Source organism: Corylus avellana, chromosome 4 (assembly GCF_965113065.1).
Source record: "Corylus avellana chromosome 4, dhCorAvel1.hap1.2, whole genome shotgun sequence".
In the NCBI taxonomy this organism is placed as follows: Eukaryota; Viridiplantae; Streptophyta; class Magnoliopsida; order Fagales; family Betulaceae; genus Corylus; species Corylus avellana.
This window is the reverse complement of record NC_142493.1, coordinates 31,625,074-31,693,628: the sequence shown is the minus strand read 5'-3', so window position 1 is coordinate 31,693,628 and position 68,555 is coordinate 31,625,074. Positions and strand designations below refer to the sequence as shown.

At 35.1% G+C, this 68,555-nt stretch overlaps 11 protein-coding genes and 1 non-coding gene across 17 annotated transcripts in view; 4 read left to right on the top strand and 8 right to left on the bottom strand.

Annotated features, from left to right (window-relative positions):
* Window positions 1-415, top strand: part of LOC132178697 (beta-hexosaminidase (DUF1336)) — a 5,356-nt gene extending 4,941 nt beyond the window's left edge. For all 4 annotated transcript variants that reach the window (XM_059591206.2, XM_059591204.2, XM_059591205.2 and 1 more), the window contains one exon: window positions 122-415. In XM_059591206.2, coding sequence (XP_059447189.1) covers window positions 122-259 — 138 coding nt within the window. In that variant the 3' untranslated portion in view covers window positions 260-415. The remainder of the gene's footprint in view (window positions 1-121) is intronic.
* Window positions 416-587: 172 nt separating this feature from the next.
* Window positions 588-4,628, bottom strand: WRKY3 (WRKY DNA-binding protein 3). 2 transcript variants are annotated; one of them, XR_015911868.1, is made up of 5 exons: window positions 4,044-4,628; window positions 2,585-3,300; window positions 2,338-2,496; window positions 1,069-1,542; window positions 588-803 (listed from the first exon to the last, which is right to left on the bottom strand). XR_015911868.1 is itself a non-coding variant. In XM_059592424.2 (4 exons), the coding sequence occupies exons 1-4, from the start codon at window positions 4,527-4,529 to the stop codon at window positions 1,260-1,262; spliced, it is 1,644 nt and encodes a 547-aa protein (XP_059448407.2). In that variant the 5' UTR covers window positions 4,530-4,628; the 3' UTR covers window positions 900-1,259. The 2 variants fall into 2 exon arrangements, 1 of the variants encoding a protein (XP_059448407.2); XM_059592424.2 differs by lacking the exon at window positions 588-803 and having other exon boundaries at window positions 900-1,542.
* A 6,931-nt stretch (window positions 4,629-11,559) lies between these two features.
* LOC132177343 (Amino acid kinase family protein) lies at window positions 11,560-17,455 on the top strand. Its single transcript, XM_059589612.2, has 12 exons — window positions 11,560-11,840; window positions 12,315-12,548; window positions 12,829-12,926; window positions 13,387-13,429; window positions 14,180-14,241; window positions 14,375-14,431; window positions 15,288-15,323; window positions 15,406-15,483; window positions 15,999-16,065; window positions 16,172-16,231; window positions 16,835-16,938; window positions 17,019-17,455. Exons 1-12 carry the CDS (start codon window positions 11,774-11,776, stop codon window positions 17,112-17,114), a joined length of 1,002 nt encoding a protein of 333 aa, XP_059445595.1. The 5' UTR covers window positions 11,560-11,773; the 3' UTR covers window positions 17,115-17,455.
* A 520-nt stretch (window positions 17,456-17,975) lies between these two features.
* On the bottom strand, window positions 17,976-20,165 carry LOC132177342 (eukaryotic translation initiation factor 5A-2). Its single transcript, XM_059589611.2, has 5 exons — window positions 19,909-20,165; window positions 19,232-19,354; window positions 19,059-19,115; window positions 18,902-18,976; window positions 17,976-18,414 (listed from the first exon to the last, which is right to left on the bottom strand). The coding sequence occupies exons 1-5, from the start codon at window positions 20,029-20,031 to the stop codon at window positions 18,313-18,315; spliced, it is 480 nt and encodes a 159-aa protein (XP_059445594.1). The 5' UTR covers window positions 20,032-20,165; the 3' UTR covers window positions 17,976-18,312.
* A 1,194-nt stretch (window positions 20,166-21,359) lies between these two features.
* LOC132177341 (Transducin/WD40 repeat-like superfamily protein) lies at window positions 21,360-29,535 on the bottom strand. 2 transcript variants are annotated; one of them, XM_059589609.2, is made up of 10 exons: window positions 29,208-29,535; window positions 28,968-29,098; window positions 27,768-27,850; window positions 26,155-26,400; window positions 25,790-25,862; window positions 24,583-24,663; window positions 24,421-24,502; window positions 23,560-23,660; window positions 22,557-22,671; window positions 21,360-21,614 (listed from the first exon to the last, which is right to left on the bottom strand). In XM_059589609.2, exons 1-9 carry the CDS (start codon window positions 29,310-29,312, stop codon window positions 22,584-22,586), a joined length of 990 nt encoding a protein of 329 aa, XP_059445592.1. In that variant the 5' UTR covers window positions 29,313-29,535; the 3' UTR covers window positions 21,360-21,614; window positions 22,557-22,583. The 2 variants fall into 2 exon arrangements, with proteins under 2 accessions (XP_059445592.1, XP_059445591.1); XM_059589608.2 differs by lacking the exon at window positions 21,360-21,614 and adding an exon at window positions 21,773-22,232.
* A 118-nt stretch (window positions 29,536-29,653) lies between these two features.
* On the top strand, window positions 29,654-29,725 carry TRNAW-CCA (transfer RNA tryptophan (anticodon CCA)). The gene has a single exon. It is a non-coding gene; the product is annotated as a tRNA-Trp (tRNA).
* A 657-nt stretch (window positions 29,726-30,382) lies between these two features.
* On the bottom strand, window positions 30,383-32,465 carry MINE1 (homolog of bacterial MinE 1). The gene is made up of 2 exons (XM_059589607.2): window positions 32,284-32,465; window positions 30,383-31,220 (listed from the first exon to the last, which is right to left on the bottom strand). Exons 1-2 carry the CDS (start codon window positions 32,368-32,370, stop codon window positions 30,618-30,620), a joined length of 690 nt encoding a protein of 229 aa, XP_059445590.1. The 5' UTR covers window positions 32,371-32,465; the 3' UTR covers window positions 30,383-30,617.
* Window positions 32,466-33,949: 1,484 nt separating this feature from the next.
* On the top strand, window positions 33,950-38,408 carry RRG (sporulation protein (DUF155)). The gene is made up of 7 exons (XM_059589606.2): window positions 33,950-34,321; window positions 34,701-34,812; window positions 35,392-35,551; window positions 35,842-35,990; window positions 36,744-36,895; window positions 37,723-37,837; window positions 38,078-38,408. The coding sequence occupies exons 1-7, from the start codon at window positions 34,029-34,031 to the stop codon at window positions 38,216-38,218; spliced, it is 1,122 nt and encodes a 373-aa protein (XP_059445589.1). The 5' UTR covers window positions 33,950-34,028; the 3' UTR covers window positions 38,219-38,408.
* A 291-nt stretch (window positions 38,409-38,699) lies between these two features.
* Window positions 38,700-41,529, bottom strand: LOC132177818 (DUF538 family protein (Protein of unknown function, DUF538)). The gene is made up of 3 exons (XM_059590281.2): window positions 41,186-41,529; window positions 40,120-40,174; window positions 38,700-39,305 (listed from the first exon to the last, which is right to left on the bottom strand). Exons 1-3 carry the CDS (start codon window positions 41,285-41,287, stop codon window positions 38,926-38,928), a joined length of 537 nt encoding a protein of 178 aa, XP_059446264.1. The 5' UTR covers window positions 41,288-41,529; the 3' UTR covers window positions 38,700-38,925.
* A 6,871-nt stretch (window positions 41,530-48,400) lies between these two features.
* On the bottom strand, window positions 48,401-51,658 carry CM3 (chorismate mutase 3). Its single transcript, XM_059592378.2, has 6 exons — window positions 51,361-51,658; window positions 50,515-50,737; window positions 50,337-50,423; window positions 49,323-49,466; window positions 48,892-48,984; window positions 48,401-48,791 (listed from the first exon to the last, which is right to left on the bottom strand). Exons 1-6 carry the CDS (start codon window positions 51,546-51,548, stop codon window positions 48,555-48,557), a joined length of 972 nt encoding a protein of 323 aa, XP_059448361.1. The 5' UTR covers window positions 51,549-51,658; the 3' UTR covers window positions 48,401-48,554.
* Window positions 51,659-53,112: 1,454 nt separating this feature from the next.
* Window positions 53,113-54,779, bottom strand: LOC132178425 (xylan glycosyltransferase MUCI21-like). Its single transcript, XM_059590863.2, has 2 exons — window positions 54,646-54,779; window positions 53,113-54,331 (listed from the first exon to the last, which is right to left on the bottom strand). The coding sequence occupies exons 1-2, from the start codon at window positions 54,777-54,779 to the stop codon at window positions 53,113-53,115; spliced, it is 1,353 nt and encodes a 450-aa protein (XP_059446846.2).
* A 1,355-nt stretch (window positions 54,780-56,134) lies between these two features.
* On the bottom strand, window positions 56,135-57,852 carry LOC132178424 (xylan glycosyltransferase MUCI21-like). The gene is made up of 2 exons (XM_059590862.2): window positions 57,602-57,852; window positions 56,135-57,487 (listed from the first exon to the last, which is right to left on the bottom strand). The coding sequence occupies exons 1-2, from the start codon at window positions 57,780-57,782 to the stop codon at window positions 56,238-56,240; spliced, it is 1,431 nt and encodes a 476-aa protein (XP_059446845.2). The 5' UTR covers window positions 57,783-57,852; the 3' UTR covers window positions 56,135-56,237.
* Between the last annotated feature and the right edge of the window lie 10,703 nt (window positions 57,853-68,555).

Sequence of the window (68,555 nt, the reverse complement as noted above, 5' to 3'; positions counted from 1 at the left end):
TTAAGTTATTATCTCTTCTTTTCCTGCACAATATATAAAGTTTGAAGTAGCTGCTTAACTATATATATATATATATATATATATATAAAAACTCAATTTTTTTTTTCAATACTAATTACAGGCACAAAAGCCAGAGGAACTGCCGGAGCAAGTCCTGTGTTGTGTGTGCCTGAACAAGATTGATTTGGTTAATCATAGTCAAATACCCACAATTGTAACTTTGAAAGATGATCGATTTGGACAAACACCTGTGGATTAATGCATTTATAGCCAATAATTCCGGCAGCGGAATAATCAAGAACCATATTTTGTAAAAGTTGGTTCAACCATGGCCTTTTTAAATGAAAGAAAAAAGAGAACAAGTAAAACTGAAAAAAATTCCTTATTTTTTGGATGCAGAAATGAATTTATCTAATAATACTACCAAAATATGTTGTATCTTTATTTCTAATTATTTGTTGATTTTTCTCTGTGCTGTGGAAAATTGTGGAATCAAACAACTATTTCTAAGTCATGTGACGTGAACGATGTGAATTTTTGTTTTTTGTTTTTTTGTTTTTTTGTTTTTTTTTTTTGGCCCTTACATGGGATAAGTCGTTCTCAAAATACAAGAAACAGGGACAAGGGCAATCTTAATTCCACAGCCAAACAGCTACAGTTCTAACACCAAAACTAGAATAACACAATCCCTCAACTCGAACAAGTGTATGCTTGCACTAGAATAGGAATAAAACAAAACACCTCAAGTGGGTTTAGCTTGCAGCTCAAATACTCCATTTCTTCTCCAAGTCACCCCAAACTACCTACAACTTACAACAAAATAGGAAGCAGAAACAATCAATCTTAAGATAAAAAAGGCAAATAATAAGTAAAAAAAAAAAAAAGTCCGACAAAATATCTCGGCCAAATGCAGCAGTTACGCAACTATATGGAACAAAAATACTTATATTCCCATGTACAAAAGAATGCACAGAAATGTAGAATTGCAATAAAATATTGCTCATTCAACTAGTTAAATACAACAAGAATTACAGTCCTAATCCAAGCAAGTTTTGTCTTGGAACTCACTTCTCCGTCTTCTTTCCATTTTTCCTTTCTTTTGTATATTGCAGTTGGATACCGCCTTCATCAAAACTATGGCCTCAAGTGTGAAAAACAGATCTAAGAAAAGTTAACTTGCACCTTTTGCCTGATAGTTGGCAAAATTTCGTGTGATTTGTCGCCCACTGATCTTCACATTCACATTCACAACACAGAAGCTATGTTATCTGTTCTTCTTTCAATCGTGAGCGCGCTATAGGCTGTTGATCATTGTTCCTTAGATCCATCTTGTTCATTAAGGTGTGCTTCTCGGCTACCGCATTGTCTGGTCTAGGCTGCGATGTAGTGCTTGGGGCTGTGTTGTGGCTGCTACTTCTAGCGGCTGGTACATCATGATTATGTTTTCCCTCGTACGTTGTAATGACAGCTTTAGGATCTGACGCAGCCCTCTCGACGTGCTTACGGACATTACATCCCGGGCTTGTGCATTTATAATAGCTCCTGCAGATCAGAAAAAAAGATGCATAAGGAATTTCCAGATAAGCAACCCATGCAACAAGGAAATTAAACCAATCACTGAGAATAGATTAATTACTTTTTTAAGCATCCATTGAGAGGATTAATTAGGCATGATGAAAACACATTTGACATCAGCATATTTCAAAAAAGCAACTAAAAGAGTTCTCATGCACGACATGATCTTAAAAATTCCAAATTTTTGTTTTCCGACCCATTTAGGTAAATGATTTAGTTGAGACATTGATCGACTCCCCAGGCTTAGGGGATGCATGTAGTTTGCAGGTGATTACTGCATCCATGGGGATTAGCTCAACTCAAATAGGCTAGGAATAAATACTCTAGTGTAGGAAAAAAATCAGAGACTGCCGGTTGATAGATACTAAACAAGCATGAAGGCAGTCATGACAGTTTCAGTATGGCAAAATATGGCAGAGATGATGGGGGGAGTTAGAGATAGCAATGACAATATTTGATTAAAGAGAGGCAAGTTTTAAACATGGTTATAAGAGCTGAGAGGATTTAAGTCTCACGGAGTTAAAGATTTTGAATAAGATGTAAATCCCCCTTTTCATTTGCAATTTTTATAAGAATACATCTATTATCAACCTCTTCAGTACGATGGTGTGCAAAAAGATCTCAGAATATGCAAACACTAGATTTGTTAAGAGATAGCTCTATGAATATACTTCGATGAGCCAAATGTAAATTGTATAGATTATAAAGAAAACTTAACCACATTGGTGAAGGGGGACCAAAAGATAAGAAAAGTAGTACTACCTTGGATAAGGATTGCCCTTAACCACTTTCTGTCCATACTTTCGCCACCTATACCCATCATCTAAAAGATCCACTTCACTAGTCGTCTGCACAATGATTCTAGGCTCTGTGACAGTCCTATGTGAAGCAGCTGGCTCTGAAACCTTGACCTCTGTACTTCTGCACAACAAAAAAAGATTGTAAGAAGCCAAAACAAACTAATAAATAATTACTCTTTGGCATAATGCTGAAAGGAAAAAAAATATACCGTTTCTTTGGGTTGGGTTCATCTTCATCTTCGTCTCTTTCATCTACTCCAGTTTCCGCATCACCCACTTCCTCGCTATCACTAGTCGCAGATAAGTGTTCAGGTGTCGCTTGGCTAGATTCCTGACCCTTCTTAGACATTGAATAAGGAGCCATCCCTCTCAATTTGTTCGAATTCCCACCTTGAACTTGGGAGGCTAAGTCCGGATTTCCCAGACTACTGGAATTTCCAGTATCCTTTGCACGCTTATTGGTTTGAGGTGGTTGATGGTTGTGCTGGCCCTTGTAAATTATTTCGGTTACTTGGCCTTCAAGAGAGCGCTCAACCTTTTTCTTGACAGGACAATTGGGATGCGTGCATTTGTAATAGCTTCGAGGGAATTCACTACCCTTCACCTGCTTCTGCCCATATTTCCGCCAGTTGTAGCCATCAGCAGCAGGGTTATCAACAGTGAATGTCGAAGGTTGGGATCTCTGATCAGAATGAGAGACATCGGATGTTTCATTCATTGCAACACTGGAGTCTGGTACTGAGGGTGGCACCTTCTGATGTGCAGTTGCGTTGGATGTAAAGGCTGGAAGCTGTGTTAATGATGTAGCCGGTGCTGCTGATAATGAAGACGAGTAATCTGGTTTGACATTCATATGGGAATAGGCTTGTGCAGCCTGAGCTGTGACCTGTGCCAGAGCTTGCTGGTGTGTCATTCCAAAGGGTCCCTACAAATATCATGATTCACAAACATAAGAATCCAACACAGTATGAGTTCTGAATTCCAAACAGTAATATAGTACGGATGATGGGGGAACATAGAGCTCAATCTAAGAATTCTAAACTAGAATTAGTGGTTATATATCTAAGGATTAAAGAACACATCCCTCCCATACTCTATCCTAAACTTTCAAGAATTGGCATGTCACTATGTCGATCGTCAGTATTCTACGACCGTATCTATATCCTGTATCCGTAATCATAGAGCAAAGTATTCAGCTTCACCACCATAAAAAAAGCTTAAAAAAGATTTATCCTTATACAAAAAGCTGCATTAATTCAAGCCGTACAGGCCTCCTATCCTACCTATGAATTACTTCATAAACATTCAATTTCAATTCATAGGTGGCTCTTTATTGGTAAGGGGTTTGCATTGATCATTCTTAACGAAAGATCTTAATCATCAAAGATCAAAATAGTAGATTGGAAATGAACCCTTTCTGGGATTTTCAGTTACCATTAAGCTGGAAGCACATATCTGTTTCTAATTTTGTTATCATCGTCACTATAGCATCCAAATTCGAACCATTTCCCAAGATCCCAGTTATATCTCCAGTACTCCATAATTAAAGAGCAAATGAAATTCAAATTCTAAGTAAGTGTTTTTCTCGGCAACCAAACAAAACAGTACATACTTTCCCAGAAAACCCAAATGAATTATGATAACTAGACTAGACATACTGAGAATTACCTGGCCGCCCGGCGAGAACAGCCCCGGCGAGTCGAGCAAGCCGGCGGGGCTCAACCCCGGCGGAACGGTGAAAATCGGCGACTGTGGAACCGCCGAATTCGAAGGTCGATTCGGCCTGAACCGAAAATCGTCATCTCCGGCGCCGGAACCACCTTCATCCGGCGGCGGGAAGCTCTGGCGCTGGTGGGAAGGAATAGCCGCCGGTGAAGTCATGGCACCCGCGAGAAGCTGAGAGAAGGACCTGCAATCGTCGGTATCGGAGAAGAAGCTGGAGAGCAGCGTCATGGGCCCAGGGCTGAATCCCAGCCCACCCAAGCCTGGCCCACCACCACCACCACCACCGTTGAATAGCGTCTCCATGGAGGAACGTGGTGGCAGAGTGATCGTAGGACGTGAAGGAAGATTATAAGCCGTCGATTTCGACACTTGCGATGATGATGACGATGACAACGTTGACGGTGGAGGCGGCTGTTCTTTCTCAGCCATTGATTTTTGCGCGCTCTCTCTCTCTCTCTCTGTGCTCCTTTCTTCGTTTGTCTCTGTTTTCGGTTGCGTCTGTTTTTTTCCGTTTCTGCTTTCGCTTCGCTTCGCGGATCTGAAGTAGAGCAAAAAGTCCACGCCCCAGATACGTAAAGAGCGCACTTTTTACCAATTTCCCCTTACCTTTTTTCACTCTCTTTGGAGGGCAACCGCTGCGGATTGACGGTTTAGTCCTCGATGACTTTTTGAACCTATTGTCGGTTTGCCATCTGTAGACGTGGCATGCATCTTGCAAGCTCCAACCGAGAAGACACGACCAACAAGTTTACTGGTGACCAACTCAACCGTGGTGATTCTCACAATCCCCCCACGTGGCACCAACGTCCCTAATAATTCATTAATTAATTAATGGCTTGTGAGTTTTAATAAATATGAAGAATTTTTTTTTTTTTTTTTTTTTTTATAAATTCTATGAAGATAAAATTTAGTAAAAATATTAATCTCTCTGGTGAACTCTTGTAGGTGTCCATGAACATGAAGCATTTAGGGCTAAAAGACATATATATATATAAAACTTTTTCTTTTTCTTTTTTCAAAATAAAAACTGTTTTAGACAAGACAGTAAATGTAGAGGTCGAATCTGCCCTCATCTGAAACAGTCGCAATCAGAGAGTTCACTGGAGTCTCACAACTTGAGGACTAGAAAAAATGTTGTTGCAGTGGTGGGGTTTTTGTCCATATTGCGTTATCCAGCTCCAGCCAAACTCCTGCAGCCCACCACTGACAATGCCAATAGAGGACAACATTGTCCTGTGCGTAAACAGAACACGACAAAATACAATACTTCAAAAAAAGGATAAATAATTCACTTTGAATAATTAATACGAGAGAGAGCTCATAAATAAGTTTCCAGTCCATCGGACATCTACTCCTGACGTGCAATAAGGTCCCGTTTGGTTCGCGGATTAGACCCTTGGATTGGACTAACTAACACTAGGTATAGCTAGTCCTTTGTTTGGTAACACTCTATTCCTGAGAATAGCTATTCCCATGGGATTACTAATCCTATATACACGGGGTTAGCTAAGCCACTCAAAAACGAGTGGTTTAGCTAATCCTTTCCTGTGAGATTAAAATTATCGCGTAAATTGCCCACAAAAACCCCACCCTTCTAGCACCCACATCTCTCAAGGAGACTCTGCAAAACGATCTCCATCTCTCAAAGAGCAACGATCTCTCTTCTCTGCGCAAGCGATCTCTCTCCCCTTCTCTTCTCTTCGATTTCTCTTCTTTGTTTCTTGGTTATTTCATTCTCTCTCTATTTCTTGGATTTTTTTTTTTTTTTGTATCGTTTCTCTTTGATTCTGTTTAGGCTTTTTTTTTATTATTCTGTTTCTCCATCTCTCTTTCTCTATATTTTCTCAGTTTGATTTTTAATTCAATTATATATATATAGATATAACCTATGTTCAAGCGTACAACCTGTGTTCAAGCGTATATATATATACACACACACGCTTGAACACAGGTTATTCATACCTGTTCAAGCGTGTGTGTGTATATATATGTACCCAAAACGTTTTTGAGTTTTTTTTTTATTTTTCTTCTGTTTTTTTATTTTTTTTGATTCTCTGTATCGTTTCTCTTTGATTCTATTTAGGGTTTATTTTTATTTTTTATTCTGTTTCTCCATCTCTCTTTCTCTATACTTTCTCAGTGTGATTTTTAATTTAGTTATATATATATATATATATATATATATATATATATATATAATTGAATTAAAAATCACACTGATATATACACACACTTGAACACAGGTTATTCATACCTGTTCAAGCGTGTATATATATATAAAATTATATATACATGACATAACTAAAAAAAAAAAAAATTATAGTAAAATTGTTTATGTTTAAAAAAAAAAAAAAAAAATGAAAGTCCTTAATAATATAAATTGTATTTATATTATAAGGGTATTTTAGGAAATAAGATCACAATACAATTCCATTCACCAACATATTGCACTGTACCAAACGAAGGAATAGGATTAGGTAGTCTATTCCAGTGTTACAACCAAACAAAAGAATAGGATTAGCTAATCTATTCCCAGTGGTAGCTAATCCCAGTGGTAGCTAATCCTTTTCCAATGGACTAGACAATCCGCGAACCAAACGAGGCCTAAGTGTTTATATTAACGGGTTAAATCACTAATAATTCCAATGTGGTCTTAATTGTGTAAAAATGTTTTTAAAGATAATTAAGTATGTGGAAAATATTATCATAAGGTTTTTTTTTATTATTTTTTGAGGAAAAAGAAAAAGAAAAATGGAGTTATTTATGTAGAGAGTAGAAATGAAACACCTTTCCTGTCGACCCGAAATGTGCCTGGATAACGTTAGACATGTAATTAATTAGTTGCTAGGAAGCAGGTGCAAGGACAGAATGGGAAAAAGGCTTCTACCTATTTTTAATTCATTATAATTAGCCCATCCACCAGGCTGGCGTTGCAATCAAGTTTTCGGTTGTATCTACTTATGGCGACCTGCAATGGCTTCGTGCACACCACTTCTGGCCACACTCGGGGAACACCAGAGCCAAAGACAGACACAGACACAGACAAAATATATATATATATAGAGAGAGAGAGAGAGAGAGAGAAAGAGAGAGAGTATGGTTTAAATTTTATTTCCACATGATAAATTTAAAATATAATATTTATATTATTTTATTTTGGTATTCACTTGCATGAGTTAAAGGGCTCGTACAAATGAGAATGAAAGTTAGTACTGAAGCTTAATTAAGGTCATCAATGCAATCAGGGCAAGCTGTGATGACTTTATTGGTCAGGAATTTTGATGTGATGTTGTTGTTGTTGTTGTAAATTTACTTTGGACAATATTGAAGAAAAATTTAATCTAGTGATTAATGAATCAAAAGCATCAATCCAATTGGGGGCCTACCAATACCATAGGGGGCGGTTTGAGAGGTTTTAAGGTTATGAATTATTTAGAAAAAGAAAAAAAGAAAAAAAGGAGGTTATGAATTAAAGTGAGACATTTTTTATATTTAAATAATAATTTTAATATTAATTATTTCATATCTACTGCTAAACATTTAGTTTTAATGGAGAATATATTTTGTGTTAAATACATATAATTCTTTTTTGTTTAGAATTTAATTTGCGCAGAAAAAAGTTTACTTTATTCTAAACATTTATTTTTTTTGAAAGAGATTCTAAACATTATTTGAATGAACAAACTTAGCTGGCACGTTGATTTTAAGTTCAAGTGAAATTATGAGTTTAATTACTGATTTAGATGTGCCATTAATGCGACTTTTCATTTTTTTTTCTTCTTTATTTCCCTCTAAAGTCTCAATAGTTTGGAGTACAATTCTTTTTAATATTTGTTTTATCATAATTGAAGCCTTATTAAAGAGAATTGAGTAACTTTTTTTTTTATCATAATTAAGACCTTAAAAGGTCTTGGGTATCGACAAAAAGAGCTTACACTTTTTTTTTTAACAAATTATATTTTCATTGATATAATAATTAAATTTGGCAAAATGCTTCGTCCAATGCGAAAAATATAATTTTGAATATTCACAACTCAAATATGATCTATAACATATATAATAGCCTCTCGAGCTATTATAAGACAATATGTATAAAAAATCATTGTCTCAATCAAGATCTACAGTAAATTCCGGCGTCTCTATTCGCTGCCAGGTTCTTAATTTTTTGACTTATTAATCGCAATTCCCTTTGTTGCCTTTACCATAGTGACAATTCTTCTTTATGTTTGATATCTTCTTCGTCATCAGTTTATGCTTTGCTTCTAGAAAATGAACTATAAGAAAACAAAAGACCGACCGAAAACCAATTCCGTTATTTTTAAGGGTTCATGAAAGTGAATAAAACTTCATCACATAAATCGCTTCTAAAAGCAGATCTATAAATAATACATTCTTATTTAAAAACAACGAAAATACAATATCAAAAACTCCATATACCCTCACACGTTCCACGCTCCACCACCGGCCAGCCATGTGCCACTATAAAGCACACACGTGCCCTAATCAATCTACGGTTGAGGCGATAAAAGGGAAGGGGAAAGGGGGAAAAGAGAAAGGGGGTAAGGAGGAGGGAGTTACAGCGAAAAAAGGGAGTGGGGAATGGGGGAAGAGAATGGGGGCAAAGAAGAGAGAGTCGTAACTCACTTTCCCACTCTGCTATGCTATCTCTGTACTACTCTCTTTATAGAGTTTAATAGAGCTTACACTTGTGATGTTTTTATATGATAAAAAGATTTATGTTGTCATTGAGGTGGCCATATCCAATGAAGGGTATATACAAGCATGCCGCCATGTTTATATAATGAGTAGAATATGTAATTCTTAAAATAAAAACTTAAATTAATTCACTTGATTTTCATATGCGAATTTGACTAAAAAAATTGGCCCAATAATGTTTTTCAAATTAATTTTATTACCATCAAATAAGTATATATATCAAATCAAGGAATTCAATGTTGAATGGTAAGTAAATGACCTCAGTTGTAATTCTCTAAACAGTAGGGGTAATTTGTAATATATTGACGCATAAAAATACAATTTTGTGAGGTCCACGATAATCTTAATTTGATGAGAAAAAAGATTTTCTAGTGTGAGTCAATAGCGTTCGAAAAAGAGTTGTCGAGGCATCATCAGCCACCAGCCGCCTGCCAACTTTTAACTTGTGACCTTTTATGGTATGATACATTTAATTTATGTAGTTTTTTAATTGAATTTATGTGGCCTAATTTTAAGGCTTGCTGAGAAGGCAACATCATATGACATATCCATTCAATTGTTACGGTGGTTCTATTATGACCACATAATGGAAACAAACAAATATACATATTCGCGCATGGAACTTGAACCTCTTCTTCTACAAAAAAAAACAAAAAAAAAAAAATAGTACTTTTATGGATTCATATGCCATACGTGAATTGCTTACCCAAAAATTATTATTTTTATTTAAAAAATAGTATTTGGTTGCAATTGTAAATAATTGAAGTCGTGTGATAATAACTTCATCTTGGATCAGATCGAGATCTCTTACAATTGTTAGTGGCCTGCAACTGCAATTGTTCATATCTCAACTATTCATTGTAAATTAGATTCAAACATGTCATTAATATATATATATATATATTTTTTTTGCCACATCATTAACTCTAAAGAGAAAAAAGAACGGCTTGAGATAAGATCATAAGAGTGATTGGATTACTCCCATCAGCCTTTCAGGCAATGGTCGGCCACCATGACCTCCAAACATGTTTGGAGTGTTATGGTCAATATCATCACCCTCAAAGCAATTAATGTGGGTGGCTAACAACTCCTAAAATTTTATTTGGGCGGTAAAGTAAGGGTAGCTGATCACACTTCTATTTTGTATTTTTATTTTTGTTTTTTATAAGTTTTGTTCTTTTTTCAAGGAAATGATGACGTGGAACATCTATAATTGTTGGTTTACAACCAAAAATGGAGATTCGAGGAATTGCAAGCGTGCAATACCATCAAAATTGTAGGGGACCATAGTGTTATCTTGTTCACAGTGTAACATGTAAAGATTGTAGGGACCATAGTCTTAACTTCTTCAATGTGTACCATTGTAAGGACTACCCCTAACCAACAAAATAAAAAAGAGTATTCATGTGTCCATTGGGACCCCTCGAGCTTATTGGGACAAGCAGTTAGATGCAATAGAACATGATTGAGATAAATCAGAACTAGGCTGCGGGGTATTTACATTTGGCGCCATAGGGAGGGGTAGGGATAGGGAAGCTACAAATAGCACATTTTAAATAAGAATGTATTTGATGATGAGAAAATTTTCATTATCATATAAAAAATTAGAAGGGTTAAATGCAATTTTGGTACATGTGGTTCGGCTCAAAATCAAACAAATTCCCACAGTTGGAACATGTGATTATTGAAAATACACCTTTGGTACTTCCATCCATATTACATCCAAATATTTAACAGATCTCCACGTCAGCACGCTTAAAATGGTGACACATGTCCCGAATGTCACATATTGATGCCAAATCAGCAGATTAAATGATGTGGCATTATATTATAGGTGGTACCTATGCTTTTGCTGCCACATATGCTGCAAAAAATAATAAAATAATGATAACTAAAATTAAATTAAAAAAAAGAAGCAAAAATGGTAGAAAATTTGGGGTGGCCAAACACCCCTATTTTAGCTAGGGGGTGGCTCAAGGCCAGCAAGGGAATGGGGGAGGTTCCGCACCACCTCCAAAAGCCTTGGGGTGGTTGGCCACTCTCAAGGGTCAACCTTTGTTTATTTATTTATTTTTAATTGGCCCTTAGGGGTGGTTCAACTGGTTTGGGGTGGTTGGGGGTGGCCGACCCACCCCCATGGCCTATGGGGGTGGTTAGGCCACCCCCTTGCTGGCCATTAGCGGTGGTTGTTTTTTTTTTTTAATATATTTTAGTTACCATTATTTTATTATTTTTTTAGTATATGTGGCACCGAAAGCATAGGTACCACCTATGATATAATGCCACGTCATCCAATCTTCTGATTTGGCATCAATACGTGGCATTCGGGATAGGTGTCACCATTTTACGCGTGCTGACGTAGAGATTCGTTAAATATTTGGACGGAAGTATTAAGTGTATATTTTCAATAATCACACGTACCACTTGAGACACTTTTTGAAACTGAGTGTCCGTTTGATTTTGGGCCTAACCACAGGTACCAAAATTGCATTTAACCCAAATTAGAAATCCAATCCCGTGTTAGTTAAGATTTAAGAATGATAGAATTTTAAAAAATGCAATATATATATATATATATACTAAGATTTTGCTAAAAAGGGGCTCTAGCATATTAGCCAAATTTTTTAAGATAATCTTGTAATTAAAGTTACATAGGCTAATCTGTCTGAAGTTCTGAACTGATTAACCCTAAAAGGAGATTCAACTTTTGGAATGAAGAATATATTAGTGTGCTTAATTTCTCTTAACATTCTTCCTCCCCTAAAAAACCCACAAAATTCACAACTTCCCCCCTTTTTTTTGATTTTATTTTTAATTTTTTTGCAAGGCTGCGAATTATGTAGTAAACTGGGTATTTAAGTCAAAAAATAATTAGCCCTTCCGGAGTGGAGTAAATAGTCTGGGTTCATTCGTACGCAAAGATTTGGGTAAAGGAGCTCAGACACTAAACGAACTCAATGGAGGAGGAGGAGGAGAAGCAAGAAAAGCACCAAGCCAAATCAATCCGTTGCATCGTAAAACTGGGTATGTTATTTTGTATCCTCATCATCTTACTAATCTTAATTTTCTTTATCATGTTAACAAAATCTAAATCACTTCTAATATACTTGGATTAACTCTAAAGCCTTGTTGCTCTTTTAGCCTTTAACTTATCGTTTATTAGCTTTTCCAAGAGTCCCAGAACGCTGGTTCGAGCAAATAATGTTTATACAAGTCCACTGGCATTGCTAGATTTGTGGGTGTTCGTTGAAATTTCGTTTCTTCCATGTTTGAATTAATGACCATGTCTGGTGGAGATGCTGACTCATCTTCCTTAACTGGAGTAGTTTCCTTTCTTTAACAGAAATCTTATGAAAAATCGTTTTGAGCGATTTATACTTTGTAGTTAATAATGTAAGAGGAAAAACAAAAGCAATATGCAAGGAATTCTTATATACACTTTTTTTTTTTTTTTGTTGTTGGAGCAAACTAGTAAGAAATGTGTTTTGTGTTGTGAAGGAGGTGCGGCAATTACTTGCAAAAGTGAACTTGAGAAGATAAATGAAGAAAACCTTGAGATTGTGTCATCTCAGCTGAGGCAGGCAATGATGTTGGGGCAGTCTCCTTCTACGAAGGTTCTTGGGATGGATTGGAGCAAGAGACATGGGAAATCGGAGGTCTCATGCAGTGTAGATGATTTTGGAAATGATGCAGTTGTAGATTCCAGTCGTTTTATTGTTGTTCATGGAGCAGGTTAGTTGCATAGCTCCATTCATGAATTGGAACTGCTGCTTGATCATAAGTATTGAAGACGCACTGAATTTAAATGAGGTTATCATGCTAATCATGTTGCTTATTTACGCAAATGAATGTTAAAGTTTTGGTTCTATAAACATTGAGAATAAGAATAATGATTTTAAGCATACAGAACACGGGAGCAGATTGGTTTTTCCTCCCTTTTAAGTTGCTATAATGATATAACAATTTTTTTTTTTATAATTTTTTTTTTTATAATGTATGATGGTGGCTGTAGGTTCTTTTGGGCACTTTCAGGCTAGTAAATCTGGGGTTCATAAAGGAGGATTGGACCAACCTCTTGTCAAGGCTGGTTTTGTTGCCACACGAATATCTGTAAGATTAACTGCTTTTTATATGACGAGGAACCCCTCCAAGGCAGGGACATTTCGAGTACCCTTCCTTTTAGAAAACAGAACCGTTTCATTAGATTGAGGTTTTTGTTTACCACGTTTTAGATGCCATACTATCAGGTGTAATGTTATGTATGGAGTTGTCATAGTCCTTAATTAATTTGGCTTTTGTAATTGCAGTTCAACATTAGGGAGGAAAGAAGAAAATAAATTATCCTTTTGAAGTATGAGGCCATTTTCCATGTTCAAGCTGCTAGAGTTTTTTGAGTCCTTTTTTATCTTGACCTTCTTTTGTTTTGAGAATTACTTCCGAAGCTTTATGTGAGCCAAATCTCAGATACTGAGAAGATATAGGCTGATAAAAAAAAGATTCACCTTATTTGTCAACCTACATTCATTTCGTTTTCTTTGTTTTTGTTTTTTTCCCTTTTTCTGTTCTTCAGGTTACGACTCTCAATCTTGAAATTGTTAGAGCACTAGCCAGAGGTACTGATATAACTGTTACAATTGAACTTTTTTTCATATTTTTCTCTTAACCTTGTATCTTATATTTTGCATATCTTCTACCCCCATCAAGTCTAGTCTGCTATGCAAGTCAATCTTGTGTTCAATCTTGTGTATCAACATGTGCACGGAATTCCATATTTGTTCTTTTATATGAATACCTTGCTCCCAACACACTAATCATAACCAAGTTTGCCATTTGATGAGTATGTAACTGGTTTCCATAAAGTTATTATTACAGCATCATTGAGGTTGAGTATTTGTTAACTTGCCATATTTTGTTTGTATTTGTAATACTCTTTTCTCTAGCAATCTTTTCTTCTTTCTCAGTATTGTATTTTGAATTAATATAATGTAGACAGGGAATACAAATTTGTCAAATTCAACCATTATATTATTTGAAATTTTCAATTTCTCTGGAACTCTGTGGCATTGTTCATCATTTTGATACAACAGACTGAAAGTTCCAGAATTTGAGGTGAAAATTGCTCTTCCTTCAACAACTTATAGCCACGTTTTTTTTTTCCTTATATGAGCAAGAAATTCAAATTTGCATTAGATTTCTATCTGACTACTGTGAATTTAGAATTATATGACCCGCTCAGCCTTGTGTTTCTCTTCACCAAGTGCTTATTTATCTGCTTAGACAGCCCAATTTTCTGCTGCACATGCATCTGAGAAATGGGATGTGGAGAAAATTACCCTTAGCAAAGTTTCATCTTTTCTTTGCAGAGGGTATTGCTTCGGTTGGAATGTCTCCATTTTCTTGTGGATGGTCAACCTGTGAGAGAAATGTTAGAAGCCTCCAGAAAGACTATTTGTTTCAACATATGCACCAATAATGGGAGACTTGTTCTTTATTTATGTATTCTTCTTTTTGGAGATGTTGTCTCCTCTTCCTAACTTTGGACTCTTATATAATGACAGATAGCCTCAGCTGATTTGTCCATAGTGGCTAAGGCTATTGACTCTGGTTTCATACCTGTAAGTTTGATTTAATAAATTTATAATTACACTTTAAGGCTATTGTGTAGTTACTAACTAGAGTTATTACCAGTACCACACATTGAGTGCTTCACCTTGGTTGTCAGATTAATAATCATCTTAAATGCCAGCTCTACTTAAAAGCTTGAAACACTAGATGGGAATTTTCTGAATATAAATAAGCTTATGAAAACTTGGTTATTTAGTAAGTGAAAAACTATTCCATTAGTAGCTCTGCAGCCATTGGAAGTTATTGCCTGAAGCAATGGTAAAATTCCTTAGCTGTCTAGTGTCAAGCACAAGTGCACGGTATTTTTTTGTTTTTTTTCAGAATGGAAACTTCATATAAAAATGCTGAAAATTTATCTAGATCTCCCCTTCATAAGCCCTCTTTGGTGAGATCAATATTGGGCAATGGCCTTTTTTTTGGCTGCTGTTATTAGCATGTTGGGTTTTTGTATTCTCGTTATGGCCCCTGGTTTGAACATGAAATCTGCTATTAGAAGTTCAAAACATACCTGTACTCTTATATAGAACTCCAGGGATGAACTCACTTAGAACTTCAAATAGGTTTATGTATACTGTAGATTTTCTACACATTGAAGTTTGAATGACATTTGTAATATCAGTCTCATTGGATTGAAGAAGAATCTTAAACATTTTAATGTACTTTATGAATCTCAAAATAAAGAGGCGTTAAATCTTATGATTGTATATCCTACTGTTATGAAAAAGAAAAATGAGTTATTTTGGTCTATGATTTCGTATTTTACTAGGCATTTTTTTTTTTTTTTTTTTTTTCTCTTTGTGGATACATTTGTTTGAATACTGGTGCTTATCCTTATCTGCCTTCTAGGTTCTGCATGGAGATGCGGTGTTCGATGGATTACAGGTTTGGTCCCTGTGAGGCATGTTTATCGGCTTTCTTAGTTGTTAGTTGGTATTCACATAATTTATTTACCTTTCAAAATCAGGGTTGCACCATATTGAGTGGAGATGTTATCATACGTCATCTTGCAGAGCAGTTAAAGCCTGAATATGTTGTCTTTCTTGTATCCAGTCCATGGAATATATCCTTTTCATGCTTACATTGATGTACACATAAGATTGTTTTATACAGTCTATGCAAAATTGGATCTAGATGGCTTAGAGATTGGCCTTCAGTCTATTGTCCTTTATACTTGGTAAATGTTATCAAAAATAAATGACTCTTGTGGCCTTTTTTTTTCCCCCTATCTTGGCACATCTCATCTTGTCTCTTAATCAATGGAAGCAGCTTCAACTTCTTGTCACTTAAACATGCTGGGAAACTATTTTGGGTGACAACATGGTTTTTAAGGAGAGAGACTAAATAATTTGGTTCCTTAACAGTCCTAATTGTTTGAATTATTTATTATGTACTATTATGCACACAAATGTACTTTCCCATCATGCATCAAGATTTGTATGCAAAGTTAGTTTTGCCAAATTTTTGTATTTGACACATCTTACACTTAGATTACCTGTCTCTGTTTGATTCGTATCAAGCGACATTCTATACTGTTATCCGATTAACATGAATTGAAAGACAGATGTTTTTGGGGTATATGACCGTCCACCAATTGAACCTAATGCTGTACTCTTAAGGGAGATTGGTGAGCACTTGTTATAAACCCTTGAACTTATACACGGATGGTATCTCAACCGGTTCAGTTGGTTTGTTGACTGGATAGGCTTGACAAATTTTTTCTATTGTAACAGCTGTGCGGAAAGATGGGAACTGGTCTGTTGTGAAACCAGTGCTTCAGAATAAGAACAAAGGTTAGTGAGGGGAAATTGTGATTTTTTATCAAGTTTACAAGGCAATATAAAGAAGTCTATTGTTTCCGGGAGACAATTTGATGGGTGGTACATTAGCTTTTTCATAACACTTGTTTTTTAGTATGAGCATTCAGGATATTCATGGATATGTTTCATCTAGAGTAGGGGTGCATCAACCATGAAGGCACTGTTCTAAAGAACATATTTTTCCCCCTTCAAATGCAGCATAAACCTAGATGAATCAAATTGATTTCATTGCAAGTCCAAACTTTCAGATTGTTTTCAGTTCCTGGCAGTATCTGATTGTACTAAAGTGTGGTGAACACGAATCTATTGGAACAAAAGTTGGAACTATAGCTTAAAAAACTGGTTGCTTCTACATGCTTTTTAGACTGTTTCAACATAGCCACGCACATGTTTGGACATTTTGCGAGTCTTCCGTGTGCCACTTTTGTTGAGACCATGATGGATTTAGATATATGCTGGTATTTAGAAAAGCTAAGCATGTTATAAAGTAGCTCCTTTTTGCTAACCCACCATTCAAAACATATGATTCAACTTGAGGCACCGAATTATAAATGTTATTCCATTTCCTGTCAACAGTTGAAACAACTGTAGCAGCTCATGATACAACTGGGGGCATGTTGACCAAAATAACAGAAGCTGCAATGATTGCAAAACTTGGAATTGATGTCTACATTGTGAAAGTAACAACCTTTTCTTACATTATTGTCTTTCAATTCATTTTCTGAGACCTCATAGTACTAAAAATATACGCTGGATGCAGGCAGCCACAAGCCACTCATTAATGGCCTTAAGTGGGGAACTGAGAAGCAACATTCCTGATGATTGGCTTGGGACACTCATCCGATTCGTGAGCTAATTCTGGCAACTAGAACTACATTGTATAATGTTCTGACAATAAAGGAGGTATCGCCGCTGGACGTGCATTATCAGAATAACCGGACCCACAATCTGATTGCTTTCGAAATTATTAGACGGAGATGCTCACAAATTCTTTTTTTGTTTTGATTTCCATCTTGTAACTCTCACTTTTTCTTTACCCCCGATGTATTTCATGGTTCGAGCTTGGAAGAACCCATTCCAGCTTTATCATCTTATGGACCAGAATATTCACATACAAGTCAAGGTTCTGGGTAGGTGTATTTTGTTTTTGATTTGGAAGTCTTCCGGTGACAAAAAGCTGAGTAGATTTGAATGTGACGTACTTTTGAGTTGTTTGTTAATGTTTTTGTTTTGAGAATAGAAAACAAAAGAGAAGTAGAAAAGAATGGAGTCCAAATGTTTTGAGAAAATGTGACTTTACTTGCCTGTGACTTTTTCAAAAAAGGATAACAATTATTTACTTGACTACAAAATATAACGAACTCTTACAGATGTTTAACAAAATATACCAGCCGTTAATGGAATAAAACCTCAGAGCTAAATACAGTAACTTTCAAAACACAAAACAGGTTGACAAATTGAGCATGCATAACCGAGACTTGAAATAACAGCTAAATAAGGCCTAAAGGGATGACATAAAAATTTGTGCCATTGATTCTTAGGTAAATAAAGGCCACCTGAAAACCTATCAGTACATGATATCATTCCAGTCTAGCAAGTTTCAAATTCATAAGGAAAATGTTTTGGAACTGGCAAAAACTCTTTCATTCATGTACTTCCGCACTCATAACGTAAAAACAACATAAGCATCCCCAATGCAATCAAGAAAAAACCACAATGATGAGAACCTTAATAACTTTAAATTGCAAATTTGAAACAACATGAGGTGCCAAGAAGTGTACAGACAATCTTTGTTGGCGGATATAATGTAACTTCTCGACACCACGAACCCGGAAATGGTTCAGTACCAATCAAACAGAACAAAAATATTGCTTATAAAAAGCTTAGTAATGGCAAAGTTTAGCAATAGGTGGGGGCCACATTTCAGCATAACTTAGCGGCCTTAGTTCTCAAACTCACATAAAAACCTTGAACAACATTACTATTATCTGCTAATTAGTAATGTCTCAGTTTAATGTTCCAGTTTCCAAGTATTCCCCACACATGGAGGAAAACTACTTGGGGCCAATGTCCTTGAGAGCACAGATCTGCTCCTCTCCCATAGCAGACATCACTGAAACAACCAGATCTTTTCCGTCAGCAAATCCATCCTTGATCTGCATAATGAATTTAAAATGAATAAGATAACAATTAATAATCCATCAGGAAACAGGGCACCAACAACATGAAACATATTTCAGTGAGAATACTATAAACATATTTTTTGTCAGTAGGAATCTAATAAAAGTTTAAGTTGCCCACATCCTCCTGTTACAGAAGAGCAGATAAAGAAACATATTTGGGCAAATATGAAACGATAAAAACTGAAGCAACCCACCACTCTATCCCCCAACCAAAAACCCAACAATAGTAATCACATATTATATAAGAAGAAAGAAAATTAGCATTGCATCACCAGATCATAGTCATCGGACAGATCATCAAAACATAATACCAGCAAAAACTGATAAATACGTTCAGATGTTCAAACAAATGAAGCTAGAAGAGAATATAAAGGTTCAAATTTCAAAGAAATAGCTACAATAAATGGGAGGAAAAAAAAACTTGCTGTATTCTTTCAGAGAGAAAAACCAAGTCACAAACCTGCGTAAGCATATTTTCATCGGTTGGAAGCCTCAGGTCATCCTTAGTACTACCATTATCAGTCAGCAGACTCACCTGAAGCAATTAACGAAATATTACATATTTTTTAAGTTCACTTAAACCCAAGAAAGTAATCAAAGGGAAAGCTTGATCATACAAATCCATCCTCAGAAATATCAATCAGCTGATAGTCAGTACGGTTGACATGGGGAACCTGTAATTCAATAATTGACATGTTAATATCTTTGAAACACCACAAATTCATGCAACCCAACAGCAATACCATAGATCTGATCGAATAAATAAACAAAGAAATAAAAGAGCTCTCACATCACAGTTGTGGGACGAGGGAACAATATCCTCAAGCTTCTTGGCAGTGAAAATGTCAATTGCAACAAAGTGACACTTAGCATGTCCATGCTTCCCAGTTTTGGAAGTTGAAACCTCCACAACCTGCCACGAAGACAAAAGATCAGTAAAGAATTTATTCAAACAAACTAATCATTGAAAATAACGTTGAAAAAAATATAGACTTTACATAGCTTTGAATAAATGTAAACAGAATACAAAAACACACATTTTTTCTGCTCCGTAAATAAAGTTCGAGAACTTTTGAACAATTTTCTGAAATTAAACCTTCCATAGAACCAGGAAGCTCACAAAATCAAACTAATAATAGGTCATCTCACGATTTCCATGAAATCAGAAACATTAAATTGAGAAAAAAAAAACGCACATCAGAAATTCGAGGACTTTTGAACAATTTTCCGAAATAAAACCTTCCATAGAACCAGCCAAAAAAAACAAAAAAAAAGGAAAATAATTCAATAACATCGAATCGAGCCAAACAAGCAAGATCGGATATTTATTTTCAGATTCCATCCGGTATGTTCCAAAAAACAAAACATAGAAACAAAAATCATGTGAGACATAATCGAGAACAAAGCAAGCAAAACGAAACGAAAGAGGTGGAAAAGTTGTAGATCTAAGAAGATAGGTATAGTAACCTTGCAGGGCCTGCCTTTGATGACAATGTAACCGTTCTTACGGATGGTACCGGCCTGCTGAGGATAGGTCTTGGAAGCTCCGGCGTCGGCCTTCGACTCGAAGTGGTGCTCCTCGTCCGACATCGTTTCGAATCAGCTAAGGGGAGAGAAAGGTTTAGGCTAGCAGAGAAATAAGGAGAGAGAGGCGGAGAGAAAAAGAACAGAAAGAGAATTTAATCTATCTCATCGCGGTTGAGACTTGAGATGGAAAAGACTTTTAATCTATCCACGATTCCTTAGAATTCGGTTTTTTTTTTTTTTTTTTTTTTTAATAAATAAAATAAAATTGCGTGCGTGTGAGGGACTCTGAGGAGGGTGATTGCGTTACGAGGACGCTTGACTGTGCACGTGGGCGGCCCGCTGGGCTTTTTACCTTAATAGAAGAGGGTCCGAGACATATGCGGTGCATGTATGGGTATGTGTTTAATGTTGTAAATAGAAAAGGACACGGGCGTTATTCGCATCTGCCTTGTATTGTCTGCATAAAAAATCTTAAGAAGTAAGTATCTGCTATCGTCAACGCTTACATTCACTTCCTATTTTTTGAAGCATTTAATGGCGATTTTGGATTTAATGTAAATTTTTATGGGAAAATTTGCGAGTGCTTTTATGGTCCTATTCTAAGTTAGGAAAATGCTAAATGTTATCTTGTATCGTAGGTGAATATTACTTTTTAAAAATCAAGCAAAAAAATAAAAGCAACTTTCTTTTTTGTTTTTTTTTGTTTTTAAATTCCCCTTTAAGTTAAATGAGGTCTCATATTTTTGGGGACATTGTTTTTAAGAGTTTTCTTCAATGGGTTTATAAAATTGTCTTGTTCTTTTAAGTATGTTAAAAACACATGCTATTTTATTAGAATTTTCCTCAAGTCTTTTAAATGCTATTAAAAGAAGTATATGTTTTTGACATGCTATATTTCTCACATATTAAGAAATGCATGGCAATTTCATATACTACATTGGAAGAATTTTTTACAATCCATTTAGAAGAAAACTTTATCCTATTTTTAGATATATTGAAATATTCGTGGTTAAAAAGTGTTTTACTTCGAAGTAAACATGGTTCGTTTTTACTTCCTTTTATCTTTTGTAATGGGATTGATTACGGTTGATCCTTCTATATATGGCTTTGACCAATTTCCCAAGCCAATGAGCCAGCTCTCATTGTCGAAAGCTTAGGATGCTCTACTCATAGACATAATTATTGATCCTCTATGGAAAACCTTATTGTCGGGCTCCGGCTTCTTTGTCTTCTGGGCAATCAAAACCAACAAATTTTTCAGTTATCACTCTGAGGTGTAGGGACCCTGCAACATTATCAACCTAGTCCTTGGAAAACTATAACCAGCGAAGAACCAATTTAAAATGGATGAAGCAACAATGTCTACATTTTCCAAACATGCCTACCACCGACCAACGCTTGTGGACAATCCTGCCTACCAAATACAACACATTCCAGTTACGAGTTTGAACCTTTTTAAGGTAAATTAGGGTGGCACTAAGTGGACTTAATCCGAAAATGATTTACATGATTTGCAAATCCAAAAATATCGGCTAACGGAATTCTGACCGTTGGTATTATGTGATGTGTACCTTCATGCAAATGAATGGCATAGTAGAGGCCGGAGGGTGAGTTAAAGCTGAATGGCGAGTCTCACAAATTGGCATCTGTGACAAGGAATGTTACATAACCAATTTAACAACATGCTACAACATACCTAATTCCTACCTTATCTCAAATATAATTTGAAATAGTATGATAATTCCAAGAACTCTAGGCCTCTCAATCAAATGTCAAATGTTTGAGAAAATTATTTCAGTCCTTTTACTAATGAACATCGAGTGCAGTTTACAAAAAGAATTGAAATGAAAATACAATTCTAACAAGTAAACATGGCTATCCTTGAAACTCCTAATAGTTTATAACTCTATTCCTAACAAGATTCTTAGTAATAAATAGTGACTCCATGTAACAATAAGATAATAGTCCTATGTCCATGCAACTTCTTCCTTCTTATCTTTACATTTCTCAGGTTTGAAGCTTCCCACGTGGCTCATGTTTCTTACATCCACGTAGGTCCGTAACACAATTACAATCAGATTAGTGGTAGATATAATATTTCCTCACCCTAGGGTAAGAGAGTGCCTTGCTTTTTTCAAGAGGAAGCCAGCAACAAACTAAGATATTGTTATACTTTTTCATGCAAAATAGGGAGCAGTTGGATTGGAGCGCAAAAGATTTCAATTACAGGGTCCAAAATATCCGATGTCTCTAACGTGGCCCATCTGAAATTTTCAAACAAATAAAGTGATAATGTAAATGAACTTAGCGAATTTAATAATGGGTTACAGGACATGTTTTTTCCTTTTGTTTTTTTGGCGATAGGCTTTGGACATTGGAAGACTATAATTCTCTTAAATCATTGTTTTAAAATGCAAAATAATTAAACAGTGAATCAGGCTTTAGTCAGAGTAACATATGTTGCAGGATCTTGATGTAGGAAACAACAACATGATTAAGTAAGATGGCGAGCAAGCTAAAGAGCATCTTTTACATATGCAAAGTAGTTGTAAAGTCGATGATATCAGTATACTTAAATCAGTCATTACCTTCATTGAATAGCATATCACGGACAGTCAATTCCTACTTGTCGAACTTCCAGCAGACTCTGATCTTATGTAGCTGTCACCAACTTCGTGTATGAATATTTGAGGAGGCTCCTCTCTGTTATAGGCAAAGTGCATATGGAAAATATTAATCCTTTAAGGCTAGGTCCCAAGGCAATGTTTTTATGTAGACTACTCTTGCATATTCCTAATATATACTTGTCAGTTAGATCATGTAACCATGCAATTGTAGAATATTGTAATAAGGTGTAAATGGAAGAGAGTATAGCGGAAGAAGAAGGAAAGACATAATAACTTTTGAGTGGTTCAGCGTTAGAAGCCTACTTCCATATCGCTTGAGCTACTTATTGATAGACATGGGGGTGGGATGGGAATAATTCTCTCTAGACCAGAAAAGAAAAATCAATAAAGAGATCAATAAATAGTGCTTGCCCTTAGTAGGCTGGGGGTTGTCATGACCACTGGGGAATTGCCTCAAGGGCAACATTTAGCTCTTATTGTCCTGGATGTCTTTACAATACAGATGAGCCATTTTTAGAAGGAAAATGTGGTAGGTGGAATGAATAAATAAAGTATCAAATAACTATAGTAAATACATTGTTAAGGAAAATATAAAACCGAATATGGCAATCCTATATTCTAACAGCAATATGCCATTACAAGTGGTAAATTGCATCAAGCACTCCCACACGGTCCTTTACCATCCCCTTCTCTGCATATCCCTTTTGGTTTTCACAACCTTTTTCACTCTTCATCCACTTCTATACAACTCATAACTTACAACTTGACATTTTCTTCTGCTAAGTGCTCCAAGATTTGTTAAGAATGATAAGAAATCAACACAAACACACAAAAACCTAGTATTTCGAGCAACATAATAAATACCCACCTCAGAAACAACAAAAAAGACATTGATACATTAAGGTTTCAAAAAGATAATGTAGAACAAAAATAAAAGGTAGATGTTAACAGAAGAATAACTAACAGTTCTTTAGCTTCTTGGTAAGTGTAGCTTGATGCAACAGCCAAAAGTTGTCCCTCATGGTTGTATGATAAAGATGCCACACTATTAGGGTGCCTAGGCAACTGAAAGTGAAAAAGGATTAGAGCAATATAAGATTTATGACAACAACGTATATTATTTGATTAGGAGTATATCAAGGTCAAAGGAGGCATATCAAGATTGTTTAGAAACCGGCATCTTTCACACATTCAGGTAAGAGAGGCAGAGAGTACTTATAAAAAAATGAGACTATATACCCACCTGCTTATTCGTGAACTGAAGGCATAATGCTGTTAAACTTGTAAGAAGATTATATTTGGAACTTGTCATCTAGAGTGGGTCTCCCAGTGGGATTCATCCAATTGTTTTGTTACCATTAACTTCTTGTGTGTTACCCATCAAAGTATGCGATGAGAATGCATCACTTCATATGCAAATTCTCCAACAATTACATTAACAGTGTTAAAGTGATTAAATTCATCATTTCTTAACAATTTAAGTTTTTGGGATAAGTGACGATCTAATATGGTGGCATCAAAGTAGAGGGCTTGAACTCGAACACTAACTCTATAGTTTACACTTGATTTCAATTAAAAATTCAACAAGTTGAGACTCACTTATTAAAGAAAAGTTTGAACCCACACGTGAGGAGGAGTGTTAAAATATTAATTAAATTATTAAATTTATAATTTCCAAATAACTTAAGCTTTTGGATAAATGGTAATTTCAATTTTTGGGATAAGTGGTGATTTAACAAATACTACTAAAAGATTTAAAAAATATTAACTACATTCACATCAAGTAGCAGTATATGGAAAGTCCTAGAACCGAAGGAAATAATACCTCAAAAAGTCTTCTCCTGCTTCTAGCATCCCATGCGCTAACATAGCCTTCATTATCTCCTGTAACAAACGCACCACGGATGCTACAACAAAAATATAAAATTAGTAAATTTGTAGACTATGTTAGTAAGCTACAGATAGGAATACACAGGAATACACATACAGAGGATTGAAAACGATGTCATTCACCGATACTAGATGATATCTTCCATCCTTTGACTTTGGATGACAACGGAACATGTATCTGTAATAAAATTTGATACTTCACTGTCAGTAAGTTTGACACCAAAAAAATGCTACACGCCCAAAATGCTGTCTTTTTAGTTTCAGAAAACAATATCATTGGATGCTTAAGAGCTTTAGGACATAAATTCTGAGATCTGAAAGCATGCCTATACAAGGACAATTAGATATTAAGTCCGTGGAATCTAAAGCATGTATATAATTCTGAATTTCAACAAGTCAACAAAATTATGCTCCAATAGAAGGCCAACAATACACAAAAAATAAAAACATGGAAGTCAGAAACTGTTTATCATAGTGGGCCTTGAGTAATTCAGATAGTATAAATATTCTGCATCAATTGCATTATTATCTGGTTTAAATTTCTCCCAACCCGACAACACAAAAGAGTTTGAATCAATGCAATCATCAAAGAATTCTTATATCTATATAGATAGATATAAATAGAGAGCATATTTTTTTTATTTTACCGTCAGTCAAATAAGAAATAGGTCGTACCCACAAGGAGGCCTATCAAAAACTTTCTTCACAACAGTGAACAGACTATGGATAGTATTACTATTCCATAGTTGGGTGGAATCTGGGGCGAATGAACCACTATTTTAGAACTATACTACACTGAACTAGACCTAAGATGCGATGGTCCTGCATATGGGCATGCGAAATGCTTTCCATATGACCAGCATATGAATGCATATATCTTAATTCTTTCCTGCAACTTCTAAGTAGTCAAGCTGAGCACCAGAAATTTCAGCTTGACTTTAATTAAAATTTTATGTAGTGATCTGACTGTCATGCTTGTCAAGTTTTGCAGAGGCAACTCAGATGGAATCTAATGATCATCTTAGTCCCTCACATTTTGCAGAAGTGACACCACTTATGGTATGATCTCAAGGCCACAAAACCATAAAATTAAACAAAGAAACTTGAGCAAAAAACTATAACCTTAAAGGAAACCGTGTTCTAAGTTTCAAACTGCTAGCAAGCCAAGCAAATTCATCATTTGCTCTCAGGAACAAATAATAAATAAATAAAATAAAAATGTAGTTCTTCCCATCAAATTTTATTTTATTTTTTAAAAAAAGCATATGACTTAAGGAACTTAAGCACTATAATCTAAAACTGACTCAATGTCATTTGGATTGGATGGATGGGAAATCTCCACAGCCACTCGTCCATCTACTGATCCAGCAGCATATCCTGCAAGGAACAAATCCTACTTTAGAGACATCTAATAGGTTTTCAAATTTGATATGGTTGCAACATGAATCTAGAAGGAAATGCAAAAAACTTTGTATCCTTACACATTCTAAATCCCTAGGATTTAATTTTAAAAAATGGATATAAAAGTCGAAATATTCAATTAGTTGAGATAAATATTCCAATATTTGGTGTTTTTGATACTGACATTGCTTTTCACTGAGGTTGTCCTCCAACCACAATAACAACTACATGGTTTACAAACACACAAAGCCGATTACTGTAATAATACCTTTAGAATAAGGAATCGGGCTGACACATCTAATATCCGAGTGTGATTCTCTTGATTGAACGGATTTGTCTAAATTACGCAAATCATACATATATATTGATGCTCCAATGACTACCATCAAATGAAACCCAAAGAGTGACATGGACTCCACCTCTGCACCAAGATTTCTTGAGCACGCAAGAGCCTTCGCTATGCGCGTGTCCCAGAATAGTAACTTCTTGTCCAAACCAGCAGAAATTACTTGACCTACAACAACGCAAAGAAGGAATCCATTTTGGTTCAGAAACACCATGGGGGTTACAGAATCCTGATTACCAGCAAAGTAAACAATTTACAGTGCCCTGACCATCTTTCATTTGGAAATTCATTTGCTTAATCCACAAATATATGTAATCCAATGATGCATTAACCTAACAGAGATTATGTAAAGGTTATCTTTATTTGCAACATCAACTATGCCTAACAAAGATATACCAGATACAAAATAAAGTTAACCCCATTGAGCTGGCAGAAGGACTTAATAATTATTGAACATATTTGGTATAGTTTGTGCAGATTTGGAGTAAGGGTCAAGCCTCATTTAAAGCAACCATCTTTTCTCACCAGAACTGCATAGATTTAAGCCTAGGTGGAAACAAATACTAAAGCATCAAGGCAAATGAATTGGTGTGGGGAACAAGAATCTTCAACAACAGCATACACCAAATTACAACTTCTTTATATGTGAGCAATTCATAAGATTCTAGCAGCCAAAAATTTAAAATTCAAGTTCGTATGTAAAAGAGTAACTTTTCAAGTTGGATTTTCAGTCAACTTCTAACTCCAGACAGGCTTCTTGAAGCAAATGTACCAGAATAAATAACTAAAACAATGAAATTGCTAAGGTAGAAAAAATGTACATAGATTGGAGAATTCGACCTTGATTTGGCCCTAGCATATGGAAGACAAAGCAAATTGAAATGTAACCCAAGATTGAAGTACACACCAAAGCACTCTTCTCAAAGTGTTAGCCACTAAAAAAACCTAAAAAAAATTCTTTTTCATGTCAGAAACATAAGTTAGAATAACAACTATGACCCAGCCCCGCATGTATCTTTCAACTTCTTGCCCACGGAACATCATGTATATAGCCAAGGGGAGAAGATGATAATCGAGACTGATACCAATAGAGGAATTCAACTTAACATAGTAGAAGATAAACAATGGAAGGACAAGGCTTTAGACTGAAAAAACACAAAATTTCCACACCAGATGGATAAAAATATAAATCCATAACAATATAGTATCACCATGACTTGCTTCTATTTATGGCCTTAGAACCTACCCAGTAATTAAGCATCTGCTAAATAGAATAAATTTACTACTCCACTCAATCATGAAGGTACTAATGACGCCTCATGTGATACATAAACACGAAGAAAAAGCATGTAACAAATTTCTTCTAGATACTAGATAAGGAAAATTACATATTCATCAATAGATAATCTCCTCATTAAATGGTGATAAAAAAATTTTGCCAAGATCGTCGGCAAACTAAAACAGCAACTGAAAAAAGTATTTCAAAAATTACATTCCAGTACAACTTCATAAATGAGGTAATAGTAATAGCTTACATGTTTCATCTGAATATCCAATACCCGTTGCTATATCATCGTGATTTCCAATTGTATCATTAATTCCCGAATGCAAGTCATACCTGAAAAAAATTTGTAGCAGAACAAGTCAACAGATAATTTCTAATAATTATAGCATACAACTCATCAAATGCTGCAAAATAAATAAGAAAATTCATTAAAAATACAATGCAAGATTATACAATATGTTGCATGCACTCTAAACCAACCACATAACTGACAAACATAAACAACAAATATTGGAACACAATGCCCTTTGGGAACCCCATCAGCCAATATGAAACAGTAAAAAAATATATATAGAATTCATAAAAAATAATAGTTGTTGTTATATCATCGTGAAACAATATGTATAGTAAGTAGGGATGTGCTATTAGGCAATACAGATGAGACATGTGCAAGAAAGTCAATATAATTTACCGAAAGAACAGGGTTACACTAAAATATACTTGGCAGTCAAAAGAATAAATTACATGCTCTCACCACCTCTCTTGTTTCCTCTCTCTCTCCGGTAATATCTGAGGAGTGGATTCTATTGCCAATAAACTCCCTCATCCCAGGTTAAATCTAACTTAAGCGTTGAATATTGCAACTTCTTAGGGTTAGCTACAAAAATATTTTGCCAATTAGCTCTAATTAGGGTCATGGATTTGAACAGGTAATATGATATCAAGCGTTTTCCTCAGAGTCACCACCCTAATCATTTGTTTGCCGCTGAACTTGTAATGCTTCTACCTTATTTACCCTGAAATACTCACTTATTTGACATATATATGAAGTTTCTTAAGCAAGGAAAGAATCACAACAGACATTAGGACCCAAAAAACAGAACCCCCTTTATATTCTAATACCCTACAAAGACTATCAATAATGTATTAACCCTTTTCCTCATATGAGTTACACAAAGTGCGACCAAAATGCCAGTAATCAAAGCCAGCCCCAAAGGTGAGCACTTTCTCTTTATAAAGTTACGAATCTACACAGCCTATTATCCCAATGGACCCAATAAATGTGCCCTAACTTGTAACATAAACCATATGTAAATCGTATCAAAAATAAAAACAAATACTATAAATAAACTCCCCAAACTAGTTATGGTGCCTATCCCTAAAAAAGCCAGTAAATGCAATGTATTTATGATATTGTATAAATAACATATATGAACATAACCAAACCTACCTTGTAACGGAGCCATCAGAGGCAGCGCTGAAAGCAACAGATTCGTTCTGGAAACAACAATCGAGAAGCGCGGCTTCAGACTGAGCTTCGAAACTAAGCGCAGAACCATCCACATTGTACAACCGAAGACTCTGCGCAGAGAGACCGCCAGTTACTTCAAAAGCGAAGAACACAGAATTAGAAGCCCCAAAATTTAGCATAATTTTTTTTTTTTTTTAAGAAAAAAAAATATATACTCACGGAATCCCAAGAAGAGATAAGGAGATTGTTTGACTGCGGAGCGAAGCGGATTCTGGAAATGGCGTCTCGAATAGGGTTTTCGAACTCCAAACAAGTTCTGTTCATTTTGAAAGCAGCAGGGGAACCGAAATGTGGAAGTGGAATCTCAGCGGTGGATCAGGAAGAGTACGAAAATGAAGTAGAGCCTATGTGATTGTCCATAGAAATTGGAGATTTTCAGAGAGAATTGGTCACAACTCTCAAAGAGCCCTAACTTTGCCCTAGAGAAGGATGGAAATTGGAAGGGACCTGCGAGGAGTCGAGGGACTGAGGATGAATGGCCCACCAAAAGTTCCCGCTCACTCTGGAGTATCAAAAGATCAAACTAACGTTTAACTTGCGAAATTCGCGCTCCTTTTATGTTACTATACTATGACATTATATAGTTGAGTGTACATTCAACAAGGGGATCCGTGGCGCAATGGTAGCGCGTCTGACTCCAGATCAGAAGGTTGCGTGTTCGATTCACGTCGGGTTCAATTTTTTATTTTTAAATGTAGTGGTGGGCAGTGGCTAGGCACCAAATGGGCTTATTAAAGCGCCGGTGTTTGTACGAAGTACATGAGGCCCGAGAGCCAGTGGTGATTGTGTTTTACAAAAATTGTAATCTATCTTTTTAATGTGCAAGAGAAGCTCTATATTTGAGAAATGGTGAATTATAAATTTATAACTAAAAAACTAGAGCATTTGTGGGCAAACCTTTTTATTTCATCCGTTCCTTTTGTGAGTGATTGTTATTAGTCAAGTAAAATCTATTAAAGTAGAATCTTTTAGGTTGTAAACATAGGATGAAATATGCTTACACTAGCAGTTGGAGTTTTAAAGAGAGGAGGAAAGGGATGAGAATCCCCTAAAATTCCTTGAATAATTCAAGCAGCGTACGAGAAAAGGGGTGTGGGGCATAAGTGCCCTAGGCAGCCAGGGTTCACTTGTCTGGGCACACATTTTAGTATTATATGTTGTTAAACTTTGGAATAAAAGGTGAAGAATTGGTTGATCAAGCGAAACCGATAAGAGGGATGTAAAATCCAAAAGTTTGTCAGCAAACAAGCACTCTCAAGAAATTCAAATTACTTTTGAGAACACCAGAAACCAACCTTCGTAGGACTCAAAAGTAATGTACTAGAAAACATGCATACAGAAAATCTTATGTAATTGAGATAAGCAAATACTCGCATGCACATAATACACCCATGAAAAATTGAAAACCTAACATGAATATGCCATAACTTATCCACATGAAATAGAGTCATGGAGTTAAACATCAAATTAAACTACAAACTGAAAAGCAGCAAAACTTTCAAATCTCAGTTGAAGGAAGTCGCCATATATATACAGAAGACCGAAGCAGGCTCACTGGCTCGGAAATTATCAGGACCTTTCATCTGGAATGAAGAAATCAAACCTGACATCAACAGAACCTGACCTCTCTCCTGTATCTTTGTACTCGATATTTGTTATTGCTCCAACCTCGTCTAGATCTTGATATTCTGGTTTCACCCGTCGTACAGGCACTGTGACAGAATAAATGGTTCCGAGGTCTGAATCAGTAGAGACACTAAGCTGAACTTTATCCTGTGATTCTATCTCCACGAAATCTGATAGAGCCTGCACAACATTGTCGACAATCTTCTGTTTGGCCTCATCATTCACTGCACATCGATCAGAGAAGAGAATCATCTTCAAGCGCTGCTTGGCAACCCTAGCATTAGAGCTCTTTCTAGATGTTGATGATGGGAACATTATCTTCCAAGCCAAGTTTAAACGCTCGAAGAAGCTCATGTTAATGGCATCAAGGAGGAAGCTCTCGGAGTCTTGGCTGATGGACCTCGGCAACAGCTTATAATCTTCAGTGATACCAGAAATGTGCTTGGAATTACTACGCATATTGCGGTTATCAAGTACCATTGAGGACCATTTGGGTGTCATTTCAGATATGCTGGATCCTCCGTTCAGGAAACCAGAGAACTCTACCTATAAAACAGCAGAAAGTAGAGGGCCTAAGAAGGCGGGCAGGCCAAGGTATTGGCATATATATATAAACCCTCTAAAAACATGCACAATATCTTAACATGCCCATATTGCAACACATAACGTCCTGTATACTTTCAACCTGTTCATCTGCTCGTAAATTGCAAAATGAGGATGGTTCAAACAGAAGGAATAAACACCAACGCATTTTGATGACTATCCATAACCAAAACCTTCAGGATAAACAGGACAGCGCACCCCTTCCCTTGTTACAATGGGATCAACTCATGAGAAAGAAAGCCATGTATCACACCAGACTCCAGGCTTCTAGACAAATTAACCCAGTAGTTCCCAATACTATTGAATGTACACAAACAAGATGAAACTGATAATTCTGATAAATATCCTAATCAAATACTATTGTTCTCACCATCACAATCACATTATTCACCAACTTGAAATTTCTACCTAGTGTACTATTAATTTAACACCGCAATTAGCAAAATTTTGATATAATACCATCTGAGCAAACTCCTATTCATTTTGAATACTTTTCACAGGTGGGTATGCCCTTATTCTGCAACTACAGTGAGCAAACAAACAATCCCATGGTAAATATTCAATTTGAATTGGTGTATAACATAATGACAAGAAAAAAGAGCTGACTTTACCACCAACTAAACTATACTACGTTCCTTTCAGCTACCAGTATAAACCAGGCCACTACGCTTTCTACATGCGAATTATCATATGAAAAAAAAAAAAAAAAAAAACCCATTAATTCGAATCATCATATGAAATAAGCAATCCCTACTTAAATGCTCTGTATGGTAACTAATAAATCCCGGCAAAATAAAAGAAAACCCGGAATCTCACAATTACCACTCCAACCCTCACCCAGTTACCTGATTCCACGTTTCCCTCTCTTCCTTCGGGCTTTGACGGAAATTAACAAGTAAATAACAAAATATGAAACGAATAGCGTGAAATTCAGATGGAATCGGAGACAAGCGGAGTAAAATGCAAGAGAATTAGCACTAAGAAACAAAGGGGCGAGAGCTCAGACCTTGGAAGGGCGCAGAGAGCTTCGAAGAGGGTTAAAATGGTAGGAACCCAGCGTTGCAGAGACCCTCAGATCCCCAGATATCGCCATTTCCTGAGGCTTCCGATTTCCCTCTCTCTCGGATTTGTGGCGCTCGCTCTCACTTCAGTGTCTTTTCTTGCCCGTAACGGGCTTTCAGGCTATGGGCACAGTGGTAAGTAGCTGAGAATTGCTAGCCAGGGAAACGACGCCGTTCTGTATCTGCCCTTTGAAGGAATATTCTACTTATTTATGTCCAACAAAACACCTTATTGCAATGCCGAAAATAGCTTAAGTACATGGGTTTAAAGGGCTTAAAAATGCGTTTCATACTCAAAAAGTTCGTTTGAAGAAGAAAAAAAATACTCGTTTGGTACAAAAATTAAAAGCGCTTTTGAAAATTCAAAAAGCCTAAAAATTGTCAAAATGCACTTTTAGTAAAAGCTTAAAAATGAAGCTTTTGTGCAAAAACTCTTTTTGACTTAAAAATTCTATTTCTCCAACGCAATCCCAACAAAGCTCTACATCTTGGCACTCATGGACTGAATCTATATTTTTTTACTTGGAAGAGTCAAAGTACGAACAAAAAAAAAAGGGATTAAATCTAATTTTGATAGAGTCAAACTTAATTTAAGTTTGAAAATACATATATATTTAACTTAATAAAAAAAATTAAGAGAAAATTTTAAAATTAAATTGGTCTATTGTAGTTTTATTCATGCTAGGGATGAAACCATAATTTCTCAAATGAGGGGTCCAAATATAAATAACGGGTTAAACTTCATTTTGATAGTTATCAAGTCTAATTTTTAAACCTAAATATATATAACCTAATCAAAATAAGTTAAGGAAAAATTTAAAAACCAAATGGGTCATACTTTCTTTGGTCTATACGTAGTTTCGTCACTGCTTACACTCTAAAATAGCAATGGTTTTTTAAATTCATCAAAATAAAGATATGAATTGAAACAAGACAATAAAATAAACTTTTTTGAACGTGTCGTTTTACAGAAAAATCTAGCTAGTTTTATGATTCTATTTGATATGGTTAATTAAGCATGAAATACCTATTCAACTATTATTTAATGTAATTAGGAGTTTTATAAAGGAAATTAATAGAAAATCTATACTGAATTAAAATGAAACATAATGTTATCAAGTTGTACTTTTACTTTTGTTTTGTCTTTCCCCTGTATCTTGTCTATGTTCTGTTGTTTGCAATGAAGTTGTTCTTAAACAAAATAAATAAAATTTTACCATAAATTAAATGTTAATTTTAAAAGTCACGTAAATGTGTAGAAAAATAGTGTAATGAAGTGGGAGTGTGCGTGCGCGAATTTAATTTAATTTATTTACATTGGTATGGAGTTCATACCAAACTTAAACAACTTGGTGTAGTTTTTCATTTTAGAGAACTATGTTCATTAATCTTCTTTAATTTATTATTATTCTCTTAAGATATATATGGTATAATCAAAGTCGTTCATTGTAAATTAATGAACGACCTAGATTGAAAGATTTTTTTTTGTTTTAACCACCTGTTTGAACTAACCCAAAATAATTACCCCTCACAAGAGACATGTAAAATAATAATAATAATTAGAGACTAAATCACCGAAACAGAAGGAGACAAAAACACCCAAAAAAAAAAAATGTAGCAAGAGTAACACAAAGGTTTCCCCAGAACCCGGAGGTTCAGAAACACACAGTACCGAAAACGGTTTCAGTGAATGGGGAGGTGGAGAGCTGGTTTCCTTCTCCTCAATCACATAGCCACTGCTTCCAAATCTCTTACCCCTAATCTTTCTCGTCCTCTCAGACCTCTCCGTCCCTCGATTCCCTTATGCCCCGCCATTCATCTCCTCAGTTTAAGACCCTTGTCTGCAATCCCATCCCGAGTCTCGGTCGATTTCAACGAATTCGATTCTGGGCCTCCGAGTTTCGATCACAGGAATGAATTCATGGCCAACGAAGATGAGGAAACTGGAAAGATTCCTGTCAAAGCCTACTTTCTTTGCACCAGGTTGGCCAGTAGGATATATATATATTTTTTTTTGGTTCACGTGTTTTATCTATGTGGGTCTGTCTCCGTTTGTGTTCCTCTGCAGCTAAGATGTTGCTGAATGGCGTGTGTTTGGGAGTTCGGATGTTGGGTTTTACAAAATTATAGCACCTGGGGTTGTATGTTTTGATTTTGTTTTGCTTAGGTCTGGTTTAATTTTATGCTGGAATTGGTGGATGCTGTTACCTGTATTCTAGCATTGGTGGTGAGGAATGTGAGAATGTGTAGGAATTTCCAGTATCTAAAGGTCATAGTTGTTGACTTTTCTTGCTGTTGTTGAAAGTTGTGTTCTTGTTTTGTATGATATGATTTGGTTTTCTCAGATTCATGGTTTTGACAGTATCAATTTGAAGAGCATGCAAGCCGAGAATTTAAGCAATGTAGTTCCTCCTAGCTCTCGCTCATCAAATTATATTGCCCTCAGATACTGTGATTTCCCATCAGAAAATACTGTAAGATGATCAAGGAACAATTGGATCCTTTTACTTGTTTCAAGTTCTTACTATATATATATTTTTTTTGGAAACTAGAATCCACGTACTTCCCATCATTCAGCCACATGATAACTGCATAATTTTGTTTGGATCATTCAGATTGGGTTTATGTTGGCAATGCATCCACTTTTATTCTTTTAGGCATTCATACGAGGTTATGATTGTTTAGTTACAACAACCTTAAAACGAAATAAGCTTGATTTTTAGTTTTTTTGCTATTTCGTGGTTGTTATCTTCCACCAGTATTTCTGGCTATGCTGCCCAATCTTATTTTGCATCAAGCAATTTTGAATATTTTATCTTAAAGAAGTACAAAGTGGATGTTGCATGATGCATCAGGACTGGTTGTTTAACTTAGCAGTATTTGTTCATTTGAATGGTTCATCAGATGGTTAAATGAAAAAAAAACAAATGCATGTGGACTTGTACATGTGGTCTGACCTGGACTTTAATAAGAGAATCTTCCAAGACTCTTAACTACAATGACTAATAGGATTGGTTAACATATCTTTGGATAACGCTAGACTTTTTATGTAGGGGCTTGGAGTCAATGGGAACCTGAGCTACTGTCGTTACATGGTTGTGTTCCAGTATGGATCTGCTGTTCTATTTAATATCGAGGATCATGAAGTTGAAACTTACCTGGATACAGTTAGAAGACATGCTTCTGGGTTGCTTCCAGAGATGAGGAAAGACGGTAAGTTTCTTTAAGAATGGGATTAAGTTTTTAACTTAATTAAACTTTTATGTAAAAGGGTGCTGTATTTGTTTTCATGTATTTGGTTCTCAATACCTGCTCTGCATGATAAGGAGTATGAATAGTTCTGTAGCTATATAACATATTAGTTGCTTTCCTGTAGTTTATGTTTTCCATTAGCTTCTTTGCAATGTTGTTCCCTGAATATTTATTCCATAGATTTGACAAATACATTTGTGATTAGTATGTGAATAATTTTCTGTTTGGCTGTCTATGTGTCTTTGTACTAGATTATGCTGTAAAGGAGAAGCCATTGTTGGTTGAGGATATGCAGGGAGGGCCGGACTACATTGTTCTCAAGACGTTGGACACGGATGGCATCCGCATTATTGGAAGTGTGCTTGGCCAAAGCATTGCTTTGGATTATTTTGTTTCACAGGTAATTTTGGTGCAGCATTACACAGCTATATATATATATATATATATATATATATATATATATATATATATATATATATATATATATTTTACATGTGCGTAAATTACATTTTTCCTCTACAAACTATCATTCTTACGTCACTTGCTCTCACAAACTTCAACACGTTGTAACTTGGGCCGAAGTTTCAGTTTTAATTTGTTCCTGCTGTCCAAATCAATCGTCAAGTTGGACAGAAAAGCATGTGAATTAAAGTTGCCCCCAGTATGTTAAATGCTAAGTTTTCTTATCATGGGTAATTTTGATATTTCACACGTTTTTCTGTCTAGCTTAGCCGTTGATTTGGAAAAAAAGGGCAAACTGTAACTAAAATTTCAAAATAGAGGCCGAGTTGTAATGAGTTGAAATTTGTGGAGGTAAGTGGCATAGGAGTGATAATTTTGCGGGGGCAAAGGTGTAATTCAATCCGTATATATTCTGAAATGTCTTTATTGGAGAAGAAAGCATTGGCTTGCTTGTTTTCTAGCTTTTTGGCCACTTTTGGTGCATTCCAGATTCTCTAAGATCGAACCATTCTTGCATAAGCATTAAAGATACTTATTGATTTCCATTATGTTATGGAAACATGGCTAGTGTTGCTTGAAACAGCATACCAATTGGCAAGAAAGTCTTGATTGAAATTAACTTTAAATTTCAGCAAGGAAGTTTGATGGAAACTGATTTTAAATTTCAATGACATCTCTCTCTCTCTCTCAGATTGATGGTATGCTTCAAGAATTTGCAGAGATAAATCGTGGAATGGAGAAAACTGGAACTTTTACAATGGATAAGAAGAAGCTCCTTCAACTTGTCGGGAAGGCTAATTCAAATCTAGCCGATGTAATCCTCAAAGTTGGTCTTTTTGAGAGGTAACTCTACTGTGATTGCTTTTATTGTTTCATGTGATGCTTCAGAATATGGCTGGTTATCTCTGTGCATACAATGAGTGGCAGAAATTTCTCCTGCGTACTGCTGGATGATGTCATTTTTTACTATTTTAGGGTTTGACTGCATAGATAGGTAATGGGTCTACTTTGCTCTGTCACTCTTGCACTTCGAGCTCACATTTTGAATTTACATTAAGCTTACAGAATTTACATGTCAATGAAACACATTGCTTGCATAACATTTTGTGCGTAAATGAATCTGTGAATTATTTCAAAATTAAAATCAAAGGCTGGATAAATTTGAAGTATAATATATCAATATCACAAGTGCTTATCAGTTGAATTTATACTAGGACGCAAGTTCTTTGCTCAAGTTGAACCTGGTCTAGCCAGTCTTATTGCACTAAACATGCTTGCCTTAAGCCTAGAGTTTGGCTCATCAAGCTTGAATAAAGCTCTTTCTGCTCATTCATGTTGCCTTCGAGCTTGGGTTGGTTTTATCAAAGCTTGAACAAAGCTGTTTTTGCTCATTATGGTTCTTGACTCTGAAAGTTGTTAGAACTTTTTCCATGGCCTCCAAAGCTAGGCACGAAATAAAGTGAAATTCTGTAAATCTTCTATGACTTGGCTTTACAAAGATCAGATAACCTGAAAGTCTGCTCCATAAAGTTGTTTACTTTTGAATAGATTCAAGTATGCTCAAAGTTTCCCTAATCTTTCTTTTCTAAAGCACTCTGAGTAAATGATTTTCGTTCGTAAGTTTTCATCTTGCAGCTCCTCATATTTTGTTTAATTCTCTCATTTTTCAGATCAGAAATTGCTTGGAGGGATGCAAAATACGCTCAAATATATGAATATCTTCGAGAGGAGTATGAGGTGACTCAACGCTTTGGAAATTTGGATTTCAAATTAAAATTTGTCGAGGTAAATCTATCCTTATGTCTCTTGCTGATGCATATGTTTGATTTGGTTGTTGAACTCTAGGGTTAGTTTCTTCATGAAAAAAGAAAGGATTTAATCTACAGTGATTTTCATTTGGCAAAAGTAATTTAATTTTGTTATATGTTTGAGGGTGATGGACTGCTGGTGTATATCATTTATTACGTCACTGATGATTGACGGAAGAAGTGATAATGTTATAACTAACCCCCTCCTGCCTTGCAGCATAACATTCATTTCCTCCAAGAAGTCCTCCAAAACAGGAAGTCCGACCTCTTGGAATGGTGCATCATTGGCTTGTTGACCATTGAGAATGTCATATCACTATACGAGATTGTTCGTGATTCAAATGTAGTTCCTCTATGATCTTGCAAGCAGATTAGGAAACTTGTAACAGCCAATTGAAGTTATTCTAGCACAATTCAATTAATTTATTGAGCAATCAATCCCATTAATTATTATGTGTATGCAACCATTGGAAATTGTCTTGAGTACCATTTTTGTAATACTTATATTATGAATAGAGAAAAATAGAAAATAAAGTTATGAAATTATTGGAGCAGCAACAAATGAACCATCGGTGGGTTGATGTGTTAAATTCAGGTTATAGCAAACAGATAATTTTCTTATTAGGGCAGGGGTCCTCATTGAATCATGACAAATTATTCTGAATATTTTGTTCTATGCCTACAACAAATGCAAATGAGAATTGCCTAAAATTTTGAAGGCACAAGATCTTGCATATTCACTACCCACCATCAATGCCACCACAGTTTTGACCAAAACTTGGACCATTCAACAATACCAATGTGAACAAATTGCTGGGAATTAACCCAAAATTTCTGAGTTATCATGAACCTTCATATTGCATTGACCATCATCAAAATCTGCATAACATATAAGCTACCCCTAAAGCTGACGAGATTTTAAAGGCTGAAAAGTGAAAAACATAAAAGCAGTGCATCCAATGTTGTCAACAGAGACAAGAGGTTGCTAATATCTACTCTATAAGAACACCACCAATGACTACTACCTGGTCATCTACCCCGATGACAACAATGTTCGGTCTAAATTCAGAATTCTTGTACTCTAACGGCAGCACGGGGCACATCATAAGCATCCTTAGGCCTAGACTTCTTCACACCAGCTGTGAACCAAACCTTATCAGACTTGTAGCCCTCCACAGCCACGTTGGTAACTTTCACCCACACTAGGACCTTTGTCTTCATTCCCTCTATACCTGTGAGCTTTCCCCTCAGCAAAGTTCCTTTAACCCGGGTAGCATACCTTATTACAGAGGAGTCCTTAAAGCTAACCTCACATACAGAAGGCAAGTACACAATCAGCTTGGCCTTCGATTCGTCAAATTCGTAACAGGTTATATTCTGGGGAAATAGGCCTCGCGGTAAGTTGTACTCTTGAAGGAGATCTGGTAAACCTTTCAGTGGCTTTCCTGTTGGTACGCATTTTCGGGTTAGTGACACCTGTTTCTGTTATGATAAATGTAACTTGACCTTCAAAAGAAGGAAAAAATAGAAGGAAAGGAAAATATAGTCAATACTGGGGGAGAACATGATATTGTGGTGTTCTTATATTTGAAAATTTGTTATGCCAGCTGAATGAAATGAAAACTACATATATTTTCTACTAAAAAGGTTCACCTCACTGAAAGAAAGAGGCCAATGACAAATTGTTTCAAAAATCAAACTCAGATGAAAATTTGAGGAGGAACAGAAAAAATTTAGATGGATGAAAGACTCCAAAGCAAACATGCTGGTAAGAGGGTTTATAAAATGAAAGAATATCGAGTTTTAAATGTGATAGAAGTAGAAGGAAATTAGAAGTGGATGCAACTTGAAATGTATGTGAAAGAGAGGTCTACGGTTCATTCCATCATGAAGATCTGTTGCAAATAACTAGTTTGTGGGTTGATGACCTAAATCTATAAACTTCTTTCTAAAAGACAAAAATTACAATTATTAAGCTAGGAACAAGCTCACAAACTTTCAATGTGGCCTCCATCGAACGATTGCATGCAAATCCTCCCGAAGTGTATTTTTATGCCACATTAGGTTGATGATGTGCACTGCCATCTATTCAACAAGTACCGACTCTTGTGGTAAGGGGTACGAAAAGAAGCCTCAAAAACTTTGAAAGGGAGATTAATGTGAAGGAAAATTATAACAAGTAGTGTGTCAAGGATTTTCAAAGCAGGAATAAGGATTCCAGCATAATGGAGCACACTAAGCTCAAATATAGTTGCACACCTTTTAGTTTGTTGAACATCCACTTTGCCTTTTCTTCAACTGTGTTTGAGAAAGTCTGCAAGGAAAAGCAACCTTTTTTAGGAGCATGAATAAGAGAAAGCAATGGCATCAAAACTAAGCACAAATACTTCTAAGCAGAATGAATAATAAATCAGCATACAGATGCATCAGAGTTCTTAGGATTATACAGTTAGCTATTATTAACATCGCTAAATCAATATGCTCATAAATGGTCACATCTTTTACTGACACACACAACAACTGGTTTACACAGTCGAGAGGTTTATACTCTAAGCAATGCAATGTAAACATCTGTTTTCAATCAAACCTAGCTTCTTAAAAATCTTGTGTTATATAAATCTGAAGAGACATGCTTGACCGGGTTTTCAGAAGAAGATAGCTTTTCTAAGACTAAGTGCCTCTTTTCTGTCATCACCTTGTCTTTGTATAGGTAAGTGGCAAATGTGGCCTTCAATCATCACTACACAAACACTATCAATTATTTTTAGCTATATATTACATGAGTAGAGCTCATACCTAGAAATTCAAAGCCAATCTGAACATATCAAGACACAATCTTCATCCAAATAATGTTACCCTTTTTTGGTGTGACCAAATTCTGTCCCTCCATTTGAGAAACTCACCCATCAAAACGCAATCTAAACATGCTGTAGCATGGTTTAAACAATCCAATCCCCATCATAGCACAAACACCCCTCCCAACATACAATTGAAGCAAGCGTCCACATTAACAAACCCCTTTCAACTATTTTCTTTTTCACCATCTCCCAGGACCCAGATCATTTCCTTTCTTGGAAAAACCTACCGATCTCTCATCCTACAGCTAAATTCTGAAAACCAATCCATGATTAGCAGAATATCAACAAATGGGTACAGTTCAATCAAGCCACATTACACACGTAATGACCAAAATTACCTCCAAAACCACATATGAGACAGGGACAGACAATATCACAATGATAACAAAGAAAAGGTAAAGCAAAGTGTACAAAGCTAGCCCAAAAAAAAAAAAAAAAAACACAGAACAATACACAAAAGTCCATACAGAGATGTCTTCACTAATGTTAGAGAACTCCTCCTTTGCTTTCTTTGAAATCCATAAGCTCCCGACCTTTAAGCTACCCACTTTTGTCAGAGCTTTCTCCATTTTCTGTCTCTCTCTCTCTCTCTCTCTCTGTCTCTCTTGGGTAGTCTCAGTACACTAGGTAGTAGTATAGTAGCGCCGGAGTGAACAAATCTCAAGCTGTCACAGAGACAAGCATGCTTACTATGATCCCAATAATGTGAAGACTTTATTTTAATAGAGTAGCGGCTGAGGCTTCTCGATGAAAAAATATATATATTTTAATAAAGTCGAGGGTGTTCTCGTAATTGAGCACACCGGCCGTTGGGTGATTTCAACGGCGAATCTACTGCGGTTTCTACGCTTCTGCGACCAAAAATCCTTCTTCTTCTACGTTTTATTTTATTTTATTTTGTTTTTTGCTGCGAGGATTACGATTTTCGTTTATTTTAAAAACTAAATCCCGGGAATTCTGCTTTGTTACATTTATCCTCTACCATTTTCATCATATCCCATACTCGAAATATATATATATATATATATATATATATATATATATATATTGTTGTTTTAGTTGATATCTATTATGATGAAATGCATTCTGATTTTTTATAGAATTTTTTAAAAAATACACGTAAAAGAAAAAAAAAAAAACCACGACAGTTTAATGCCGATATTTGAGGCTACTATTGTCTATAGTTGTGACGATTAAACTGAAAAGATTCTGGTGCACATGGTGGGGTAAAGGTCGCGTATTTTCCAGCTCAAAAGTTGATAATGACGGCCACGCCCGGTTGCAAGTGTTCACACCGTTACTACTCAGCTACTCGCCAAACAACCATTGCTACCATTCCCTCGCGGAATGCCTAGACTCTTTCTTCTATATTCTATTCTTTTTCTTTTTCTTTTTCTTTTTCTTTTTTTAATGTTGTACAAAATACTATAATTATAAGAAATGAGATAATATATATATAATAACATCAAAATTAATTTACGTAGTTCCTTGGATGTGAGATATGTAGGCAATTACAAACAAATTTACTATTAAAGATGAAATACAATATAGAAAAAGAGAAAATTACTTAAAAATCAAAATTCGAATATATTCAAACCTCATGTAGATAAAAGAGTTTTTTGCCCAAATTAAAAACCAACCAAAAAAAAAGTACAAAAGACGAAAAGGACCATATATGAAGAGTTGGGTCTCACCGTCTCACCATGTACACAACACAACACAAATAATGCAAATTTTTATGACACTGAGAGCGTCTTTTGTGGTTGTGGCACTAGCCTCCATTTGCTGCCGCCAACTCACGAGCGGATCTCTCTCCCTCTCTCTATGGCCTGGGTGGTTGCGAGCCACCCCCATTAGCCGGGGGTGGTGGCGAACTGCCCCCACCTCCCTCTGCTACCCTCTGCGTTTATTTTTTTTTAAAAAAAAAATTAATAGAACTTTATATAATCAGGTGTGGTTATGTGTTTTTTCTTAGTGTTCCAACTGATGTGATAACCACTGAATGGTAAGCACAAAATAAGGGTTTTGTGCACCGACCACATTGAAGTTATTCTCATGCCATTTACTACACTTTCATATGATTGTTATATAATTATGATAATGTGGAAAATCAATCATTACTTTTATTTTTATTTTTTGTTATAAGCTCCCGGTGATTCAAAGGCTAATTTTTTATTGCTACATAATTGTAATGGTATAAGAGTAGTACAAGAGTCTAGTAAGTCTATTCAACTTTTATTCTCTGATTTCTAAACGGGATACAAAAGGTTGTAGAGTTTAGGACCAAATTAAACCGACTCTCACGTGGCTTAATGCACGTGCATGGTTAATTTATTTATTTAACCCTATATATAATAATAAAAAAAAAAAAAAAAAAAAAAAAATACATAAAAATATTATTGCATGCATCCACGTTGGACCAAAATGCTGCTCGATCATGATTAAGTCATTTCAAATAAGTTTGATATCCAACACTCCACCATGCAACGGTGGTAATCCTTCATTTCAGAACCGAAATGGCTGCATCCTTCCTTGCACTTCATTATGATCTCTTCCATTTTTTATATCCTGGCGGACCCGCAAGCTTCCATGCATGTCTCGTGAGGTTTCGTTCCAGAACCGAAATGGCTGCATTCTTCCTCGCACTTCGCAATTCTGATCTCTTCCAGTTTTGATTTCCCGGCGGACCTGCAAGCTTCCATGCATATCTCATAAGCTTTCGTTTAGTACGAAAATGGCTTTTGCATCTTTCCTCGCACTCTGTTTCCCTCGCGACGACTTCCGTTTTTGGTATTCCGCCGCCGACGCAAACTTCCATGCATATCTTGTAAGCTTTTGTTCCAGGACGAAAATGAAATCTGCATTTTTCCTCGCACTCTGGTCTTTTCCTGGCTTCCATTTCTTCCCTACTATAAATAGCCTTCGCATGGAAGAGGTGTTGATCTTCATCAAGTGAAGAAGAATAATGAGTACTGTTATGATCATAATTGCCTTTCGCCATAATTAATGGCACAATTAGTAACATCGTGAAAACCATCATCATCCTTATACTGATTCCTCTTTTGAACTTCTTGTTTTTTGTTTCATGGAAGTTTAATATGAAGCTTGTAATTTATAGGGCGCAAAAATATTTACAATTAATCATGAGTTGTTGGATAATTTCAAAATAATATTATAGTTGCTTGAAAATTGGTTTTTTGCTCCCATCATTAATGTTCCGATAATTAATTACAAAACATTTTTAAAAAAAAAAACGAAGAGACATTTAAGGATATTATATATTGCAGAAATATTGTATAAGTGTAGATTTTGTTCCAAGTAACATCTCTTGACATGTTTCATGAGCTTTCCAAAAGTTATCATGCCATTATTTATTTACTTTTTGCAAAACTCTTGTCTTCTCAATGGAATGTTGATTTATTAATTTATATCATTAATAACAAAATATTTTTATTTAAACAAAGAGTTATTTAAGAATAGTACTGTTGGTAAAATGTTATAGGTTTTTATCTGAGCGAATTTCGTTTCATCTTTTTATTCCACTTTTATCTCTCAAAAGTTAAAGTCATGTCTCCCGACACGTGTCGTACACTTCATAAGGTATCATGCAATCATGTACTTATTTTTGAAAAAAATCAAGTTTGCTCGGTGCCATCAATTTTTATTTAGATTATGATTTAATCATGAATGATAAATTTAGTTATTTTTGGAAAAATTCAAGTATGCTCTTCATGACAATTTTTTTTTTTTTTTTTTTCACATTCTTATTTAACATTGAATAAATAATGTTGGAACAATTTCCCTAGTGGTGAGCGCCGAGCCTGGTTGCACCTACAAGAAAATGAAATCATAAGCAAAAGAGCTTGCCGATGTGTGTCGGCAAGGAATAACTTCGATGCTTAAATAAAAAAGGTCTTTAAAAAAGAAAAGGTAATTATAATTGAAAAGTAAGAATTTTTAGCTAAGGGCCAAAAAGTCCATGTTGCCTCGTCGGAACTCTTCATTTTATTGTGTTTCAAATGAAATTGAGAGAAACTCGTTGATTAAAATTTGATGAGCAAAATTATAATTTCACTTTTGGTGTACAATTTACCCCTCAAAAGTAAGTTTATTTCATTTCTAATGAAACGGATAGGATCGTTTGCCATTGGATTTGTGGGAATAAGGCCTGATTATTGGGATTCTAAATTTTTCCAAATCTTGAGGTGTTGTCTATGTCCCAAGATTGAGTATGATTTTGTTTTGCTTTTGATGGATTTAGTTGCCTACTTTGCCTGGCACCATGAGACCGGTTCATTGGGCCCATTTATGGGCTTTGTTTGGCATACTTGGCCTTTGTGTGTCCTAAATGAAGTGGATCTATAGGTTGGTCCCTTGCGTCGGCCCAATTTCTAACAGTTAACCCCAATCCTTATCTTTTGTTTTTTTTGTTTTTTTTTTCTAATAACGCCCCAATCCTGTTATAAGTTTTCCGACACTAGTCACAATGTTGCGTAGAAGGCAAAAACTTACCGAGTAGTGATAATCATAACACCAACGTGAGTGAACAGTTATTCACGCTAGTATATTTTATAATATATATTTTTTTAATATTACTATTCAATTTTTTTTTTAATAATATAATAATATATAATACACCAACGTGAGTAACTGTTCACTCACGCTGGTATTATGATTATCACTACTCAAACTTCCGATTCTTCTAAGCCAAATCCCATGCCATATTTTATGTTAGCAGGGTAGGAGGGAAAACGCTAGTTTTGAGATGCCAATGTGCCCTCCGGGTGTTAGGAATGATGCGCTAAATTGTTAAAGATAGTGCCATAAAAACTAATTAGTTTATAAGATATTTTGATTTAAATATAATAATGTTATTTGGTCACTGATATATTAAATGAGTATCGAGCATATAACATATTTTTACATGCTTTTACTTTTTGAATATTATTTATCATATGCATGTAAATGGTCCTCAAACTACATTAAATATTGTATGTGGTGGGAGTAATGATTTAGACCATAAACCATGTAGTTTTTAATCTAGTGTTCACAATCGATAATGGAACTAGACATTCAATTTGATAAGACTGTAATGCATTAATCTTGATGATTTATTTTGATTATGTGTGAAGTGTTGACTTCACACTGTTGCGTTTGTGTAGATCCAATGCATTGAACAGACTACCAGCGTTGTTATTCCTTTAAATTACTATTAAATTGTATGATGTGAAACTTTATAGTTTCTTATGATATTGATTTTAAATCTCGAGAAGATTACAAATTCAAATGTGAAGTACAGGTCACTTTGATACATTTAGGAGTGAGACCTTATTGCGGTCAACAATCTCGACACTTTGAATGATCACATATAGCATTGTGTTCCGAATATAGGATTTGAAAAAATATAGATCACGGATCGAAATCAGACAATCTAATTGAGACAAATGTCTCATATACTGCTTATATAGTTTTATACTTTATAATTATATTTTCCATGATATACTTTATACTTATATACTTATATAGTACAAATGAATATAATAAATAACATATATGACATATCTTTGTCAATTTTATAAGATTTAATAAATTAGTTTAATAATATATTAACTATTAACTATTTAGTACCATATTATATAGCTAGTATACTTTCTGAATTTTCAGCGTTTTTGCAATCATCCCTTAAACTTTAAAAATTCTAAATTTAGTATATTCAACTTTAAAAAATATGCAATGACCCTTTTTTTTTTCTTTTTTTTTTTTTTCAAGAGAGGTGAGAGATAGATTAGTGATATAGGTAAACGAGAGGTTTTATTTTTTTCGTAGAGTAGGTGAGGGACCGAAGAGGTCAAATTTGGTGTTTTGCTAATATTTGATTTTGCTATTCAAGGCTAACGTTTTATTGAAGGGCATAAAATGCTTGATTTGTACCAATACCTTATAAAAGCTATTATTGTTCTTCAAACTTCTGTTCATCTTTTGTCAAACTCTTTTTCAAATACATTATTGGATCTGCCACACTGATTAAAGAAAAATGCTATTTTTCCTTCTCCTATCCATCTCACATCCAACTCCATCCATATATATATATTTTTTTTTTCCAAATCTACTATATATTAGATCTGTATGACTCACATGTAGATTGTACAGATCCAACAATAAATTTAAAAAATATCGAGTTGGACAATAGTCGGAGGAATAGCATGTCTCTTTGGATAAAAAATATATATGGATAGAGTTGGATGTAGGTTGAACAGGAGAAGGAAATATTTTGATCTTTAAATAATTAATAGAATTTAGGAATAAAAGCTTGTGCAATAAAGAGAGAGAGAGAGTTTATTCTGTGCCGTACGGGATACAAAGCTAATGTAGAGTTTAGGACCAAATTAAACAGACTCTTCCGTGGCTTAATGCACGTGCATGGTTAATTTATTTACCCCTATATAATAATAATAATGAAGAAGAAAATATATAAAAAAAGAGTATAGCTTGCATCCACGCACGTTGGTATACCATAACCATATTGTTGGTGGATCATGATTGAACCGAGAATTCAAATAAACTTGACATCCAGCACTCCGCCACGCAACGGTGGTACTCCCTCGTTTCAGAACCGTAATGGCTGCACTCTTCCTCGCACTTCTTTTTGACCTGTCCCATTTTTGGTTTAGCGCAACCTTCAATGCATATCTCGTATGCTTTCGTCCCAACACGGAAATGGCTTCTGCATTTTTCCTCGCATTTTTTTTTCTTCTTTTCTAGTTTTTCCCAATTAGAAATAGCGTCCCCATCATCACCATGGAAGTACTGGTGTTGATCATGATCATCAAGTGATCGAAGAAGAATGAGTGTGAGGACCATAATTGCCTTTTGCCATAATTAACGGCACAATTAGTAAAATCGTAAAAACCATCATCATCATCATCATCATCCTAATTCCCATTGAGAGTAGTACTACTCCTAATGCCTTGTTTGAACTTGAGATGTTTTTTGTTTCAACTTTCATAATATAAAACTTGTCATTTATAGGCAGGCGCATAACATTTACAATAATCATGATATTGGTGTCGTTTCATATTACAAAATAACAACGTTAACATTTTTTTATTTAAATGAAAAGACATTTGTATCATGATTCTAATATTACAAAATAACAACATTTTTTTATTTAAATGAAAGGACATTTGTATCATGAGCTTTCCAAATGGTATCACGCAACTATTTATTTACTTTGGCCAGAAAGCTCTTTATTTAAACCAATAAGAATCCTTAGATTGAGATTTATTAGAATTTTCTTTAAATTTGAAATTCTCAAATTCATAAATTATAGCGATTCATATCATCTAAGCGTAAAAAATAAGCCATGTTTCGGCATTTAATGAGGAAATATGACTTATTAAATTCATTGAGGGTAGTTTCCTCATTAAATTTCTTTATTAAATGCTGAAACATGTCTTATTTTAGACGTTTAGATGAGATAAACCGCTGTCCCTAAGAGGTAGTTCAATCGGTTCGAACCACGCTTAATAAAGTGAAGGTCATTAGTTCGAATCTCCCTCCTCCTCTTATGCGGACATGTCAAAAAAGATGAGATAAAAGATTTATAAATTTGAGGATCTCAAATTTAAAGGAAATTCTAAGGGATCTCAATCCAGAATTCTTAGTCTGAATATTATCGACACTAAAAATGCTAATATGCCCGGACATTAATCTGGGCAAAACAATACATTTTTTGAATGAGTTTTACATTTAGGAAATGGTTTCAGAAATGCAGACAAGTGAATCTCGGAGGCTCAGAGCTGTGAAGAAATAACAAGCACCATCTTGTTCTTTTGTTTAATCCAATCTTCGCAACAAGTATTCAACCTGAACTTGCTTTGTTAGAGGCATGATCCAATCCCCAAACAGATTGGCAACTAAACTTGGCTTGATTTTGTATACAGGATCGCCCTCATCTTCCTCTTGGCTTGATTTTACATCTTGCCCGAATATTTTTGACTTCGTCTCCACTCTCTTCTTGACAGCAGCTTCCACTGTTTCAAATGTCAGCAATTCCATGAGTCGAGCCCTGTCCTGCAAGGCCAACATTTCCCCAGCAAAAAACAAAAACGGTATTTTAAGAAAATCAATCATCAACAAAAAGGAAACACAACACATCTATGTAGGAACTTACTTGTACCCTAATGGCAGCTTCATATGCAACAGGGGACGATAGAAATTTTGCCTCTGCAACAAATTTACCATAGTGGATTCTCTTGGAGAGTGCCTAGGCGCACAACATCATAAAGTCAAGTTTTCTCAGACCAAACATGGAATGTAACCAATAAGCCAAAAGTCTCACATATGTCATTAGCACAGCAATTGAGAATCTAACCCAATATAGAATGGCAGCAGTGACAAGCTGACATGGGTACTTAAGGAAATTTCCATGCTTCCATTAAGGAGTCAAGTAATTCACTTGAGCATTCTTTATTGACAAGGTTGCCAATTAGCTATTATCAAAGCCACAGGAGGAGACCAGTTCATATCATAACACTTGTATTTCTCTATCACACCATAAAAATTAGTTATAGTTGATAATATACCAGAAGTTGAATGCCATACCTGTAGACAAAGTGCGTCACAAACAGCAGCTGATCCACAGTTACCATCATCTCCGGTTTTGACCAATCGGGGAAGAAGATCTCTAAAATACATATTCCACACTATATTGTTTATATTGATTGAATCAGCACAGGGATGCAGAACCTAGTGGCATATCAGAAAAAGAGACCAAAATCAGTGGAAGAATATCTCAGCAACATTTAATAAAAATGTTATCTAAAGAGCTCTGAAAGAGAAAGATAGATCATAATCTTCAATTAATTACAAAGCAAGTGATACTATTTCTCTCCCTTTACAAAAAAATTGCAACCAAGAGCTGAACTTATAACTGTAAAATATGAACTTGAACTGAAAATGCTACAAATTCACTCATTGTCTTCAAGATTTTAAATTATAAGTTCCAAAATTGTTAGACCTCTGCTCCGAACTGAACATTAACATAGTATCTCACTATGTCAAGACACAGACAGACTTGAAAATTTAGCCAGTCTCAGAATATATTTATCAAGAAGTGGCAAAATGGGGCACAATCCAAATACACAAGAAGTATACAAAAGCCCCCCACAAAAGGAGAAAAGGGATTGAGCGAATAGCAACCTGAAGCTAAGAGCATCCAATGAAATCCAAAAGGAGATCCTGACAATCCAAAATAGGATGAATGGGAACACATGATCATATGAAGTCTTGCAGAAACTCATTTTAACCACCTCATGGACATTTCTTGCTGTGGAAACCTCTATTGTCCCTGTCCAACTATATGGAACAGTAAAATAATTCCAAATCATCGACAGAAATATTCAAATCCCAAGTTTACAGCTTGCTAACACCAACTCCTCCTCGTAGTACAGGTACTACAAATATGAATTCCCCAAGAGTAAGCTTAAGCATTGAGGATAGCTTAAAATCGACCAATAGATTGAAAAAGTGTCTCATCAACTTACAGAATATCTGAGTTTTTGCTCACCAAGTGATGTGAGATCTTATATGAACGTAGAAAAAAATGGCATTTCATACCTGTGGGTACTGCAAAGGTGGAAGCATCGGCTCAGGTAAATCCCCTGGGAAGAAAGGATGTTCATCCGGGCTCTTATATCTATCCACCTAGTTTTCAAATAGAAGTGAATTAGAAAACTTGTGACATCATAACTCTAGATTTTTTTTTTTTTTTAATCTCTCTCGTAAATGCAATTACCTGAGCATGGAGCTTTTCAGTTTCTCTGACCATGAATTCAACCAAAGAACCACAGGAGCCGTCCATGGAGAATGCATCATGGTCATATGTGTCTGCATTATAACAATACTGAGCCCTCTCCAAAAGGCTAAATATTATACTATCCTCTTGTCGAATTAAATAGTGTCTTATACAATCTAGAGTTAAGGTTTCACTCTCATCCACCCTCTTCTTCCTTGCACATCTGTATCAAAAGAAGATTCATGTGAGAAGTTGGTTAACTAACACTTGAAAGTCACCATCTTTTTTCCTTTTTTTGGTATTGGGGAAGATTCTTTTGTTAGATATCCTAAAAAAGTTAGTTTCACAAAATTCTTCCACTCGACTCACAAATCTTAAACTATGCCCCACATACGGTAATTCTTACATCAAGACATATCTCAGCAAATAATAAGCAAATGGACATGGTTGTTCCTTCTATTGCCTGCTGATCATAAACATGTGTCGATGTGCTTGTGTTATTGTCATATTGAGATTGTTTCATCCAGGGGGGAAAAAGAAAAGAAAATGGACCCTTTAATGATAATATGTGCCTGCACAGCATAGAAGTTGACAAAATTCACTCTTTCAAATAATCATTTCAAAAATTGCCCACCAATCTTTAATTATCAGTGTAGTCAGTGTCATGTGCAATGGTACAGAAAAAAAACAAAATTAACAAACAAACAAACAAACAAAAACAATTTTTAACAGTAATACGATATAGAATAGTTTTTAAAGATATGGGCTGATAATGCTCAAAGAATGACGTAAATAAGCAAGAAAAATTGAATAAATATATAGCAGAAAAAGGTTTTCATTTTGTACCTGACGGGCGAGGAGGAAGAAGAAGAAGAAGAAGAAACTTGAAGAGGGCGAAGCCCATTCCCACCAGAATGTGATCGGAGAAATTCAAGGGGGGTCTGGGAGGCGAAATGCAAAGTGGGTCTTGAAGATTTAAAGATAATGTGGGCTGGAGTGCCTGGTTTAGCAGTTTCTAATAGCTTGGCTTCCATTACCGGTGGTAGAGAAGTGAGAAAGACAGAGACAAGGGCTCTCAGGAAGAGTGACAAACAGACAAAAGGGCAGAGCAAATGAGAAGGAACGAGGAATGCTAAGAATGCTTGGAAAGAACATATAAAATTATGGGTATGGATAAAATCTTTACATACAATGAATTTATGCTTAAACCCCTTCAATAAAAATGGGAGGATCATAATATTTGTGAAATCATCTTTTAGATAACAAAAAAATTTAAAGTTTCCATCTAAAAACACATTTTTCCTAAACCAACCATAAAAGCAAAAATCTCTATCTCTTACTCCGCCAAATTTTGTAATTAAATGTTCAAGTAAGGTGGTTACGTTCACATTTATCAGGAAAATAAATTACTTCCTTATTCTTCTCCATTTAGAGTAGTTTTCCAAAAACAGAGGGTGCAGCCAAATGAGTAATTCTAGGTGGTCTACTTGTATCCTACTAAGAATGATGTGACTCGTAAATTTACTATTGGATTTGTGATTGATCATTATTGAATTTTGATCAAAATGTGATTTAAATAGCCATATCATTCTCAGTGGGATATAAGTAGGATGCAAGTAGGTCACCTAGAATTACTCCGTCCAAATGATAAGCAGTTTAATTTTATATGATATCTCAAACGATGTGTCATCATCTTATAAGATTTATTATTTTGAAAAGTGTGTCACCAACTTTATTATTTTGGAAAGTGTGTCACTAACTCATGAGATGGTGACACATCATTTGAGAACTAACTTTTGGAAAATAAATTTGGGATGTGTATCATTTCTCCAAAAATAAATATTGATTGGTGTCGACTCTTTAGACAATTATGGTCATGATTTTATTTCGTTGTCATTTAAATTTGTGTAATAATATGATATTATATTTACCATATGGTATTATGAAGACCATTAATTTTAAAAAACAAAATATTGACCGTAAAATGAATTGATTTTCATTTCAAATGAAATACGTGAATGAGATCCAAAAGAAAAGTCCACTAATTAGTGATGGGATGTGTTGGTAGACATATTGGTACAAAATGTTAGAAATTAGGACTTGTTTGGAATTGCCTTAGGGAGGATAAAAATTACTTTTAATACTTAGAAAGCTATGCCAAACAAAACGTTAGCATATTTGGTTAAAAAAAAAAAAACTCATTTTTTTAATATAAAATTGGATAAAACGCACTTTTGAAAAAAAAAAAAAAAAAAAAAAACACTTAAAAATGAAGCTTTTTTCTAAAAATCTATTTTTAGTTTTAAAAATTTTATTTTTCAACGCAACCCCAAACATGCTCTTAATCAATTTAAATGTGTTGTTATGAATATACACTTATAGATTAACAACATTTACCCAAAAAAATTTACAAGTTAACAAATTCTAATTAAGTTTCTTATGAATTCCAGAAAACAAAAAGAAAAAAAAAAAAAAAAAGAAGAAAAAAAAGAATCAGCACCCTCTCGATCCGTTTGAAATATAATAAATAAACTTGAACAGTTGCATAAATAAAAATCAAAATTATTTATGCCCTTTGAATATTGAAGACCCTCGTAATTATCCGTCCTTGTCCATGAATTTCTTGGCTTTAACGTACACTAGCTTCAAATACTCCCTAAATCTTACAATATCCAACTTCACATTTTGTTTCCGCAAGTATATTCTCATGGCCGGATGATTTGAAAACTTCTCTCCTCGATAAGCAACTGGGTCTTTTATGATCATTTCATCCTTGCTATACGTTTCTATCAAGCTGCTCTCCTCCGCCATTATCTTATACTCCATGTACTCCAGCCCCATCGCTTTTGCCGACATTTCAAAGCAAACCTCCGACACCCACTCCGCCCCAAGCGGCACCACCTGCACAAACACCGCCCCCGGCCGGAGAAACAGCGAATGCGTTAGCGCTGCGCCGTGAATCCCGACCATTGCGTGACTCGAATTTATCAAAGCGTAGGATTCGTTCAGAGGGGTCCCGCGTTTGGGCTCCAAAATCGACACATCGAACCCAATTTTCTCTGCTTCGATTTTCACTTCATCTTGGTTCAAGAGTTGGCGGCCGACGGTGCCGCGCCGGCTGGTTATCACGAGACGCGGCCGGGATTTTGGAGGGTTTTGGGTTTGGGTTTGGCCGTAGGCTTTGCCGAGGAAGGCACGGAAATCGGTCATGTCTTTTGAGTTGGGCAATAACGCGGGGTTTATGGTCATTGGGCCATGTGTTATTATACCCAAGCTGGCGGAAGGAAAGCAGTGGGTGGCACTCTCGTTGTCGAGGTTTATGATCGGGTGTTTGCTGAAAGTGCGTAACAATTCTGTGAACTTGCTGGACCACCAATCATTGACGTCCGTTAGCACGAGTACGACGTCTTGATCGGGGAAGAAGGAATTGACGGTGACGTACATGGGGATGAAGCCGTCGTTGAAGTCGTGGAAGAAGTTCCCAGCGTACGAGCTGTACCCGCCGACGCTGAATACCACGGCCGGGGCATCATGTTGGATTTGACATTTTGGGCTTGGTGGGCCCGCCACGATGGTCACCTCAGTGATTTTGGACATCGTACGATCCTCCGCCTTGCGAGGGTAGGATCGGATTTTCTCCACCACAGGATTTTGTGGGGTCGAGATGGTGGGGTCCATTAGAAAGAATGTGCATTGGATGGCGTCGAGAACTGTTGGGCCTTTGATCAAACAGGTGTCGTAGTCCTCGTGGGTTCGATCGCACCTGATTTCTTCTTCTCGGATTGATATTGGCACCAACCTTTTTCTTTCTGCAGCCATGAAAATTTACTTCAAGGGCGTGCGTGAGTAAATCAACATTTATTTTAAAACTTGAAATTAATATTTTGATATAAACATAAAATAGAATTATTTACTTTTTGATCTTATTCAATTAAGAGACATCGATCGATCCTATTTATAAATTTTCATTTTTGTTTTTCTCTATTTCTCCTTCCAAGAGTTATATCATCAAAAGAAAAACTTGAATATAAAAACTTAATTACTAATATTGCATTTCAAATAATATATTTTTTAAAAAAAGAAAAATATAACATAGAAATTAAAACTAAGGGTTGTGCATAGTGCATACCTTGAGTCTTAATGGATGAGTGAGTAACAGTTGTTCTTGGCACAATCTTTAAATCAAACAGCTGGAATGCAACGAAAAGTAGTACGATTGTAATCCATGCTATCTCCGCCTTTGAGTACTCTCTCACCTTCTTCATATCGCTTAGTGATCAAACCCTTCTTCTTTTTTGCGTGTATTTTTTTGGTATTATGGATCCTTTTGATATTTGATCTGAATTTCGAAAGGAGAATGTCAAAGAAATTGAGTATTGGAGATATAAATCAACATGGAGAAATTAGAACACTAGCTAGTTTAATTACCTGACCAAAAATGTAGGTGCGAATAGATATGATCAAGAGCAAACAACTCTAAACAAATTGTAAATCTTTTGCTATAACTTTCTATGGACGCCGGATTAGAGAGAGGGGTCGACCGTGGAACTAGTTGGAGGAGAAGGGAGAGACGTGCCGCGCTGCCGGCCGGGTTTGCACGTTATTAGGCACTGGATTTAATAGCTAGGGCTGGCTATGAATTAGGCAATTGCCTAAGCCAACATGCAAATAATAATTATATAATAAATTATGTTTATATATTAAAAAGCAAATTAAAAAATATATATATTTTTTGTTTAAGATTCTAAACATGGTAAACGGTTAGTAAATATTCTCTAATTAAGGCTGTAAATTATGTTTAAAAAGTTAGTAAATCTTCTTTAATTATGCCCCAATTATGATAAAAAATAAATAAAATAAAATAAAATAAAATAAAATTACCAATCAAAAGAAGTAAAAAAATATAATACCAAGATACAGATTTTGGAAAGATAAATGATTCACGTCAATATTGTTTTCATATTATCTTACAAATTTAATAGATCAATTATTTGATTTGTGGTGTCCACTATTGAATTTGTGTGGGTCCATGTAAGTTTACAAATCTAATAATTGATTTGTATATATATATATATATAGACCTAAATCATTTATCTTTTAAAAAATATATATTTTGCCAATATCATTTTACAAATCAACCATTAAATTTATGAACTTATGTAGACTCTACATAAGTTAATGGCAAACCCCACAAATCTAATGGTTGATCTATTGAATTTGTAAGAAAATATGAAAGAAATATAGTTAAATTATTGACACCAATCATCTCTCTTTGTGAAATACAAATTTACAATTTTTAAAAACTCACTTATTGAAACTGCAATTTCAAACAAATCCTCAATAAATTGATTTAAGTTAACAATTTGTTTGTGTTACTAAGTTCCCTTTTTCATTCATATCTTCATATATATGTATCTTGGATTGGCAACGTACACATTAGTAAGTCAGCCCTAAAGGTTTAAACAAATTCGTAATGCATGCTTCACTCAGAGTCTCATAGCATCAAATTCTAATTTTTCTTAATGAATTCTACAAATAAATGTGAAAAAAAAAGGAAAAAAAAAAAAGAAGAAGAAATAAAAAACCTCAAGAGTAGGGCCGTAAATAAATTAGTCGACAACCCGCTCGGTTAAGCTCGGCTCATTTAGGAGACCTCTTCTACAAGCCAGCCCTAGAATAACAAAATTCAACTTGGCTTGGCTCGATTACAGCCTTGGACCTCGTTACTGTCCTTCTTTGTCCATGAATTTCTTGGCCTTCTTGTACGCTACCTTCAAGTACACCCTAAATCTAACCATATCCAGCTTAACATTTTGTTCCTTCAAGTATATGGTCATGGCTTCTTGGGACCATTTCTTTCCTCGAAAAGCAGCCGGGTCTTTTACAATCATTTCATCCTTCCCATACTTGTCCATCAAGCTACTCTCCTCCGCCTTTATCCTATACTCCATGTACTCTATCCCCATAGCTCTTGCCGACCTTTCAAAGCAAACCTCCGCCACCCACTCCGCCCCAAGCGGCACCACTTGCACAAACACCGCCCCTGGCCGGAGAAACACCGAATGTGTAAGCGCCGCACCGTGTATCCCGACCATTGCGTGGCTCGAATTTATCAACGCATAGGCTTCTTTCAATGGGGTCCCGGGTGTTGGCTCGAAAACAGTCACGTCGAAACCGACCATTTCTGCTTCGAGTTTCGCTTCATTTTGGTTCAAGAGCAGGCGACCGACGCCGCCGCTCCGGCCTGCTAACACAAGAAGTGGCCGGGATTTTGGAAGGTTTTGGAGATTGCGATTTTGGCCGTAAGCTTTGCCGAGGAAGGCGCGGAAATGGGTGAAATTTTTTGAGCTTGGAATTAACGAGGGGTTTATGGTCATAAAACCATGTGATATCATGCCCACGCTGGCAGAAGGAAAGCAGTGGGTGGCAGTATCGTTGTCGAGGTTTATGATAGGGTGTTTGCTGAAAGTGCGTAACAATTCTGTGTACTTGCTGATCCACCAATCACGAGCCTTCGATATTACAAGCACGACTTCTTGATCAGGGAAGATGGTATTGACGGTGATGTAAAGGGGGATGAAGCCATCGTTGAACTCGTGGAAGAAGTTCCCAGTGTACCCGCCCGCGCTGAATACTAGGGCCGGGGCCTTGTGTTGGATTTCGCATTTTGGGCTTCGTGGGCCCGCCACGAGGGTGACCTCTTTAATTCTGGACATCGTGAAATTCTCCAACTTGCGAGCGTATGGTCGGACTTTTTCCACCAGTGGCTTTTGTGGGGTCGATCTGGTGGGGTCCATTAGAAAGAATGTTGAGGCGGTGGGGTCCAGGACCGTTGGGCCGTTGATTGAACAGATGTCGTAGGTATGGTGGGCTCGGTCGCAGCTGATTTCTTCTGCACGTGTTGATTGCCGAGGCGGCGGCTTATGGACTATTCTCGCATTGCGAATTGATTTTGGCACCAAGTGTTTTCTACCTGCAGCCATGGAAATTTAGTGTTAAATGATCATTACTTAATTTTTTTTTTCAAAAAAAAAATTATAAAATTAAAATTATTTAATTAATACTAAGAGGATTCTGCAACGCATACCTTGAGTCTTAATGGCTGGACGAGTCGCATTAATTCTTGACATGATGGAGAAATTAAAGTGGAATACGAAGAAAAGCAGTAGGATTGCGATGCATGCGATCACCGTTGTTGACTCTCTCTTCTTCATCATATCCCTATGTGATCGAATTCGAAGCAAACCCAGAGCCGACTCTCTCATCATTCAAGCTTTCCTTTTATATTCATCTTTCTTTCTCAGCATATATATCCCACCTTGCACGTTTAAAGCTCCGATAGTCGTTGATATTCGATCTGGATTTCAAAAAGAAAATGTCAAATAAATTATTGCAATATCAATCAAACGAGAGCGAGCAGGGAGAAATTAACAGTTTACCTCACTAAAAATATTTTGCAGATTTAGAGAGAGAGAGGCCAGGGAACGGTGCAACTAGACGGAGAAGAAGTGATGAGAGACGTGGGAGGCATCTTGCCGGGTGCAAGCTCCCACGTTATTAGGATTTAGGGCAGTGATTTAATAGAGACAGCTAAATTATATTAAAAATATGTATATACATTTAAGCAGGGAATCATTTACGAAAAATCAAAAAAAAAAAAAAAAAAATTGAAAGCAGCAGTCGTATAGCAAAAGTATGCGAGTATAGCGGTGCTTGGGTACGTGGTGAAAGGGGATTGGTTCAAAGATAAACAGCAGTCCATATACACGTTTGAATGGTCAACATAGCAATCGACTTTGAACATTTTTTTGGAAAGTTGGCGATGATCGGTTGAAGTCCACCCCGCCGGTTGCCGCTACTTCATTACGTGCCACCCTTCCTGCCTAAATTGATGGGTGTAATTTGTAATTTAACGAGGAAAATGTTTCTTCTATGGGATGATGCATCGTGACGTGCATATTCATCTGCCGTTTCTTACCAAATTAATTATTAATTAATAACCCACTAATTTGTTATATATATATATATATATATATATATATATATATATTCTGGTGAAGGAAAAATAAAATAGAAAAAGATTTATGATAGGCCCAGATAATAGGACCGTCTAGACAAATTCGGTCTGTTTGACATCTGTCTTTACTTTTTTGTTAATTTTAAAACAAGCCCAATTCAGAAACGATCTATTAATTCATTAATTTGGGTCACAAGTATTATAATATGCTTTTATAATTTTATTTTTCTTTTTTTTTTATTGCTAAAAGTCATAGCCAGGAATCAGGATATTATTATTGTATTGTAAAATGGGACTTTTAAGTGGGCCCTTGGTTTGAGATCTGGGCCATAAACGTAATTTTCTGGTATAAAACAATGGGCGAACTGGCCCTTCCCTTTCCTGCACCAAAGATTGTACAATCATGTCAAGAAACCAAGACGATTTGGCCGGCGCTGATTAGTCAAAAATCATGACGTCTGTGAAAACGGTACCACCTGAATTTTCCACCAGAAAAATAATTTATCCCGCAGGTCTACCTGTCCTAACTCCCAAGTAACTAAGGATGTGTTTGGAAAAAAATTTAAAAAATTGAAGTGGATTAATACTGTAGCAGATTTGATTTTATTGAAACTTTCGCTAATTTTGGTAAATAAAATAAAACCTCAACATCAGGCTTGTCATTTTTGGCCCGAGATTTCATCGAGTAACTGTTATAGTGCTTAATAACCGTAACTCAACAATGTATAAGATATTTATAATAAAATAGATAATATTCTTTAACTAAAGCTAAAAAAAATGAAAATTATTCTTTAATTAAATATTTGCAAAACCAACTCCTCTCATGTTTAAGGAAAATGTTAGAGAATCAAATAAATGAACTCAAAATTTTTTTATAAACTAACGTGGCAAACCATGAGTGGCAAACAAATAAGTGAGAATTACATTTTTTTTTAATTTAAAAACGCTTATCATGTCAGTTTGAAAATTTTTTTGAATTCATTTGTTTGATTTCCTATTACTTTTCTGTGTTCAACGTTTTTTTTTTTTTTAAAAAAAAAAAAAACAAAAAAATTGAACAGTTGAATTTTTTTAAAAGGAATCCTAGTCTAAAGTTAATTCGCGTGGGTCTCAGCTCACGTGCTCTTTGGTTTCTTCCAACCCTTTTTGTTTATTCTGCCACTCAATGAATAACAGAGCAAATTTCAGAGACAAGGAATGGTCGGTGGTCCCGAGTACAATGTTGTTGTTGTACTTCGAGATTTCAAAAATTAAAAAAAAAAAAATAGTTGTACTTCATGTGTCCAGCGACGTCATCGCTCGTTCTTCACAGTAATTCTTTTATTGGTGTCGGAATTTTTTAACTGTTGTTAAAAGAAGAGCAAAAAAATCATCTTTTTACAGTCTTCTTCAAACAAACGAATGAATGCAGATTGCAGACACAAATTCTCAAACATATCGATCCAACACTTGTTGATATTTTAAGAAGATTGATTAATGTGTCAAAAGAAATTCAAACCCATGCGAGAAGAGTTTTTATTAGCAGCTGTCTCGACCCAATGGGCTTTGTGGCCTATTATTTGCTTTATGTTGCAAGCCTTTTGACCAGGCCCTCAATTATGTAGATCATCTTCTGAACTCTGCGTTTTATCGTAATGCCTAGTGAAACGAAAATAATTGTATATGTAATATTAATTACTTGTGATTAATTTGTACACAACTTCATGGAGACAAGATTCAAGAGATTTCACAGTGAGAGTGCACAGAGCCATTAATCCAACCTTTGCTTTTAAAATAGTGAGAGGTAATAATATTCAACAATGAATTTTATTACATTCATCCAACTTGGACTCTCACTTTCAAATCAGATTCTTCACAATCCTAAAATCCAATACACATTCAATGAGAAAATCCCTTTTGACCCAAAAATCCAAAGCCTTGGAAGGGTTTTTTTTTTTTTTTTTTGTGAAAAAAAATAAAATAAATTATGGGCTCCAATTTTTATTTCTCGGCGGACAATGACAAGGTAAACAATTTCCTTGCCTATATATAGGCTTCAAAATACACGTGATTTTCACGTGCATTTTTTAAAACGTTTGAGAAAATAGTATGCTCTAATTAAGAACATATATTAATTTAATAGATTGAATTAGGGAAACTTCTTTCATTCCAATTTGAGAGAAACTTTATTCCATTTAAAAATTTTCAAAAATATACAAACTAACTCAATTCTCATTGCACCTAATTCAAATGCTCTTTCAACTCGTAAACTTGACACTCTTTGATGTAGGACAGTTGAAAGGAGTTTAAAACACTCCACTAGACGTCATCTCGACTTCCACTCAAGTGGAAGTCAATGCAGAATACTTCGCTAGATATTGGTTCAACCTTCATTTGAGCGGAGATTAGGCAGTATTGTTAACCGCTCAACTATCGCTCGAACGGTGGTCTACAAAGCGTAATACATAATCTTCCACTCAAGCCATGCTAGACAAATGGCTCGAGCAGATACGCTAGCAGCAAAAAAAATTTGGGAAGTTTTTAATTTTGGCTACACCCCAATTTCAACTTGCTAAACGGATTGTTTCTACTAAATCTCCTTTGCTCTTCCGTTTGTTTGTTATCTATTTTGTAGATTGTAAAAATAAAAGTATGGTTTAGTGGTTAAGAGGGAAGGGGTTCGACCTGTGCTTAACCCATTTCTCTAATGGGCTTAGCCTCTGATGTTAAACAACATGTCTTAAAAAAGGTGGAAACAAAAAAAAAAATCACAAAAATACAGGAAAAGATGAACGTGGGAAAACGAATCAAAAGCATGGGCTTACGGTGTTACCGATGTTGGAGAGTCACAGGTAAAAGTTTCTCATGGAGTTTACCTTAAAAGGACAATTATGGTAAATGCTGGGGCAATGTTGGGAGTGACTTTTATCGAAAAAGCCGGGGGAAAGCAGATGCTCTTCTCAGATCTTTGGAAGTCGTGAGCTTGAGAAAGAGACAGATAGTGGATGGGATGAGGTGAGACGCAATGGGGCGGATAAATGCGATTTGGCCGTGGGGACCACAATCAGCGCAAGGGCAATCTCGTCAGTTCGTTTTTGGAAAAGGGCCTTCTCGTTATTTCTGCGGAAACTGAGGGCCATGCGCTTTTGCGAGGAGCCCAAGATTCGTGGACGCGGGACGCAGATCGACATAGGGATTTGAGAGTGAGAGTCTTGGAGAGAGATGTGGAATTTACAAACTCCGCCTTTTATAGGATTATAGGTTGAAGATATTGTACGGCCAGGGTCTGGGGAATCTTCACTTACCCATTATATCCTTTTGTATTTTATGTTTTCTGCCAAAATTGGTATGTGCTTGGTTTGGTGTTTTAGTGAGAATTTCATTTATATAAAACAAAATTCAGATCTTTTACATTTGTGTTATTACATAATAAATTATTATAATTTTTTAGAATAATTTATAAAGTTCAATCTCATATGATAAAAAAAAAACTAATAAGATTACATATTTTATGTGAATAATTTATCTTTTAAATGCAAAACTAATTGTATATAGAGTGCTACATTTCGAATCTATGAGAAGTTTTTAAAAAAAATTATCTTATTTTTGAAAAGTTTAAATATATTTGAGATAACTTAAAAAACTATTTGTTAGTGGATGGGAATAACTTTTTTAAATTTATAAGGGTAAAATCAACCTTTCCATTTTCCATGATAAAACAAACGTTATGGTTGACTATAATTTCTTTGTTGTTGTTGTTTTTTTTAAAAAAAAAATAAAAAAAATTATAGATTAATAGATAATGAGTGATTTTAGTTTAACTACAATTTCGAATAATCAACTTAGCCGGATAAAGATTTACATGTCCGCAGAAAAGAGATTGACCTCGGCTTCAATAGACGTGGTTCAAGTCCATTAAGATACCTCTTGAGAACAGTCGGATAAAAATTATGTACAGGAAAATGTTTTGACTTCTCATTTTAAAAACAAATTAATTTTTAGATGAGATAATCAAAGTTTAAATTGTTAGAACAAAATTAAAAGGAGAAAAAGAGGGAATAGCATGTTAAATGTTGATTGAAAGTGTGATTAGGAAGGGTATTAGACGGTGGCTGTGAGTTAATATTAATATTTGGGTGCACATTGATTACATTGATTGTGACCAAAAGGTGTCCAAAAACAAACAGTGTCGGTCAGTATCAAAGACAGATATGGTGAAATTCGTTGCTATTTTCAATTTTTTGGGGTAATGTTTGTTTCGCCATGTGAGGAGGGAGCACCAAGATGTGGCATGCTTTGAATGGTGACAGCTAATGCAACTGCCAATTATTGACATACCTACACTACAACCCCTACAACAACAACTGCTGCCTAAATCAAATCACCTACGAGGCCTTAAAAACTATGCATCATCATCATCATCATCATATGTCTTGTCCCAAACACTTTCACGGTCTTATTCTCGCCTGCAAATTATAGTTTTCGCAAATTTGGCTTCTGTTTCAAATCATTTTCTTAATGAAAATGCCATGTGGAGCAAACATGTGGTGGATGGGGGGCGAATTGAGCAAATTCTTGAACAATCACTCCCTGCGCTAAAAGCAAAGCCTAGGAGAATTTTACATGATCTGTAAACGCTATAAGCCACCATGACAGCAAATTGAATAAATCAAGCTGTCACAACCAAGTACTGTAATTCTATTGACTTGACTTTGTCCCCCCCCCCCCCCCTGGGGGGGGGGGGGGGCCTCCCATAAAATTAAGAACAAACCACCCCTCAATTCCTTGACAAAAATATGAAAAAAAATACCTCATTTCACCCCTCAGAAAAAAAAAAAAAAAAAAAAAAAACACTTATGAGTATGCAAATGGTGGTAATTCGTGTCCGCGTATTTGATTTTTGGTCATGTCGAAACATAAATATAATATTATATAAGTTAATTATAACACCACTCAATTAGAGCATGTTTAAAATTATGTTTGAGAAATTGAGTTTAAGTCAAACAAGTTTTTTGGCAAAAGCTTTATTTTTAAGCTTTTGTCAAAAGTACGTTTTGATTATTTTTAGGTTTTTTGAACCCTTAAAAGTGCTTTTAATTTTTTTTTACCAAACATGTAATTTTTTTTTTCTAACGAACTTTTCGAGTTTTAAACGCACTTTTAAGCCACTCAAACGCACACCCAAACAGACCCTTAATCAAATAGGTCGATCTCATCAATTATAACCCTCTAATTTTTACTACTTTTGCATTGAGTTCGTATCGAATTTGAAGATTGTGTCTAAAATTGATTGTCCTAATGCTTATTAAAAGCATCAATATAAGATTATATTTGCATTTTTTCCTATTCAACTAATTTTGGATTGAGTTCGTGTGAAATTTACTATTGTCATAAATTAAAATGTCCATAATGGTTTTGTTGAGTGGAATAGTTTAATCATGGCAACAGCTTCTCTTTGTCCACAATGCATACAAGTCTTTTCTTCAAATATAAACTCTTACGTAAACCACAAGCAATCGCCATTGACTACAAACTTGTTATTAGTTGGGCGCCTCCTACTTGGCCTCTAAAATCTAAACGATTTCAACCCACGGCAATAAGGAAAATTGTTAGCCACATTTATGTTCAAAATTGGGATTCACATTAATAAAGGCCATCGATCCCCCTCACTTATTAGTGATCTACCCCTCCAAGGACACATGCCTTTATCGTTTGGTTAGACAGCAATGCCTCATTATAGGCCATTAATTTGTTTTTTTGTTTTTTTTTTTTTCCCCCCTATTTTTGCAATGACCAATTAAATAGTTGTTGTGGTTGTACTGAATACTTTATAGTTATACTGATGTGTGCAGTGCATGCACCCTTCTGATGGCAGCTTATTAACAAGTTTGGGTACTTGGGTTGCTCTCGAAGGGATTAAAATGCCCAAGAAAATAATAAAATATAGGATAAATATATCATAAATATTTAAGTCAACCCGCCAAAGTTAAAAACTCCATAATTTTTTTTTTTTACGACAATTTACTTTCACTGGGTCAATCGAAATGCCAATAAACTCCCTACCGTCAAATTTTTTTAACAACCGTTAGACACATCATTCAAATATTACTTTTTTATTAATTTAATTTTAAAATTTAAATCTAAAAAAAATTAATTAATTAAAGGGGTGGCAGGGGGTTTGGGGTGGCTGCCCCCATTCAATTTTATTTTATTTTATTTTTTATTTTTAGATTTAAATTTTAAAATTAAATTAATATTTTAATGAGGTGTCTAACAGCTGTTAAAAAAATTTAACGGTAGGAAGTTTATTGGCATTTTGATTGACCCAGAGAGTAAATTGTCGGTAAAAAAAAACTTAAAGAGTTTTTAATTTTAGCGGGTTGACTTAAGGACTTATAATATATTTACCCTAAAATATATCTTGAGTTAACATTGTATTGGTATTTTATCTTTTATTTTAATTAAATATTGGCTCTTATGAATTTAAATAATCTATGATTTAACAAACACCATAAATTTATATATTGGGAAAAGAACTAAAAAAACAAATAAATGGTTGTTTTCATTTTGGCATTTTTTCCAAACATTGGTTATGATAGGGCGCTGTCGTATTAAATGGGCAAATGAAATTGTTGTAGCAAAAATCGGAGGGTTAAGCCAATCGAATTGATGGGAACCCCTCCCCTCGGGTGGGGCCCCTAAACATTTGCTTTGCCAAATCTTCCACTAGTTGGGACTTGGAAAGCTTCACATATTTTCCACGAAAGCGACCGACCAAAAATTAGGGGCCACCTCTATTCTTAACAGAAATGAAAAAAAAATAATAATAAAAAATCTAGAATGGCTAATGAACTTGCTTGACTCGCAACCCATTTCATTTGCCTATGTTATTTACCATTTCTGACTAATAAGCTGATTATGACATTTATCCCACCCCCTAAAGTCATCATACATTGTAGCAAACTCTTCTTTCTTTCAACGCCCTATATTATTTTAACTCGACAGCCGACAACCGTATAGGGTGATAATTTGTGTTCGTATGTCGGATTCGAATTGTATTAAAATATGAGTATAAGACTATATAGGTTAATTATGTTCTGACTAACCATCAACGGTGGTGATTCAATGTCCCCAAGAAAATTTCCGAAGTGGTTAGGTAAACACCACGACATGGGTTCGAATCACGCAATGAGAATTTTCATGCATGATTAATATAAACTACTTTGATTCCTATTGATGCTTTGGTGGGGTTGAGTCAGGTTATAACTCAGTCGGACTTGAAGGAGCGCCTGCGATTCCCACCGTTTAGGCCCCTCGTGCACGACTCCTAACAGGTAGGTGTTACTATAGTTATGCTCAAGTAGAATAACCACATTTGGTCTATCCCACTTGCCTTTTTTGAATAGACAAAAAATAAATTATATTCTGACTTATTCAATTAAACGGACCCATCAACCTTTTTAAAAAACTTTTTTTTTTTTTTTTTTGAATTTTGAGTTATTTATTAATAATTTTATTTGAAGAACATGACTGAAAACAATTCAACATAGCCCACGTTTCTCATTGGAAGTCATATTTATTGATTGTCCGGGTATGGTTGCCCTATGGGACATGACAACCGAATCGTCCCCACTATCAGTATCAATTTATAGACCATATTTTGTGGTCCAGGATTTTGTTTTGGTTTGCTTATTTTTCAAGTCAAGAACATCTTCGTTTCATTTGATTATTATTACATAGAATTTCTAATTAAAATGACATTATTTTGCAATAAGATTTGTTTAAATGAGTAAAATGACATTAGTCTAAATACTTTTCATACGCAAATTCCACAAAATTCATTGCATTTATGATAACTTTTTTATTATATATGTGGTTGTTTTACGGTTTCAAGAAACAAAATAATTTTCAGACACATACGCAAGCAAATTTGGTCAGCAATGAAAGCAATTTCCTCATCAACGTACGTTCCGTCCAAATGTTATAAAAGAAGACCAAGTTTGCAACACGGTATCATATTTAATTCATATTCTTTAGATGCTTTGTATGTATAATTCTACCCTGAGTTTTTGACTTTTCTTTTGTTTTTTGTTTTTTGTTTTTTTTTTCTTTTTGCATGATTAAATCTATTACGTACACTCATATATGTTCACATGTATTTTAATTTAACAAGTGAGAATTATATATATAGAATTGGTGGAGCATCAAATTGCAAAGGTCCAGGATATGAGGTCCTGTAAATAATTAATACAAAATATATACAGTAATTATCCGATCACAAGCATGGATATAGGCAAAATTGCTCGCATATGGGTAGGTGAACCTAAATTATCCGGGTATGGTAATATTATTATCATTGTACTTGATACCCCAGGATATATATATATATGAATCTGATCATATGTGGTTGTATAGCAACTGGCATATTAAATCTGCATATACCCAAGTCAGGCCTTTTTTTATTGGAGCCTCTAAATAAGATGGGTTGACAAAGCGATTTACAGGATAGAGTGGATCATTCACCCTAAATCACTCCACTAGGGAGTGGTCTGGCCGCCCATTCTTTGGTGTTGAATGTGGTTATTCAATTTTTTTTTTTTTTTTTAAATAATAATAAAAATGAAGATCTATTATTTATTATTTATTTGTTTTTTAACTTTTAAGGTATTTAAGTAAATTTAGTTTATAAACTAAGGGCATTTTCATCATTTTACGTTAAAAATGAGCATGTGTGTGTTAAATGTGCATTTTAGATTTAACAAGTTGGCTAAATGTGCAATTACTAATGAAGATCAACCATTAGTAATTGAAAGGAGCTGAGTTTGACCGGTGGTAGTTTGTAAGAACAACGTATAAATGAGTGATAGTTGAGAGATGTTAATTGTAATTAACCTTAAAAAAATAAATAAAATAAAACCTAATAGTTAAAAAAGGTGTTGTAAATAAGCATGGTCTCTCAAATACTTTCCCCATTTTGAACATGAATTATTTAGTTAGATTTAGAAAAAAAAAAAAAAAAAAAAAAAAAAAAAACTTCATTTACCTCTTGATATTTTGGCACTTTTGCAATCATACCCTTAAAGTTTAAAAATTGTAATTTCAAGTGCCTATATTTCAGATTATTTGCAAGTGAAATGTCCCTCGTGGCTTGTACCAGTATAAAATTAGAGTTTCCAATTAAATCATAAGGTAAGCAAGTGAAATGTCCCTCATACCACTATAAAATTAATAAAAATACAAAACTAATTTAACTAACAAATTTAATTTTGTTTTTAAGAAAACAAAAAGTAAAAACAGGAAAAAAAAAAAGAAAAAAAAAGAAGCTCTATGGTCATGGGTCACCTGAATGTTCTATTTTTTTTTTTTTTTAAGGACAAAAATTTCCTGTAAGAAATATCTTCAAACTCATGTAAAATAGTGTTAGTGTTTGTAAACATTTAAAATGCACATTAAATTTAGTTTAAGTTAGTAAACTGCTATTAATGAGGTCAAGAATTTAATGTGTCTTTTAAATGTTTATAGATACTTGTCACTATTGATCATTTAATAGTGACAAGTATTGATGAAGCTATTATTTTCAAAAAAAAAAAAATACTTGTCACTATTTTACGTGGATAATATTTCATTCAGATTGGTTTGGAGGAAATTTTTGTCATTTAAAAAAAAATATATATATATATATTTTGGAGATTTATTAGAATTTATTAAAAATTCTGAAGACATTGCAGATTTTTAAAATATGGTAACTCAACATTATAACATTTAAAACTTAAAAAAAAATGATTTTAAAAATCCCGAAAAATCGTTATTAAAAAAAAAAAAGTCTCGAAAAATCGTAGCTAATTGATGTTAGCCATTTTCTTTGATGTTTTATGAATTGAGATCCCTCAAATTGAGGAGAAATTGAAAATTCTTCAATTGTTAATCGGGGCCCTTCATTTTAAATCTAATGGTCTATAAAATATCAACTGCTTTTGTATAACCGAAGCATTAAATGTTGTCATTTGTTTTACAGATGCTTAAATGATTTTATACACCATTGAAT

Bases quoted from the DNA above. Each gene is read 5' to 3' on its own strand.
- WRKY3 (XM_059592424.2), bottom strand. From the start codon at position 4,529: ATGGCTGAGAAAGAACAGCCGCCTCCACCGTCAACGTTGTCATCGTCA. The intron at 2,497-2,584 runs GTATATTTTTTT...TTTGTTGTGCAG, and splicing joins GAACCCAACCCAAAGAAACG to AAGTACAGAGGTCAAGGTTT. The intron at 1,543-2,337 runs GTAGTACTACTT...TCTGATCTGCAG, and splicing joins AAGGGCAATCCTTATCCAAG to GAGCTATTATAAATGCACAA.
- LOC132177343 (XM_059589612.2), top strand. From the start codon at position 11,774: ATGGAGGAGGAGGAGGAGAAGCAAGAAAAGCACCAAGCCAAATCAATC. The intron at 12,927-13,386 runs GTAAGATTAACT...TCTGTTCTTCAG, and splicing joins TTGTTGCCACACGAATATCT to GTTACGACTCTCAATCTTGA. The intron at 16,232-16,834 runs GTTAGTGAGGGG...TCCTGTCAACAG, and splicing joins GCTTCAGAATAAGAACAAAG to TTGAAACAACTGTAGCAGCT.
- LOC132177342 (XM_059589611.2), bottom strand. From the start codon at position 20,031: ATGTCGGACGAGGAGCACCACTTCGAGTCGAAGGCCGACGCCGGAGCT. The intron at 19,355-19,908 runs GTTACTATACCT...TCTTCGTGGCAG, and splicing joins TCAAAGGCAGGCCCTGCAAG to GTTGTGGAGGTTTCAACTTC. The intron at 18,415-18,901 runs GTTTGTGACTTG...TTCATTATGCAG, and splicing joins ATGAAAATATGCTTACGCAG to ATCAAGGATGGATTTGCTGA.
- LOC132177341 (XM_059589609.2), bottom strand. From the start codon at position 29,312: ATGAACAGAACTTGTTTGGAGTTCGAAAACCCTATTCGAGACGCCATT. The intron at 25,863-26,154 runs GTATTATTACAG...TGTTCCTTGCAG, and splicing joins CCCGATTCCTTATTCTAAAG to GATATGCTGCTGGATCAGTA. The intron at 24,664-25,789 runs GTCAGTTTTAGA...ATTTTATTACAG, and splicing joins TCCAATCCAAATGACATTGA to ATACATGTTCCGTTGTCATC.
- MINE1 (XM_059589607.2), bottom strand. From the start codon at position 32,370: ATGGCGATATCTGGGGATCTGAGGGTCTCTGCAACGCTGGGTTCCTAC. The intron at 31,221-32,283 runs GTCTGAGCTCTC...GCTGTTTTATAG, and splicing joins GCTCTCTGCGCCCTTCCAAG to GTAGAGTTCTCTGGTTTCCT.
- RRG (XM_059589606.2), top strand. From the start codon at position 34,029: ATGGGGAGGTGGAGAGCTGGTTTCCTTCTCCTCAATCACATAGCCACT. The intron at 35,552-35,841 runs GTAAGTTTCTTT...TCTTTGTACTAG, and splicing joins TCCAGAGATGAGGAAAGACG to ATTATGCTGTAAAGGAGAAG. The intron at 36,896-37,722 runs GTAACTCTACTG...CTCATTTTTCAG, and splicing joins AAAGTTGGTCTTTTTGAGAG to ATCAGAAATTGCTTGGAGGG.
- LOC132177818 (XM_059590281.2), bottom strand. From the start codon at position 41,287: ATGGAGAAAGCTCTGACAAAAGTGGGTAGCTTAAAGGTCGGGAGCTTA. The intron at 40,175-41,185 runs GTATGGACTTTT...TTTTCCTTGCAG, and splicing joins ACATTAGTGAAGACATCTCT to ACTTTCTCAAACACAGTTGA. The intron at 39,306-40,119 runs GTGTGCAACTAT...GCGTACCAACAG, and splicing joins GATGTTCAACAAACTAAAAG to GAAAGCCACTGAAAGGTTTA.
- CM3 (XM_059592378.2), bottom strand. From the start codon at position 51,548: ATGGAAGCCAAGCTATTAGAAACTGCTAAACCAGGCACTCCAGCCCAC. The intron at 50,424-50,514 runs GTAATTGCATTT...TTTGAAAACTAG, and splicing joins CTGAAAAGCTCCATGCTCAG to GTGGATAGATATAAGAGCCC. The intron at 49,467-50,336 runs GTATGAAATGCC...ATATGCCACTAG, and splicing joins CACCTTTGCAGTACCCACAG to GTTCTGCATCCCTGTGCTGA.
- LOC132178425 (XM_059590863.2), bottom strand. From the start codon at position 54,779: ATGAAGAAGGTGAGAGAGTACTCAAAGGCGGAGATAGCATGGATTACA. The intron at 54,332-54,645 runs AGGTATGCACTA...GTAAATTTTCAT, and splicing joins CACTCATCCATTAAGACTCA to GGCTGCAGAAAGAAAAAGGT.
- LOC132178424 (XM_059590862.2), bottom strand. From the start codon at position 57,782: ATGATGAGAGAGTCGGCTCTGGGTTTGCTTCGAATTCGATCACATAGG. The intron at 57,488-57,601 runs GTATGCGTTGCA...CCATGGCTGCAG, and splicing joins TCCAGCCATTAAGACTCAAG to GTAGAAAACACTTGGTGCCA.